The sequence below is a fragment of the Nycticebus coucang genome, chromosome 19, assembly GCF_027406575.1.
Source record: "Nycticebus coucang isolate mNycCou1 chromosome 19, mNycCou1.pri, whole genome shotgun sequence".
Lineage (NCBI taxonomy): Eukaryota > Metazoa > Chordata > Mammalia > Primates > Lorisidae > Nycticebus > Nycticebus coucang.
In genome coordinates, this window is record NC_069798.1 from 52620665 (window position 1) to 52692137 (window position 71473).

General features: G+C 40.2%; 1 protein-coding gene and 1 pseudogene across 6 annotated transcripts; one reads left to right on the top strand and one right to left on the bottom strand.

Moving 5' to 3' along the window:
- Nucleotides 1–7601: 7601 nt before the first annotated feature.
- On the bottom strand, nt 7602–50677 carry TXNL1 (thioredoxin like 1). 5 transcript variants are annotated; one of them, XM_053571245.1, is made up of 10 exons: nt 50340–50677; nt 36903–36999; nt 34308–34481; nt 29914–30036; nt 27911–27980; nt 24811–24983; nt 16198–16302; nt 10211–10397; nt 9562–9604; nt 7602–7835 (listed from the first exon to the last, which is right to left on the bottom strand). In XM_053571245.1, the coding sequence occupies exons 1-10, from the start codon at nt 50435–50437 to the stop codon at nt 7832–7834; spliced, it is 1074 nt and encodes a 357-aa protein (XP_053427220.1). In that variant the 5' UTR covers nt 50438–50677; the 3' UTR covers nt 7602–7831. The 5 variants fall into 5 exon arrangements, with proteins under 5 accessions (XP_053427220.1, XP_053427221.1, XP_053427223.1 ...); XM_053571246.1 differs by lacking the exon at nt 10211–10397; XM_053571248.1 differs by lacking the exons at nt 9562–9604; nt 10211–10397.
- On the top strand, nt 44777–46276 carry LOC128571648 (hsc70-interacting protein-like; annotated as a pseudogene). Its single transcript, XR_008375945.1, has one exon. The product of XR_008375945.1 is annotated as a hsc70-interacting protein-like (transcript).
- Nucleotides 50678–71473: the final 20796 nt, after the last annotated feature.

The following is a 71473-nucleotide window of genomic DNA, read 5'->3' on the forward strand; positions in this document are numbered from 1 at the left end:
CCGTATGTCTCAGTACTTCACTCCTTTTTACGGCTGAATGATATTTCATTATATGTATATGCCACGTTTTGTTTATTCATTTCTTCTTTTTTTTCAATTTCTGGCCGGGGCTGGGCTTGAACCTGACACCTCCAGCATATGGGGCCGGCGCTCTACCCCTTTGAGCCACAGGCGCCGCCCTGTTTATTCATTTCTTGATAAACATTTGGGTTGTTTCCACCTTTTGGCTATTATGAATAATGCTGCCATAAACATTCAGGTGTAGGTTTTTGTGTGGACACATTTTTTTTTTTTCTCTTGAGCATATAACTGTTTAGAAATGAAATTGCCGAGCCATAGTATAACTCCAAGTTTCACCATTTAAGGAACCGTCACACTGTTTTCCAAAGTGGTGCACTGTTGTACATCCCCACCCGCAGTGTAGGAACCTTCCCACTTCTCCACATACTTGCCAACACTTGTAGTTACGTCACCTTTTGATTCCAGTTATTTTGTGTTATTAAGCACATCTCACTGTGGCTTTGATTTGCATTTTTCTGATGACTAATGCTGCACAGCATCTTTTAAATTCAGACCCTTTGCCCATCTTAAAAACTGGGTTGTGTTTGAGTTGTAAGAGTTCTTCAAACTATATTCTAGATACCAGTCCTTAACAGAAATATGATTTGCAAACATTTTCTCACATTCTGTGACTTGTCTTTTCACTTTCTTGATGGCGCCACTTGAAACACAAAAAATTTCAATTTTTATGAAATTTCAATTTGTATCCTCACGCTTTTGGTCATAGCTAAGATTCCTTTGCCGAATCCAAGGCCATGAAGCTTTACCTCTATGATTTCTTATAACAGTCTTATAGTTCATAACACTGTCATGACTGGTGTTACTTTGTAGTGAGTTTTGAGATCAGGAACTGTGGGTCTTCCTCCTTTCTTATTTTTCAGGATTGTTTTGGATATTCTGCATTCTTTGAAATCTTACAAGAGGTTTAGAATTGGCTTGTCAATTTCTACAATGAAACCAGCTGAAATTTGATTGCAATGCATCTGTATTATGAGTTTGGGAAAGACTGCTGTGTTAACAATGTTAAGTCTCCTGATTCATGAACATAAGATGTTTTTCATTTATTTACATTTTCTCCATTTCAACAATGTTTTATAATTATCAGAATATAAGTTTTACACTTCTTTCATCAACTTTATTCCTAAATTATTTTTTGGATGCTATGGTGAATTAAATTTTCCTTAATTTCATTTTCTCATTGTTCATTCTGAGTATAGAAATACAATCAGCTTTCTGTATATTGACTATTTATCCTGCCACCGTGCTGAACTCTTTTATTAGATCTAGCTGTTTTCAGCAGATTCCTTTAGGATTTTCTACATACAAGATCATGTCTTCGGCAAATAGTTTTACTCCTTTCTTCCAACCTGGATGCCTTTTCTTTCTTTTTCTTAACTTACTGACCTGACCAGAACCTCCAATACAATGTTAAATAGAAGTGGTTGAGAGCAGACACCCTTGTCTTGATCCTATCTTAGTGGAAGTACCCAGTCTGTCACAGTTAGGTAGATTAGCTGTCAATTTTTGAGAAAGTTCTTTTCATCAATTGCTGGGTGTCTTATAAAATGGGTTTGGAGTTCTACTCGTTTGTGAGTGTATGCAGTTTAACTAACTTTGGACTTATACCATACTAAGATAATCAGTTATCTAGTTATAGCTGAGATACTGTTCAGGATGAGAACCACTACAGAGAAAGAGAAGTAAATCATTCAAAGGAGCCTATCCCGTTCCATCAGAGGTCGCCGTTTTCTGTTCTGAGTTAGAGCCTCATTTTTAATGTCCAAGATAAACACATGCAGCAGCATCCCTAATGCTACCGATGTGTCAATTGCTCTGAGAGAATTATGTAGCCGAGGAAATGAAACTGTGCCACTATTTCTACTATCCTTGGTCACAGGAAGAATACAGAGATCTAACGGAGTGCCTCATTACTGCAAAATGCAAAAGAGCAAGTATTAACAACTTACGCATCTGATACTGCCCAGTAAAACTGCAATCCTTATTACCAGGGAACCTAAACGGGCCATTCAGGTCTCGGGACAGAAAAATCATCTTCGTGAAATTAGCAGTCATGAAAAAATATGCTACAATGACAGATAGGGCAAAATTTATAACTGCAAACCAAATACAGAATAAAAAGCACCTGATTCGAAGACTAAAGTCTTTAATGGCAGCTTCGAGGCCGGGCTTTATAGTCTCCTGTATGTTGTCATCAAACTCATGCCTTGCTAATTGTCATGTAAAACTGTGTTCAAAGATAGACTCTACAAGGTTCTACATTTCTTTGCCTGAAGGATTTCAGAATTACTGTCTGCTGATGCTTCCTTCTATCAAAAGATTAATATAAGCAATGATTCTTATCATCAAGCACTAGACTGAAACCACAAGGGACTGACAACTGGATATGGCAGCTGATTTCAGTATTCCCATCACATTTCATGATGGCTACTCCCTCTTGAATTAAAACTATTTGATCACTACTTCCTGGTTTCTCCTCTGCTTTCCAAAGTCCACTTCTAATTTCCTAGTGTTTCTTAGTATCCCCTAGCATTTGCTCCTTAGTTTCATTCTTCCCACTCATATTCTAAGTTCCCATCCATACACCGATTTCAGCTTTCATCATCTAAATAACTCCTAGTTCCGGTTCTAACCCTAAGCTCTAAAATTATGCACCTGCCTATGTACCGACTAGACAGGGCCACCTGAACGCTTAAACCAAGTTTTAATTACATTGCTCATCTTTCCCTCTGAGCTTGCCACTTCTAAGAAGCTTCCTCCATCCAACTGTAGAACTGACAAATTCAGGAGTCATTATTGACTCCCCTACCTCCTCCCATACATTAAAGTCTGATTGCTTTCACATGGCAGGGGGAGCTTCCTTTACAGTTTCTTTTGCTCTTCCAGCTTCATCTCCTCCCTAAGAAATCTCTGACACTTACTCGGGTCATGCTATGAACACACTAGGCACCTTTCCACCGTGTCAGCTAAATCCTTCCTTACCTTGCTGGACTGTGAATTCTTAATCTCTCAGACTCACCTCAAACATCTCCTCTTGGAAATGGAGAATTTGTTCACTGTTACATTTAATGATAATAGAAATTAAAGAAACTGATTTGGTATTAGACACAAAATCCTTGCGTTCGAGCTCACAATACAGTTGAGCAAATAAGACTACAAATAATTGCAAGCAGTTCTGATAATGAGCATGAAATAAGCACAGGGTGTTACTGCAGCCGAGGGACACACACAATTATTGTAAGCATTCCCTGTAACAGTTTTGCTTGGACTGAGCCTTGTAGGTAAGTAGGAATTTGACAGATGGACAAGTTAGTTCAGAGAAAGGCATAAGATATAAGGGTACATTCTGGTCACTGCTCATAGTGTAGCATGTAGGAGAAATAAGTGGGGTGAAGCTGGAAAGGGAGGGATTCTGAAGATCTCATAGAAGAAAGATAAGCAGCAGCCATTGGAGGCCACCCGAGGCCGGATCAGAGGCTGGGAGACGGTCAGGCTATGATGGGCAACGGGGCCAGAGTGGCAGTCTAAAAAGCAGTGGCAGTGAGATGAGAAAACAGCGCACAGAAGATAAGTACAAAATAGGGCACACTAAATCTTCAGAGAAAATCTGAGATAGGCGTTCCTATTTTTACACAAGAGGAAATTCAAGCTCCAAAGGATGTTACTTGTTCAAGATGAGACAGTTAGGAGGATTCACACTTCAGAGATCTTGCTCCAGGGCAGCCTAATGAGTCTGTTATCTCCAAAACATGTCCAAGTATAAATCGACAAATTATGTTTTCGCAACTAATTTCAGCCTGTTCAACTTATCAGAATAACTCCTACATAAAATTCCTCTTCCTAAAAGAAGCATAGCAAGCATAAAGAAGAAATACTCCAGCAGTTTTAAGATTACATATCATCCCTCAACAATAAAAAAAAAAATCCCCAACAATAAAAAAAAAAAGATTACATATCGTAAGATTCTAATGCCATTCCAAGTCATGCACAACTATGGTATTCTTTTTTTTTTTTTGGCCGGGGCTGGGTTTGAACCCGCCACCTCCTGCATGTGGGACCAGCGCCCTACTCCTTGAGCCACAGGCACCACCCCAACTATGGTATTCTAACCATATTCAAAGTTAATCGAATTCACATTCTCCAATTAATAATTTTGCATCGGCAAAGTATAAAGGTGAACTTATTAGCCTATAAAATATCCACTGTCCACTTATTTCAACAGAGCTAAGCATATTAAAGAAAACTTACTGACTTAAAAATAAAACAATTTTTTTTTTTTTTTTGTAGAGACAGAGTTTCACTTTATGGCCCTTGGTAGAGTGCCATGGCATCAGACAGCTCACAGCAACCTCCAACTCCTGGGCTTAAGCGATTCTCTTGCCTCAGCCTCCCGAGTAGCTGGGACTACAGGCGCCCGCCACAACGCCCAGCTATTTTTTGGTTGCAGTTTAGCCGGGGCGGGGTTTGAACCCGCCACCCTTGGTATATGGGGCCGGCGCCCTATGCTTAAAGTGCCATCCAGTCTTCCTTAGGCAATATGGACTTAATTGGAGAAAACAGTATTTTCAAATGCATTCACCTATTATTAAACTTGCTATACGTGTATTATATTGTACTATTTATGTTTGGAAGACTATAAAATGCACAACACCTCTAATAATGAAATGTTGAAGCTAAAGGAACACAATTTCTAAGTTATTCTCCTTAAAAAAAAAAAAGTATGTAAGACCAGAAATTATCAATTCCAGGAGATATACCTACCCAAAAACTAACTTGCCCAATTAACTACTAACACAAGCAAGCCCTAAAATTTCTTTCCTTTTTTAAAGCTTACAAAAAAGGTATAACTACTCAATTCCATTGCTTTATTCTTATTACAGTCTTAAAGATTTTAGTCAGGCACAGTGGCCTTCGCCTATAATCCTAGCACTCTGGGAGGCCAATGTGGGTAGACTGCTTGAGCTCAGGAGTTTGAAACCAGCCTGAACAAGAGCAAGACCCTGTCTCTGTTAAATACAAAAAAAAATTAATAGTGTTATGGTGGGCAACTATAGTCCCAGCTACTCAGGAGGCTGAGGCAAGAGAATCACTTGAGCCCTGGAGTTTGAGGATGCTGTTAGCTATGATTCCATGGCACTCTACCCAGGGTTAACAAGTGAGACTCTGTCTCAAAAATAAAAAAAAATAAAAATAAATAAAGATTTTAGGCCAGGTGCAGTGGCTCACGCTTGTAATCCCAGCACTCTGGGAGGCTGAAGTGGGTGGACTACCTGAGCTCACAGGTTTGAGACCAGCCTAAGCAAGAGTGAGACCCCGCCTCTAAAAATAGCCAGGCACTGGGGCGGGTGCCTATAGTCCCAGCTACTTGGGAGGCTAAGGCAAGAGAATCACTTGAGCACAAGAGTTTGAGGTTGCTGTGAGCTGTGACACCATAGCACTCTACTGAGGGCAACAAAGTGAAACTCTGTTGCAAAAAAAAAAAAAAAAAAATTTTTTTTTTTTTTTAGACATTAAGGAGGACAAGGATAGATCTGAACTATTTGAGGTAAAAAGGCCTCCCATATCAGATATATTAATGGCAGCCATAAATAACATGCAGAGGCCAAGCACACATTAAAGCGTACCTGTGAACACTGCAAAGCACATTATACACATCCTCACACACGGAGACAGGGCGGCAGACACAATCGAACACTAACAGATCAAGGGGCTGCCTCAAACACAATATTCACATCAGGGACAATCAATTTGAGGCCTGTTGGCAAAAGGGCTGAAAAAGGCCTACCTTGGGCATAAAAGCACAGGATCCTGTGCTATACTTGCCTTCAGCCTTAAGCTGACAGACTTTGTACTAGGATGCTGTTTCTGTACGAATAGGTATTAACTGCTGTTTCTCATCAGATATGCAAATCACAGGAAAGACTGTTTTTTGCCCCATATGACAGAATAAACAATGAGCATAATAGTTTTCTAAAAAGCACTAGCTAACTGATGGCTTCAGTTAAAATAACTACGTTTACATTTTTTCAAATGCTCTTATTCATCTGGAAAATTCGGTGTTATATATACATACTGTTTTAGGAGAAAACATCAGCATTTCAGCTTGATATTTTAAATAATGTCAATTATGCATATTTATTTATAATAGTAAAACTTCCCATAAGTGAAACATGTTACAGTTACCTATAAACATTCATTTTTTACTATTTACAAATTGAATAATTATGGAATGTTTGTATATTGCAACCAAGTGAGTTATAGAAAAGTCACATAAACAATATAAATCTGATGCCCAATCCTTTACAAACATGAAATTACTTTCATTGGGTTTTCAAACTGTCAAGTATAAATAGGATGAGGTCAGTTATACTTAAGATGAGGCACTTTAACAATTACTCAAAAAGGTTAACTGTACAAAAGTGTAAAACAAGACCCTTAATCTTATCCTTAATTTCAGACATAATTAATCTGAGATGGTCTATATACGGAGCATTATAAACTTTTATTTTTTTGCCCTTCTCCCTCCACTTGACCCAAGGCAGCACAACTGTGAAATACATAACATACAGACATCACCACAGACCAGTTAATGTGCTCACATACAAATGAACTAAACATTATCTATTGACAGTTGGATTTCAGAAAGTGACTACTGCAACACTAAAACTTCTCCATAATTTTTTCATAAACATGTATAGATACATTGATCTCCCAAAGGCAAATGGCATCTCTACTGTGTTCCTAGACAAGAATGCCCTCGGGTATATTAACCGAATCACAATGTTATAGCATTAGGTACTCTTTTAAAATACTGAATTTTAAAAATACTCAGAACTTTTTAAAAATCTACCCCCAATACTTTCTAGATTATAATTTTAAGTTCAAAAAAGTAACAAAGAACAGATGTTTTCTTTTACCAAACCTTTTGTGAAAGACCTTTTAAACATATAAATTTGGCCAACTCATTTTCAACCTTAAATCACATTCTCCATATATTTACACATATTTTGGTAATTCAGATTAATAAATACTTGATTAAGGACAGTAATTCCTATTATTTTGTGAATTTATTGTGCTGTATTCTTCCCAACTATCTGATTTCCACATTCCTCTATTCATAAAAATGTCTGACTCAAATTTTAAAGTTCATCTGAGAGATTAAAATCTTGAGAAAGAATCTATAAATCTATTATCTAAGTTTTAAGTAGTAGTAGTTAAATCTCATTCTATAGTTTAGAATCTGAGTAATTTCTATAGCTCAGATATCTAAATGTCCTTTGATAAAAATGTGAGTTAGTACTCATTTAAACATGGTTAGCTGTTCCAAGTCCATTCATCAAAATCACTTGTTCTGTGTATATGTACGCACGCATTCCTTAACTCCCTAAAATAGGTTGCTCTTCAAAACAGAGAAACTGGCTTTCAATCACTATGCTACCAGACACTTCAATCTCTTCTAAAATCAGTAGCTGACCAATTTTCAAATAAATGTTATAAAAAAATCTTACTTAGAATGACAAAGATTAAGCTTGGCAAAAGTAGTGACTTTTATTTACAACTGCATGTCTCAAGATTACAATAGAAACACTAGAGATACCATCTGAACAAAAGCAATGATTTATTGGTAATGGCCATGAACGAAACACTGACAGTCTCTGGCGAGAATCGAGCAACTATCCAGGAGCTGTAGGCGTGACTGCAACATGGTCGTCCAGTGTCTTTGTGCCTTAGTGGCTTTCTCCTTTTTTGCCAACTACCTAGAAAAACAAAAATAACTTTATATATACATCTTATTGATTTAAAAACATGGGTCATTTGTAAAACTTCTAATATGGTCATCAGTTTAAAAACCTGGCACTAATTTTCATACTTGAAACTTTTCTGGCATGCAGTGTTTTTTCACTGGTGAAGCAAACTGTGACCCCCACTTCCCATCCCCTCCCAGAGGCAAGAAATTAAAAATAAAACACATGCAGGCTATTTTTGGGTTCCCATACTATTTAAAGAAAATGTAATGCAATTTTTCAAAACCAGGTTGACAGTTTAGAGAAGTTAATAAGAAAGATGATGCTATATGAGTAAAACATATTTGGCATACTGTTTTTAGACAATTAGAAATCAAACATCGATCACAAAATGATCTGGAATTAGAAGGTATGCTAAACTCATGTTTCATGCCCAAAATAAGGATTCCAGACTTTTCCCTCAAAATGAAGACATGCGATGAAAACATTAAAAATGACTACATTTTTCTGGTTTCTTTAAAAAAAAAAAAAAAAAAAAAAACCTCTGGTTGCTATAAATGTACTACAGAGTAAAAAGAGCAAAGAGTACATCTTATTTCTGTAAATAATTAGAAAAATCTGGCTCGGCACCTGTGGCTCAAGCAGCTAAGATGCCAGCCACATATACCTGAGCTGGCAGGTTTGAATCCAGCCCAGGCCAGCCAAACAACAATGATGGCTGCAAGCAAAAAACAGCCAGGCATTGTGGTGGGTGCCTGTAGTCCCAGCTACTTGGGAGACGGAGGCAGGAAAATCGCTTGAGCCCAGGAGTTGGAGGTTGCTGTGAGCTGTGATGCCATGGCACTCTACCCAAGGCGACAGCTTGAGGCTCTGTCTCAAAAAAAAAAAAAGAAAAATCCTCTATTAGAGGTTTTTTTTTTAATTTTCTGTAAAAAGAGTAAAGAGTACATCTTATTTCTGTAAATAATTAGAAAAAATCGTCCATTAGAGGTTTTTTTTTAATTTCCTGGTTGCTATATATGAGATAGCATAAAAAATGTAAAGAATAAACTTTTCCAAACGTAAAGAATAAACTTTTCCACCAACAATTCTAGAAAATAAATTCTCTATGGGAGGGTTTTAAAACTATGTTCTAATTGAGTAATTTACTTCATACTTAAAGTTCATCATTAAATAATTTATTCTCATAGCAGAAATTCTCTAAAGAAAGCTACTTGCAAGATACTGAATGTCTGTTTTTATAGAAAAATATTTCTATGTAAATTTATAAATACAATTTTCTTTGCCTATTTTAAATTGATTCTTTCTTAAAAGTACCAAGCAAAAGTCATAAAGATCATCATACACAGCTGGGTCAGTGTCTTTCGTGAGATGTTTTAAAAACTCCTCACACTGAATCCCCAATCACACAATGCGAGAAATGCTTTTTTCCCCAGCCTAAGAAAAACCACTTTCATTACTTTAAAGTGGTCCCTCTGGTCCACAGATACCGTGTGAGAATCCCAACAAACCAGAAAGATTAAGAGTAGGAAAATCCAGGTTTAGGAACCACTAGAAGGAAGCAGAGGTGGCACTATTTTGTATCACGAATGGATTTAAGCTGATGAACACCGAAAGCATTAATTGATCACTGTGTTACTTGGTAAACACAAAACACAAAGTTATTAGATTACACAAAAGGAAACAAAAACTATTAAAATTTAAGCAGATGTGATACAGAAGACACAAATCTGCATACTGTTTCACAGGTTGATAACTCTCAACTTGCCAATATGTATTTTCTGTAAAAAAGAAGAAATTCAGCATTCCGATATGGATTCTCACCCCAACATAAGTCTTTTATTCATTGTTAAGTCTTTATATTACACCTCAGACAAATAAAAATCTAGGTACATCAAAATTAGGTGTCCAAGATATTCAGTAGAGTCCATCGATGTTCTATTTTAATATTTTAACCAAGCCTTGCGTTCAGTCCATAAGTCCTTCAACTGGCCTTGAGCTCACTTGGGTAGGCAAAAGCTGAGGACACGCCCACAATCAATCTTCAAAAAGAATTTGGAGCTAATGCTCCAATGAAAAAAGAAAACCCACACCCCTCAACTAAAACAAACCAATATATTAACACTAATATAAAAGAACTTGATGAAACTTTGTATTTACTCTCCAAAATGATTCTATAGTTCCTAAAAAATTAAATTTTAACTTTAGAATGGATTAAAATATTATCCAACAACTGGTTAGATCTGAAAGCATTTATAACAATTTAAGTTTTACTGCAATATTACTTCTCAAAATGTAGTGCAAAATTAAATATGAAACCTTAGAAAGTAAAAAAAAAATAACAGAAGGTCTGGTGAGCAACATGGTATGGTAATGAATTAAAGTACCTAGCTGCAAGCCCAAAACAAAAACCAAAACAAAACCAAAGGCCAATGGAGAAACATGACTAGGATGAGATCTGAAGAGGTGGTTGAGGAAATCTAGGTAACAGGAAGGCTGATCCAGATGACAGAAGCTGGAGAAATCTTGCCCCCACAATGGCGAGAACATGGGAAGGGTGAGAGCAGCCAGGTGCTAGATGAGCAGAGAAGCAAGGAGGGGGTAGAGTGAGACAATGTCAACCTTTACATTACTTCATTTTAAAATATCTTCTGTTTTTAGCTCATTTGAGTTGGATTAAAAAAGCTGAAAAATAAACAGACAGAAATGTTACAAACATAGCTGATATGGTGAATGGCCAGTTTAGAAAAGTCTATTTTTAATACAGTGAAAAAAATCCGTTCTGTTTTCACATGCGCCTCATTCCCTAAGAAGCAGAAGCCCCTACAATTCTCATTTTTATACACTTACATTTTAATACTTTGGTATTAAAATTAAGTGATCCATCTAAAGAGCGTTTAGCAAAAAAATCTACTTCCAATTAAGACAGCAAGCTTTTCATGCTGCAACATAAAGAAATCTCTTTACAACAAATAGCCAAAATCTGTGCATGATTCTGTAAGAGCCAAAAACAGACAAGTGGAGGGCATGTTCCAGTCTATCAAATCTTAAAAGTATAACCTTATAAAGTTGTAATAGCATGCAAGGTGGTTCTAAGATTTCTATTCACATTCGAGATTCAACAGCATTACCTTAACTTCTGTCATCTTAGTGACATAAGGTCAGTAACAGTCTGAAAACTAAAATTATCTAGAAACAACTCACAGAACATAAAATTATAAACTGAAAATCCTAAACATTTAATCTACCTTATCACTCATTAAAACATTTCATAGTAGCCGGGCGTTGTGGCGGGCGCCTGTAGTCCCAGCTACTCAGGAGGCTGAGGCAAGAGAATCGCTTAAGCCCAGGAGCTGGAGGTTGCTGTGAACTGTGTGATGCCATGGCACTCTACTGAGGGTAATAAAGTGAGACTCTGTCTCAAAAAAAAAAAAAAACATTTCACAGAGCTCTCTTCACTATACAAAAGTCATCAAAATGTTCTTCCTTGTGCCTATAAAATTATACACCAAATCTACTTTAAATCAATTTTAAATTCTAATTACTATATATAATCACTTTTTTTTAATTTGGGGGGGGGGGGCAGAATCCATTCTGCTACCCTGGTAGAGTGCCCTGGTGTCACAGCTCACAGCAACCTCAAATCACTTGGGCTCCAGAGCTCCTCCTGCCTCAGCCTCCGAGTAGATGGAACTATAGGCACCTGCCATAATGCTCAGCTAATTTTTTCTAATTTTAGTAGAGACAGTTTTGTTATTGCTCAGGCTAGTCTCAAACTCCTAAGCTCAAGCAATCCACCCACCTTGGCCTCCTCAAGTGCCAGGATTACAGGCGATGGCCACAACTTCCAGCTATTTTTACAGATGGGGGTCTCGACCTTTGCTCAGGCTGGTCTTGAACTCCTGAGTTCAGGCAATCACCCACCTTGGCCTCCCAGAGTGCTAGGATTACAGGCATGAGCCAACATGCCTGGCCTGTATAACCACTTTTAAACGCAGACTGCTCAAACAAGTAAAGGGAAAGAAGCACCACATGTAACTTGTCTTTGAATGAATCCTGCACCTTCCCACTTTCCTGGCAAAGTCCCTACTTTTCCTTTCTTCCTAGAATACCCATCGCTGTCTTTTCCTTTGTCTAAATTCTACTCTCAAAACTTAGCCCAAGGCCCTCTTTCTCCATAAAATATTCTCACTTTCCCAGTCATTATTGGGCAGAAGAAAGTATCACTGGGCTAGGAAAGTATGAGAATATTTTATGGAGGAAAAGACCCTTGAACTAAGCTTTAATTTTGATTAACTTTCCAGATGTCTGTCCATTATCCTAGAACAATGATTTTCAACTGGTGTGCCTTGAGAGGATCTTAGGTGTATCGTGAAAATTTTTAAAGATCATTAATTAAACTGTTTTCAAAAGAAGTTCAAAGCACAGTAAGTATATTCTTTTCTTTTACTTTTTTTTTGATCAGCATAATTTAAGTGTGGCACAGAAGTTTAATTAAGGTTCAAGTGTGTCGTGAGATAAAAAAAAAAAATAAGGTTGAGGGTGGCGCCTATGGCTCAAAGGAGTAGGGCGCAGGCCCATATGCCTGAGGTGCTGGGTTCAAATCCAGCCCTGGCCAAAAACTGCAAAAAAAAAAAAAAAAAGGAATTCTGGGGGGTGCCTGTGGCTCAGTGAGTAAGGCACCAGCCCCATATACCAAGGGTGGTGGGTTCAAACCTGGAACTGCAACAACAACAAAAAAATAGCCGGGCAATGTGGTGGGCACCTGTAGACCCAGCTATTCGGGTGGCTGAGGCAAAAGAATCGCCTAAGCCCAGGAACTGGAGGTTGCTGTGAGCGTGACGCCATGGCACTCTACAGAGGGCAATAAAGTGAGACTCTGTCTCTACCAAATAAATAAATAAATAAATAAAAGATTAAAAAACACTGCCCTGGAATATAAGCTTGCTATCAGCAGAAACTCGGTGCTACTCAGTCCTCCCTTATCTACAGTGTCAGAAGCAGTACAGCACTGTAAGATATTCTGAGAGCAAGGGGAAGAGAGTAGGGGAAAGAGACACCATATTCACATAACTTTTATTACAGTATACTGTCGTCATTGTTTTTGTTACTGGTTTTTATTGTTGCGAATCTCTTACTGTGACTAATTTATAAATTAAGCTTTGTCAGGGGCGAGTATGGACAGATGATCCTGAACTTACAATGGGGCTACATCATGATAAACCCTGTAAACTGAAGGTAACGTAAGAGAGAACAACACTTAATTAATTACAGTGAATACACAGCAATTATGCACCCAGTACAGCTGAACTAACCCCAACCTGGGGACTCTCTGCCCAGGAAAAAAAAACAGTACATATAGGGTTTGGTACTATATACCATTTCAGGCATCCACTGGGAATTTAGGAATATAGTCCCTGAAGATAAGGAGGAATTACCACACCAGCATAGGTACTATAGGGGAAAGCATACCATCCCACACATCTTTTATTCCCTTCAATCAAAAACTCATTTGTAAGTTTGTTTCTTTTCTTTTCTTTCTTTTTTTTTGGAGATAGAGTGTCACTATGTTGCCCTCCGTAGACTGCCTTGGCATCACAGCTCACAGCAACCTCAAACTCTTGAGCTTAAGCCATTCTCTTGCCTCAGCCTCCCAAGTAGCTGGGACTACAGGCGCCTGCCACAACACCTAGCTATTTTTTTGTTGCAGTTATCACTGTTGTTTAGCTGGGCCGGGCTCGAAGCTGCCTTGGCGCCGTAACCACTGTGCAACAGGCACAGAGCCAAAAACTCATTTGTAAGTTTTAATAAACTCTATCTACACAGGACTAAACTGGCCACTTTCAGTTAAATGTGTATTCTAATTGTTTTTACTATGTTGAAATGATGCTTTGCATCATATAAAAATAATGAAATACTAGCTCACTTTTGAAAAAAAAACCTACAAAACAATAATTACGTAACAAATCTCATTCAGAAATATTCCAAGGTAACGTAATGTAATATTAATACACCTAAGAAAGTCACTCATCCAATTAAAATTTATCGAACATTAAAACCAAAGTGCAAAGTAGCCCAGAACACCAATAAGGGAGTCTATTATAGTATTCAAATTATTCTCTCAGGGAGTCTGGGAAGTCAAAGCTATTTTCCTAACAATGATAAACTGTTAGGTGCCTTTTTAACTTGTGTGAGAGCACGAGTGTACGGGCGCGTTTTCCAGAGGTCTATCATAGCTGATTAAATGCAGGTAAGGAGAATAAGGACTGTCAGGTTAACAGTAAGTAAATTCATAGAATTGTAAAACAGTACTCCTCAATAATTTGGGGTTTTTCTTTTGGAAAAATGCTTATTTTCAATTCTAAAATATTATTTGTATTAACATGTGCATTCATTATTTATAAATAAGTATTTTATATTCCCCAGTTTTAATATAATAAGTATTAGATAAAACACAACCCATAAATAAAAGTTCTTTTTGGTCCTCAAATTTTGTAGTATGAACAGGTTCTGCAAAAAAAAATTTGAGAAATACTGCTCTCCAGTCATACATCTAAATAAGGCAAAAAGCAGTGAACACACAGTTTTACAAAACAAACACAAATACTCTCAAGCAAGAAAAATCTAACACCTTTGCTATCCTGAAGACAGCTTTTTTTTTTTTTTTTTGGCTGGGCCTGGGTTTGAACCCATCACCTCCAGCATATGGGGCCAGTGCCCTACTCCTTGAGCCACAAAGGGTAATTTAACAGTCAATAAAGAGAAATGACTAGGGAGGCTAAGAGGGGTGTGAAGAGATGTTAAAGACAAGGAGAAGGAGACAGACACTTAGAGGCACAAATAATACTGCAAATTAGAAAATCTATAACAAAATGGCAGGCCGGTAAGAAAATATACAAACTAGAATGGTAGTTACATACAGAAAAGAAAAAAATAATCAAATAGCATAAGCTTAGGTGAGAAAAAGGAAAACTAAAGCCAAATTAGTGGTACGAGGGAATAATAGATTTTATGAAAGAACATAAAGAACAGTTCAAGCCAAGTCCAATGACATTTAATACAAATGGGCAAAGCAGGCAGCCAAAATGTCTGTTGCTCACACATTTTTGCAGTAAACATATTTTGCATCATAAAAATGTAGATGTTTAATCTCTGCTTCTTCTGACCTGTCATTATACATAAGTGAAACATCAAGACATGACAGGTGTTGAGTACATAATTATTCCTTGAGCTCTCAAAACTATGCTATGTAGAAAATAGTATTTTCTACATAGAAAATAGTATTTTCTACATAGCATCTACTGCTACATCGCTACATCTACTGTTAGGTACTCAACTTTGTAAAGACATACAATTTTATAAGATCATTCATTATTACACAATTTAATACATTTTTCTGTAATTGAATTCAAATTAGACCTGTAGATACCACCAGAAAGAACAGCCTTCTCAAATTTTTCCACATCTCCAACTCCCCAAACATGGGTCTGCTGGGCGCCTCTCCCTGGAGTAATTGGTTACCCCAGGGAAATTCTCTCTCAACAATTCTCTCAAGTCCTAGACTGCCTGCCAGATGCAACCACTGGGAACACTGCGATACATATATCTTCTGTGCTGCCACACATTTAAACCGTGTATACCCAACAGAGGCTCAGTGCTGATGCCGCCAGTTGACACATCTATGATCTGTAGTTGTATAGTGAGTAGTCATCCTAGGGAACTTTTCCCAATTAGAAGTTGTTCCAGTGATGTATGAAAGGGATTAGTCCTCATTCCTAAAGGTCTCATGTATCCTACAAACTCTTTACAAACCTTAGGATAGTGGCCTTTAAAAAAAAAATTATACACCCTCCCCAACACACGGATACACAATGTATAAAAGTATAAGGCAACTCTCCTGGTCACTATAAAATTACTTGCTGAGGAAATACATTCTTTCAGCGTACAAAATGAATCCATTCTTTTTTAATAAAATTGTTCGAGTCTTTTTAAATGTTTTAACCAGAAACAATGATAAAATCTTAGCATTGTCAAAGTTCTTAAAACTTCACTACTCTTTGCAAAAAATGATGTAACCTATTCCTGCTTTTCCATCATTCCTAACAACTTTCCATAATCAAATTGATATTTTTATTCTCTTATCATTCATTAAACGTTATCAGTTAAGACTTAGCATTTTGTATTAGACTGCTTTTATAGCTGGGTGTCTTAAAATGTGATTAGAACTTACTGTTCTAGTTTAACCTTATAAAATTCCACACCATGATAGGATTTTTGATCTTTATGGTTAAAAAGTGTGACTAATTAAAGTATGTATAATTATTCCCTCAAAATTTTATTTTTACGTTCCCTAATATCATTTAAACAAACTTACTCGTTTGAAGTCATTCATATTTGTTGCCTGGACTGGAGTCCCAATAAAAGTAAAATACGAAATTCTTGTTGTTTCTTCTTCACCTTGATTGGACTGAACAAATACCTACCAAAAAACAAAATTGCATGTAAATAATTACAATCCTTTTTTCAAGAATGCTTTAAATTTAATCAATTTCATTAGATTATTGATAATAATACTCTACACTATAAGGATTAATCTAAATTCTATAACATTTAAATTGGTACTCCTATTGAACTTAATTCTATTTGCTCTAAAGTTCTCACCTTCTCCAGTGATGTCATGGCAAGACAGCCATATATACAAATTCATGATAACTTAGTTTGGTATGGAGGAGTCATAATTAAATTATTTACAAAGAATGCCAAAAGTGTAGGACATTCAATATTACAATGAATCTGTCTAGATTGCTCTTGGAAATTTTACTAAAATTTGTTCATCAAGGTAAATCTCTGCAGTTGTATTATTTCTTTTCTTTTCTTTTTTTGAGACAGAGTCTCACTTTGTTACCCTCAGTAGAGTGCTGTAGCGTCACAGCTCACAGCAACCCCAAACTCTTGGGCTTAAGAGATTCTCTTGCCTCAGCTTCCCAAGTAGCTGGGACTATAGGCGCCCACTACGACACCCGGCTATTTTTTTGTTGCAGTTGTCATTGTTGTTTAGCTGGCCCAGGCGGGTTAGAAACCAACAGCTTCGGTGCATGTAACCAGACCGTAGCCAAGGCTGTGCTACGGGCACTGAGCCTGCAGTTATATTATTTCTCATATACATGCAGCATTCATTCTATTTCCTAGAATATTAAAAGAAAAAACAGTACTGGAAATCAGCTCTTAAAATATACTATGTCCTCCATATTATTTTAAGCTTGACACTATACTGTCTATTTAGAAATTCCTCTCAGCATGTTAAAAGATAGATAGAAGCTTTTATTCATAGATCCTTTTTCAATAAAGTAGACTTTTAAAATTTGTTGCATTTCTTTCCTTTTTTTTTTTCTTTTTTTTTTATTGTTAAATCATAGCTGTGTACATTAGTGCAATCAAGGGGTACAATGTGCTGGTTTCATATACAATCTGAAATATTCTCATCAAACTGTTCAACATAGCCTTCATGGCATTTTGTTAGTTATTGTATGTAGACATTTGCATTCTGCATTTAGTAAGTTTCACCTGTACCCATTCTAAGATGCAGGGTAGGTGTGGCCCCACCTCTATCCTCCCTCCACCTTCCCTTGGCCCTTTCCCCATATTCTTGTGCTATAGTTGGGTTATAGCCTTCATGCGTAAGCTATAAATTAGCTTCATAGTAGGGCTGAGTACATTGGATACTTTTTCTTCCATTCCTGAGATACTTTGCTAAGAATATGTTCCAGCTCCATCCATGTAAACATGAAAGAGGTAAAGTCTCCATCTTTCTTTAAGGCTACATAATATTCCATGGTATACATGTACCACAATTTGCTAGTCCATTCGTGGGTCGATGGGCACTTGGGCTTCTTCCATGACTTAGCAATTATGAATTGGGCTGCAATAAACATTCTGCTACAGATGTCTTTGTTATATTGTGATTTTTGGTCTTCTGGGTATATACCTAGTAAAGGAATTATAGGATCGGATGGCAGGTCTATTTTTAGATCTCTAAGCGTTCTCCAAATATCCTTCCAGAAGGAACGTATTAGTGTACATTCCCAACAGCAGTGTAGAAGTGTGCCCTTTCCTCTACATCCATGCAAATATCTCTAGTTTTGGGATTTTGTTATGTGGGCTACTCTTACTGGGGTTAGGTGATATCTCAAAGTCGTTTTGATTTGTATTTCTCTGATGATTAAGGATGATGAGCTTTTTTTCATGTGCTTGTAGATCGTGGGTCTGTCTTCTTTAGAGAAGTTTCTCTTCAAGTCCCTTGCCCAGCCTGAGATGGGATCACGTGTTCTTTTCTTGCTAATACGTTTGAGTTCTCTGTGGATTCTGGTTATTAGACCTTTATCGGAGGTATAACCCGCAAATATTTTCTCCCATTCTGAGGGCTGTCTGCTTGCTTTACTATATTCTTGGCTGTGCAGAAGCTTTTAGTTTGATCAGGTCCAAGTAATGTATTTTTGATACTGCTTCAATTGCCTAGGGAGTCCTCCTCATAAAATATTTACCCAGGCTGATTCCTTCAAGAGTTTTCCCTGCACTTTCTTCAAGTATTTTATAGTTTCATGTCCTAAGTTTAAATCTTTTATCCAGGGAGAATCTATCTTAGTTAATGGTGAAAGGTGTGGGTCCAGTTTCAGTCTTCTACAGGTTGCCAGCTAGTTCACCCAGCACCATTTGTTAAATAAGGAATCTTTTCCCCACTGAATGTTTTTAATTGGCTTGTCAAAGACCAAATAACGGTAAGTAGCTGGGTTCATCTCTTGGCTCTCTATTCTGTTCCAGACATTTACTTCTCTGTTTTTGTGCCAGTACCATGCTGTTTTGATCACTATCGATTTATAGTACAGTCTCAGGTCTGGTAGCGTGATTCCTCCTGCTGTGTTTTTATTGCTGAGTAATGTTTTGACTATTCCAGGTTTTTTCTGATTCCATATAAAACAAAGCATTATTTTTTTCAAGATCTTTAAAATATGACAATGGAGCTTTAATAGGAATTGCATTAAAATTATATATTGCTTTGTGTAGTATAGACATTTTAACAATGTTGATTCTTCCCAGCCATGAGCATGGTATGTTTTTCCATCTGTTAACATCTTCAGCTATTTCTTTTCTTAAAGTTTCATACTTCTCTTTATAGAGATCTTTCACATCCTTTGCTAGGTATACTCCCAAATATTTCATCTTCTTTGGTGCTACTATGAAAGGAATAGAGTCCTTGACTGTTTTTTCGGCTTGGTTATTGTTGGTATATATAAAGGCTGCAGATTTATGGGTGTTGTATTTTGTAGCCTGAGACATTGCTATATTCCTTCATCACTTATAAAAGTTTTGCAGTAGAATCCCTAGTGTTTTCCAGGTATACAACATATCATCTGTGAAGAGTGAAAGTTTGATCTCCTCTGACCCTTTGTGAATACCCTTGATCGCCTTTTCTTCCCTAATTGCAATGGCTAAAACTTCCATTACAATGTTAAAGAGCAATGGGGACAATGGGCAACCTTGCCTGGTTCCTGATCTAAGTGGAAATGATTTCAATTTAACTCCATTCAATACGATATTGGCTGTGGGTTTGCTGTACATGGCCTCTATTAGTTTGAGAAATGTCCCTTCTATACCAATTTTCTTAAGTGTTCTGATCATGAAGGGATGCTGGATATTATCAAAAGCTTGTTCTGCATAAATTGAGAGAATCATATGGTCTTTATTTTTTAGTTTATGTGCTAAATTACATTTATAGATTTACGTACATTGAACCAGCCTTGAGACCCAGGGATAAATCCCACTTGGTCGTGGTGTATAATTTTTTTGATGTGTTTTTGGATTCTGTTTGTTAGGATCTTATTGAGTATTTTTGCATCAATATTCATTAGTGATATTGGTCTATAATTTTCTTTTCTTGTTGGGTCTTTCCCTGGTTTGGGGATCAAGGTGATGTTTGCTTCATAGAATGTGTTGGATAGTATTCCTTCTTTGTCTATATTTTGGAAGAGGTTTAGTAGTATAGGTACTAGTTCTTCTTTAAAGGTTTGGCAGAATTTTGCCGTAAAGCCAGGTGGTCCTGGGCTTTTCTTTTTAGGAAGATTTTATATAGTTGATGCTATTTCAGAACTTGATATAGGCCTGTTCAACATTTCCACTTTGTTCTGGCTAAGTTTTGGTAGGTGGCATACTTCCAAGTATTAATCGATTTCTTTCACATTTTCATATTTTTGAGAGTAAAGTTTCTTGTAATATTAGTTAAGGATTTTTTGAATTTCTGAGGGGTCTGTTGTTATTTCATCTTTACCATTTCTGATTGATGAAATTAGAGATTTTACTGTTTTTTTTCCTGGTTAGGTTGGCCAACTGTTTATCTATTTTATTCATCTTTTCAAAAAACCAACTTTTGGATTTATTGATCTGTTGTATAATTCTTTTGCTTTTAATTTCATTTAATTCTGCTCTGATTTTGGTTATTTCTTTTCTTCTGCTGGGTTTGGGGTTGGAATGTTCTTCCTTGTCCAGGTGCTTGAGATGTCCCATTAAGTTATTAACTTCGTCTCTTTCCATTTTCTTGAGGAAGGCTTGCAGTGCTATCAATTTCCCTCTTAAGACTGTCTTTGCAATATCCCAGAGGTTGTGATAATTCGTGTCTTGATTGTTGTTTTGTTCCAAAAATTTGGTGATTTCCTCCTTAATCTCGTCTATAACCCACCTATCCTTCAGCATAAAGTTATTTAGCTTCCATGTTTTTGTGTGGGTATGCAGATTCCTGTTGTTATTGAGTTCAACTATTATTCCATGATGGTCTGAGAAGATGTAAGCAATAATTCCTATTTTTTTAAATTTGCTGAGGTTAGATTTGTGGCCTAGGATGTGGTCGATTGAGGTTACTGTCAGCTGTGATGCCTCAGCACTCTACTGAGGGTGATATAGTGAGACTCTATGTCTCAAAAAAAATAAAAATTCATCTGCTTGCTTGGATCAGACTCTTACACACACAAAAAAGTAGAAGGTATACCCTGTGTGTCAATGATTAAATTTTTTTGTTTTTTATTGTTTTTTTTTTTTTTTTTTTGAGACAGAATCTCAAGCTGCCACCCTGGATAGAGTGCTGTGGCGTCATAGCTCACAGAAACCTCAAACTCTTGCCTCAGTTTTTCTATTTTTAGTAGAAAGGGGGTCTTGCTTTTGCTCAGACTGGTCTGGAAGTCCTGAGCTCAGGCAATCCACCCATCTCATCCTCCCAGAGTGCTAGGATTACAGGCGTGAGCCATCATGCCAGCGTCAACTTTTCATTAATAAAGGACATGGTAGATAACGGCTTGAGGCTATCACAAGATAAAGTATCTTTGGTAATTCCTAAGGACAGAAATTACAATTAGGATCTCTGAGTTAAAAGGATTTTTTCCAATAAGCAAAAACCTTCCTTCCCATCACTAAATAAGGAGTTGTTAATTGAACAGAATACATTACAAACATGAGAAAGAGCAGAAAAATATTTGACAACCAGTGTCTAAGTTTAATATAACCATTTCCTTTAATTTTGTTTGGGTAGGATACATCAAATACTTAAAACTCAACTTGATTATAATTCTTTACATTACTGTAAAGTATATTCTGTAAACTCCATTAAAAACAACCTAAAATGAACACATACTACAGTATTCTTCTAATTTACAAAAACAGAATCATTCCATTAAACAAAGAATGAGCTTGGCATGACTTCTTCACAGTGATTGTGTACTGGTTCCTACTTCCTTGCTCTAGGGATTCTGCTATTCTTTTCCAACATTCCAACTCCCTCCTCTGAAGCAATGGGGACAACTGGGAAGAAGTAAATGCTGAATTTCAATATTAAAATTCCCGGGCGGCGCCTGTGGCTCAAAGGAGTAGGACGCCGGCCCCATATGGTGGAGGTGGCGGGTTCAAACCCAGCCCGGACAAAAACCGGAAAAAAAAAAAAAATTTCTGAAAGCAATTAGCAACTGCTAAAAAAAATCACCAGACTTTTATGAGTGACACTTTAAAGTTAACATTTATCACTTAAAATTACCTCAGGTATATTTAATATTCAGATATATCTTAGGTCATTTTATAAAATACGAAACTATCTATTTAAAAAGCCATTTTTAAGCTGAGCATGGCAGTGCATGCCTGTAGTCCTAGCTACTCAAGGGCTGTAATGCTAGCACTCTGGGAGGCCAAGGGGGTGGACTGCTTGAGCTCAGGAGTTTGAGACCGGCCTGAGCAATAGTGAAACCCCAGCCTCTAAAAATACAAAAAAATGAAGCAAGACGATCAATTGAGCTTAAGAGCTTGAGGTTGCTGTGAGCTATGATGCCACAGCACTCTATTCAGGGTGCCAGACTCTTGGAAGTCATCAAAAAATACAGTAATGTCTCAGGATATAAAATCAACGTCCACAAGTCAGTAGCTTTTGTATACGCCAATAATAGTCAAGAAGAGAGGCTAAGGACACAACTCCTTTCACCATACTTTCAAAGAAAATGAAATACCTAGGAATATACCTAACAAAGGAGATGAAGGACCTCTATAAAGAAAATTATGAAGTCCTCAGAAAGGAAATAGGAGAGGATATTAACAAATGGAAGAATGTACCATGCTCATGGCTGGGAACAATCAATATGGTTAAAATGTCTATACTTCCCAAAGCAATCTACCTATTCAATGCCATTCCTATTAAAATACCAACACTGTACTTTCAAGATTTGAAAAAAATGATTCTGTATTTTGTATGGAACCAGAAACAACCTCAAATAGCTAAGGCAGTTCTTACTAATAAAAATAAAGCTGGGGGCATCACCATAACAGATTTTAGGCTGTACTACAAAGCCAGAATGGTCAAGACAGCCTGATACTGGCACTAAAATAGAGACATGGACATTTGAAATCGAATAGAAAACCAGGAAATGAAACTAACATCTTACAACCACCTCATCTTTGATAAATCAAACAAGAACATACCTTGGGGTAAAGACTCCTTATTCAATAAATGGTGCTGGGAGAACTGGATATTCACATGTAAAAAACTGAAACTGGACCCACGCCTTTCTCCACTCACAAAAATTGATTCAAGATAGCTAAAGGACTTAAATTTAAGGCATGAAACAATAAAAAACCTCAAAGAAAGCATAGGAAAAACACTGGAAGATATCAGCCTAGGGAAAGACTTCATGAACAACACTGCTGTGGCAAATGCAACAACAAAAATAAACAAATGGGACTTAATTAAACTGAAAAGCTTCTGTACAGCTAAGGAGACAACAACCAAAGCAAAGACACAACCTATACAATGGGGAAGCATATTTGCATATTTTGAATCAGACAAAAGCTTGATAACTAGGATCTATAGAGAACTCAAATTAATCCACATGAAAAAAGCCAACAATCCCATATATAAATGGGCAAGAGACACCAATAGAACCTGCTCTAAAGACAGATGAATGGCTAACAAACATGAAAAAAAGCGCATCATCCCTGTTTATTAGAGAAACGCAAATCAAAACCAGCCTGAGATATCATCTAACCCCAGCGAGAATGGCCCACATCACAAAATCTCAAAACTGCAGATGCTGGCGTGGATGTGGAGAGAAGGGAACACTTTTACACTGCTGGTGGGACTACAAGCTAATATAATCTTTTTGGAAGGACATATGGAGAAACCTCAAAGAACTCAAGCTAGACCTCCCATTTGATCCTGCAATCCCATTACTGGGCATCTACCCAGAAGGGAAAAAATCCTTTTATCATAAGGACACTTGTACTAGACTGTGTAAATTGCAGCTCAATTTACAATCGCCAAAATGTGGAAAACAGCCTAAATGCCCACCAACCCAGGAATGGATTAACAAGCTGTGGTACATGTACACCATGGAATACTAGTCAGCCATTAAAAAAAAAAAAAAGGAGACTTTACAGCCTTTGTATTAAACTGGATGGAAGTGGAACACATTATTCTTAGTAAAGCATCACAAGAATGGAGAAGCATGAATCCTATGTACTCAATTCTGATATGAGGACAATTAATGACAATTAAGGACACGGTGGGGGTGGGGGAAGGGGAGAGCAGAGAGAGAAAGGAGGAGAGAGGATTGGGGAAAGGACGAGCGAGAGAGGGAAGGAGGGAGGGTGGTGGGGCCTTGGTGTGTGCCACACCTTTTGGGAGAAAGACAGACATGATTGTAAGAGGGACTTTACCTAACAAATGCAATCAGTGTAACCTGGTTTCGTGTACCCTCAATGAATCCCCAAGAATTAAAAAAAAAAAAAAAAAGTCATTTTTACCAAGATCATGACCACAACACTATTAAAAACTCTATAGTCTGGAAAAGCAAACTGGATTTTACTTTTGTATCACCACTCATCATCGCCTGATGAAGGATACAGTATAAATATCTTGTTTAAGTATAAACATTCTAGAATGAACTTTTTTTTTTTTTTTGAGACAGACTCTTACTCTGTCATCCTTGGTAAAATGCCTTGGCATCATAGCTCACAGCAATCTCAAACTCTTGGGCTCAAGTGATTCTCTTGCTTCAGCCTCCCGAATAGCTAGGACTACAGGTGCCCGCCACAAAGCCCAGCTATTTTTAGAAATGGGGTCTCCGATCTTGCTCAGACTGGTCTTGAACTTGTGAGCGCAGGCAATCCACTGACCTCAGCCTCCCTGAGTGCAGAATAAACTTTTAACAAAAGCTATGACATATGTAAACAAAATCAATTGAAGAAACCGACAAATATTTAAGAATCAACCTGTCCTTCCTCTGCAGTACACAGATAAATCAAAAAGAAGAAAATTTAATTAGCCCATCAAACATTTTTACTAATATCAAATTGAGTGAATAAATGCCACTTTAAAGAAACATTTAGAATCACCTAAGGATACTGAAAATAACATTGTTTGTTACCCACAAGGCTGTTGAACAGATTTGAACGAAATACTACTTACAGTCACACTGTTAACATTCTGAAACTTAACGTAACGAAGTGGGACAATGCCATCTTCTTTAATATCATCCTCTGTCAGTTCCAGAGCTTGAGTTGGTTCACTTCTTTCTGCCTCTTCAAAATCCATAGATCGAGGCAGGTTGATAAAGATTTTTACATATTTAGGACCCTGACCTATAAAATGGTAGAATAAATGAAATTCTTTAAAATTTCAAATATACTATACTTTCTTCCCCTTTTCATTGCATTCACACAATACACACAAACACATATGTATGCACACACCTACACCTCAAAAACCTCCACCATTAGAACTTGGAAGAAAGTCTGAGAATTTTAGCAATCTTTCCCCCCAATACACAGGTACTCTCTTGGCCCTGCTTGCACTATACTCAATATTGTGACTATGAGATTAAAACACACACACACACACACACACACACACACACACACGTCCCTGCCCTCAACTACAGAAGACATCCTATGATAAACACTATACCACTGGTGAAGAGGTATAGAGAAAGCGAGAACAGGGCGGCACCTGTGGCTCAGTGAGTAGGGCGCCAGCCCCATATACCAAGGGTGGCGGGTTCGAACCCGACCCCAGCCAAACTGCAACAAAAAATATCCAGGCTATAGTCCCAGCTACTTGGGGCTACTGAGGCTGAGGCAAGAGAATCGCCTAAGCCCAGGAGTTGGAGGTTGCTGTGAGCTTTGTGACGCCATGGCACTCTACCAAGGGCAATAAAGTGAGACACTGTCTCTTTAAAAAAAAAGAAAGAAAGAAAGGGAGAATGGAGTCTGTTAGTACAGAACAGGTAACAAAAAGTTTCATATAAGAAATAGCATTAGAACTAGGTTTTACAGTTTCCAGTAATTGGTACGTTTTGTTATTTAGGAAGAAAGCATTATCAGTGACACACAGCAAAATGGAATAATAAAACTTGCCAAATTTTACCTCTGGGATTAGATGAGGATCCACTCAGTGCTAAGACCACACACATAAAATGTCTTTAACTTTAGGGCACAATTTAAAACCCATATTTTGTGATTGATTAAAGAATATTAGACTCATTTCTACAGCATTTGTTTATATATTTCCTATTTTCAGATAAAAGCACAATTTTATTAATAAAAGTTATTAACATGAAAATTTAGAGTAGCAAATGATAAGAAAATGCTACCGGACAAATAAGGCCTCAGCTATGTCTCCCAATCACTTTTAAAAAACCAAAACTCTGGGCGGCGCCTGTGGTTCAGTGAGCAGGGCGCCAGCCCCATATACCGAGGGTGGCGGGTTCAAACCCAGCCCTGGCCAAACTGCAACAAAAAACTGGCCGGGCGTTGTGGCAGGCGCCTGTAGTCCCAGCTGCTCGGGAGGCTGAGGCAGAATAGCCTAGGCCCAGGAGTTGGAGTGAGCTGTGAGCTGTTTGACGCCACAGCACTCTGCCAAGGGCAATAAAGTGAAACTCTGTCTCTACAACAACAACAACAAAAAAAAAAAACCAAAACTCTAGTCCCCATTTCCATACTTCTCCCCCCGCCAAAAAAAAAGTATAAAAGAAACACACACGAAAAGGGAGAGCATGGATAAGAAAAGTTCTTTATTTCACAGAAACATAAATTCTAAGTCTGTACAGTTATATGTATATACAGAGATATAAAGAAGAGAATATTCCATTTCTATAGTTTCATAAAACAGCGTGTAGGTGAGATATCTAAAATGTTTTATTTTTAAAATAAGAATATATAATCCTTTGCTAGTATAAATAATGCTACAGAGAACATTCCTCCTTTGGGATTATTTACATAGAATAATATATCGAAGAAATATGCCCAGTAGCTCAAAGGATATAAACACATTTTGAATTTTAGAGAAAATATACCTCTTCTGCTATCATACTTAATGCAAAAGTAGTGTTACTTCATCTATATAGCTAATTTAACTTCTAAATCTTTAACCATTTTTGGAGTTTCACTGAATTTACAAGTTTTTTTCTATTAACAACCTTTGAGATGCTGCCTAACTGCTCAGTGGAAGAAAATACAATAAACAACAGTAGGGCCTCTGTAAGCTGACCACCCAAGGAACTGTAACCGACTGATCAACGTGTAGTTACATAAGGAAATAGGCCTTTGCACATGCGGTGCATGTCCAGTCTCTGAAAATTAGGTCAAGTTAAGGAGGCGGCCAATATAGGAAGGCGGCCAACCATGGAAATTCTACTATACTTCATGGGACACAGACAACACAGGTATACCCAAAGCTATGTTTAAAGAGAAAAAGTTTCAATAAGGTAAACATGCTTTACTCTCACCACATGATATTGCCGTCCAGGTGACATTTTATCAATTTCTGACCGTTTGCAAATATTTTATTTTTACTGCTAAACCCCTCTGGTCTTTTATTTTGATATCACCAAGAAGCCAGACTGTTTGTGTTATCAATTTACATTTCATGGGTAAGAGGAAGGTGGTTCAAACCAGGCCCAAACAAGAAAACCATTCCACATTAAAGAGTTTAAAAAGTATCATCTATGGGTAGTGCCTGTGGCTCAAAGAGTAGGGCGCCAGCCCCATATACTGGAGGGTGGCAAGTTCAAGCCCGGCCCCGGCCAAAACTGCAAAAAATAAAAAATAAAAAAGTATCATCTATTCAAAGTCAAAAAAAAAAGAAAAGGATATTATTAATAGACAGTAAGCAAGATCTAGAGCTTCAGTTTTATCATTTATAAATAGAAGGGGTTTAATATAAATCTCTCAGTTTTGATTCTAAAAATGGCTGTTTAGAACCTAAAGTTTTAGAATAGTTGGAAAAAAGGATTTAGCAGTTTTCAAATTAAGAAGAATCAAATTTTAAAATAAAGTTTAGAATCAAAATAAAAGTTTCCTCTTTCTTGCTATACATATTTTTTGGGGGGGGTCCCCTTTCTTGCATTCAGTATCTAATAAACTCATATTATTTATCCATTTAATTGTATCACTGCTTTGTTCCAACAATTTCACTCTTTCCTAAAACAAGAAAAAGTTTTAAATATACACTAACAGTTCTACAAAACAGGAAGTTAGTTAAAAAGAAAAAAAAGGTATCCTTTACTCACCATTATCTGGCCCTTGAAATTTCATGGAATAAAGCTTAACAGGTTGGTTGAATGCCACAGTAATAAGCAGCTGTGGAGAAAATAGTTTCATTTTAAAATGGCTCTTGAACACCTCAATACACAAACCATCAAAGTAGAATTAAAATAACACAGGCAAAAAAAAAAAAAAAAAAATCTAATCCATGCAACAAAATCAATGTGATATGGAAAATAAGTCAGTTCAAAGTACTTGTTAGATTGACATTTGAGAAATCCCACCATCAATTATTTATATATGGGGGATGGCAAAAAAAAAATCCTTTAATGGACTAAATACTAAAACTATACATAAGAACCTATGGTATTTTAACCTATAAAATGGCAAGCAATATGCTTTCCAACAAATCCAACAAAATTCCCAAATTAAAATTTAAACCACCTTCTTATAGCCAGCTTAACATATTCTAGGATGGTCTGTCAAGCATCTAGCTAACCATGTCATTCGACAAATTTGGAATCAATGCAGACGTTATGCAGAGAGCTTAGCCCTCAAATGAACTCTGATCCAAACTCAAAAAAACTGGAAGACTCTTAACCTCCAAAACTCCATCCCACACTTATTTGACTAATTAAATCTGGAAGGCCACGAAAGACAACTGGGATATAAAACTGTAAGAATGCCTGTCTTTCAGAAATTGAGTTCTTCGTTCAATCATCTTTCCAGTCAAAACCGAATTTGTGGTAAGTCCCTACGCATCTACCCTAAGAAGATTCCCTGACAGGAAAATGTTGGGAAGGCTGCAGCCAGTCCTGCTGACATACATCTAAAATTATTTTAAGCCCCATTTATAAGAAACACGATGTGAATGATACTTTCAAAGCTGTACAATAAGTTGGCTCTGGTTAAAGCAAAGAAAGGGTTTGGATTTAGGATTTCAGAATAATAGTGTGGTCTATCTGCCTAAGAAAATTACGCTATTTTCTTTGGTTATACCAATGCTCATTATATTTAATCCATAATAGTGTGTGAAAAATAGCAAGCATGATGTGTGGGAACTGAACCACAAGCAAAGGGCAGGAGATGAGACTTGAAAGCTGGAAACAGATCAAGTCAGTCGTCTTCCTGAAGCCCATGAAGAATCATTTCACTCTTTTAAGAAAAGAAACATTCAGGGCGGCGCCTGTGGCTCAGTGAGTAGGGCGCCGGCCCCATATGCCGAGGGTGGCGGGTTCAAACCCAGCCCCGGCCAAACTGCAACAAAAAAATAGCCGGGCGTTGTGGCGGGTGCCTGTAGTCCCAGCTACTCGGGAGACTGAGGCAAGAGAATCGCTTAAGCCCAGGAGTTGGAGGTTGCTGTGAGCTGTGTGAGGCCACGGCACTCTACCAAGGGCCATAAAGTGAGACTCTGTCTCTACAAAAAAAAAAAAAAAAGAAAAGAAACATTCAAATTTATGTTAGAAAAATTACTTTCGTGACCATGTAGAAGATGAACCAAAACAGGGGCAAACTAGAGACAATGAAATAGAAAGTAAATTAAGGATAATTATAGCCAAGATTGAAGATAAAGATGGCTTAAATAAGGAGATAAGACCCTACTTCCTCTGTGACACTGGCAGTGCAGGGAAACATCAGGAATACAATACTGTACAAGGTTTATATCTGGCAGCAAGGAGTCAGCCACACAGGGAGTGCTCACCTAATTAATCTCTATTTTTCAGAAACAAACTTATTTTGGGAAAAAAGTATGGAAGACACCAAGGGTAAACAAAAGGATCAAACAGTAGTAAGAGCTCAACTCAGCAGTGGGCCCAATCTAAGAGTTCTGCTATTTTCCTTAGTGCACTTGGCAGCCCAAACAGAAGAAAAAGAAAAGAGGAGTCAAACTGAAGGCTACGAAAGGGAAAGGAAGAAGTGATCGTCTGGGAAGGAGAGAGATAAACCATGAGATGGAACAAGAAGAAGAAACAAGAGCAGGCATCAACAGTGATAATCCCTACATGCTTCAGCTTAAGTATTCAATTACCTGTTCATCACAGTCAGATTCCAAGAAGGTCATGTCTTTTCGTAAACAGTTGTCAAATCCATGCTCATCACTTTCATTAAGACATTCACAACCAGCTTTGTTAATAAAAGGCATTAAATCCATCTAAAGAAAATTAAATCAAGATTTTTAGACAGAGCACTTGAAATTAGTATAAAAATGTTAATAAAAATTTAATTCTGTAATCCTCTCTAAATTAAGCAACTTTAAAGAAAACTTCTCTTTTAAAATAATTCCTAGGGTGGCGCCTGTGGCTCAGTGGGTAGGGCACTGACCCCATATTCTGAGGATGGCAGGTTCGAACCCAGCCCGGGCCAAACTGCAACAAAAAAATAGCCGGGCATTGTGGCGGGCACCTGTGGTCCCAGCTACTCGGGAGGCTGAGGCAAAAGAATTGCCTAAGCCCAAGAGCTAGAGGTTGCTGTGAGCTGTGACGCCACAGCACTCTACTGAGGGCAACAAAGTAAGACTATATCTAAAAAATATAAATAAAAATAAAATAATTCCTATTTATTATAGTCCTTTATCTGATTTTCTGACTTAGATCTACTACTATTTATTAAAGCCAAATCTAATCTTGGACTACTTGATGAAATTATAAAATGTGGACATATATATTTTTATAGCAGTGTTTTACAATAGGAAATATGCAAATTAAAATAACCTTTAATCATGAAGAAGTTAAAGGTGAGTAGCAAACAAGGACTTAAAATGTTTCATTATGAGAGCTCAAACATATACAAATAGAATAATCTAGTGAAAGCCATGTGCCCGCCACTCCCTCACAGTCAATTCACAGTCACTCTTTTTTTTTTTTTTTTTTTTGGCTGGGGCTAGGTTTGAACCCGCCACCTCCGGCATATGGGACCGGCGCCCTACTCCTTGAGCCACAGGCGCCGCCCTCACAGTCACTCTTGTTTCACTTATCCCCCTACACTATATCCTAACCCTCCTCCTGATTACTTTGAAGTAAATCTTAGACATCTTTTATTTTATTCACAAATATATCAGTGTGAGTTTCTAAGATTTAAGAACATTCTTTTAAAAATATTCTCAGTATTATCAAAATTAAAACAATAACACCTGAATACCATTAAATATCATCAGCATCCAAATTTCCTCAACTGCCTCGTAAATGTTTTAGTGTTAAATTATTAGACTCGGAATAAAGATCCCAAAAGCATAAAGGTATATATAGAAGTAATACATCTCTTAAATCTCTTTTAATCTACAGTCATTCAGCTTATGGATTTCTTAATACTCTGATATTTCCATATGTCCCACACGATGTCGGAGAGTTGTGGTGCTAGTGGTCATGCTCTTGACTTGTTTCTAACTTTAGTGGGAATGCCTGTAGTGTTCCCTATTAAGATTTAACTGAGGGCAGCACTCATAGCTCAGTGAGTAGGGCACCAGCAACATACACTAAGGCTGGCGGTTCGAACCCAGCCTGGGCCTGCTAAACGACGACAACTGTAACAAAAAAAGTTAAAGAAAGTAGCAGGGCATTTGTGTCGTGTACCTGTAGTCCCAACTACTTGGGAGCCTGAGGCAAGAGAATCACTTAAGCCCAAGAGTTAGAGGTTGCTGTGCACTGTGATGCCACAGCACTCTACCGAGGGCAACACAGACACAGTGATACTGTGTCTCAAAAAAAAAAAGAAAGAAAAGAAAAAGAAAAAAAGATTCAATTGAATGCTTTATGAATAAATGGGTGTGAAATTTTGTCTAATGACATTTCTGCATATTTGGAGATCATGAAGAGCTTTTGGGTGTTAAAAAATAATGACTCAAACTCTTCTAAGAAATCCACAGTTTTATAAAAAATTGTCAATATATTTCTGCAATGCTTTTATGTAACTTACTTAAGATAAAGGTTTTCATCAACTCTTACTCCCATCAGGCTTCTATTTTATATTCTAAGAATGATGATTTGGGGGGAAAGACATTACCAGTTTTAAATATTTCATAATGCTACAAGATGTAAATAGTTCAAAACTTCAATGTCTGGATGAATACCACATGAAAAAAAAAATTTTTTTTTCTTTGAGACAAGAGTCTTAAGCTCTCACCCTGGGTAGAGTGCCGTGGCATCACAGCTCACAGCAACCTCCAGCTCTTGGGCTCAAGCGATCCTCTTGCCTCAGTTTTTGTATTTTTTAGCAGAGATGAGGGTCTTACTTTTTTTTTTGCAGTTTTTGGCCAGGGCCGGGTTTGAACCCGCCACCTCTGCTATATGAGGCTGGCACCCTACTCACTGAGCCACAAAGCGCCATCCCAGGGTCTCACTTTTTGCTCAGGCTGGCCTCAAGCTCATAAGCTCAAACAATCCACCAGCCTCCGCCACCCAGAGTGCTAGGATTCAAGCGTAAGGCACAGCACATGGCAGTGAAAATGTTTTTGTAATAGCTTTTCACATTTTATCCATAACATTTGTATGGATGCCTCATTTTTATTTCCTAAAACCTGACATTGTCCTGCTTGATTCCTACCTAAGGCCAAAACATTGATATCACACTTAGATGATATACAAAGACCCTATAGCTAAGCAGTCAGTAGGCTGCTGTGCTCATAACACAATTTCGTGCAAATGCCCTTAGTAATAAAGGAAAAACATACAAAAACGTAAACACACAGTTTACATGTTAAATGACTGCCACAATTTTCCAAAAGGGGGGGAATCACACCCCTGAGTTAAACGACATGTTCATTCTTTCTAATTACATATTACAACTTCTATTTACAGGTCTATTTTAAACAAACACCAGTTACACTTCCCTAACTTTAAGTAAGTACTGCCAGTATCACATTATAACACTTTTTGACACCCCACCTCCTATACACAAGAGGAACGTCTTATACTAACTGCACTATAGTTTCTCTTTACTCAGCATGAATTTGAAAGGCTTGCAGAAAGGATTGGTAGTCTCAGGACACAGATCTGCTTTTAAATACTTGATACCGTTGTTTAATGTATTAGCTTTAATGTGACGTAGTATGTTTAAAAAATTTATTCTTTGATCCACCAGTGCAATAACATCATAACCAGAAACATTAAGAAATATTAATATGTATATTTTAGTATGCAGGGTAAACAAATCTGCTACTATGAAATACCACTTCTGAATTTTGCTTCCTTCCAGAATAGCTCTCAGATGGTAAAGAAGCTGCATTATAACAAACTGAACTATGTTGTTTTCAAATCCTTTAAGTTTCTAAACCTTCAGGTTAGTATTTAAAATGATAATTTACTCTTAATTAACTTAGGTTTAGAATGATAACTTATTCTTGTAACTTAGGTTAACACACATCACACTAAATCACATTTAATTCTAAAACAAAATCAATAATTAGACTTTTTCTTAATAGAGGACCATGAAAGAGGGGATACATTTAAAAGGTAGGTCAGTATGTAAAGGTCATTAACTACAATTTACAAGTCAAACTGGGCACAGTGGCTCATGCCTGTAATCCCAGCACTTTGTGAGGCTGAGGTGGAAGATCTCTTGAGGCCAGGAGTTTGAGATCAACCTAGCCAGAAACATAGCAAGACCCCATCTCTACAAAAATTAAAAAAAAAACAAACAAACAAAAAAAACAGCCGGCATAGTACACAAGCCAATGGGGACAAGATCTCTTAAGCCTGTCCAAGGCTGCAGTGAGCTATGATTTTGCCACTGCATTCCAGCCTGGGCAAACAGAGCAAGACTCAAAAATAAATACATAAATTTTTAAAAATTAAATAAAATATGCAAGTCATTTACAAAACTATCAAAAAGTGGAAAATTTTTTGGGCAGCGCCTGTGGCTCAGTGAGTAGGGCGCCGGGCCCCATATGCCGAGGGTGGCGGGTTCAAACCCAGCCCCGGCCAAACTGCAACAAAAAAATAGCCGGGCGTTGTGGCAGGCGCCTGTAGTCCCAGCTGCTCGGGGAGACTGAGGCAAGAGAATCGTGTAAGCCCTAGAGTTAGAGGTTGCTGTGAGCCGTGTGATGCCACGGCACTCTACCCGAGGGCAGTACAGTGAGACTCTCTCTACAATAAAAAAAAAAAAAAAAAGTGGAAAATTTTTCTAATGCACATAGTTTTTATGAAAAAATATAAAACAAGAATTTAAAGATGGCTATTAAAATAGTTCAGAAAACAGATAAAAAGCAATGGTTAAGAAAATTAGGAAAAACTGAGAAAAAACAGTTTATGATGTTATGATTAACAGACACATAGACAAGACTCAATAATCAGCTAATAAATTTAGATTGAAAGTTCTTATATGAATTATGAATAAGAGATAAAACATGAAACACAGTCAATCTCATTTTAACCAAATAATGACCAATGCAAGATACTCTATCGTGAGGCCACTTTTCAGTTCACGTACATAGCCTTTTGGAATATCTGTGTCCTCATTGCTTCCAGGGTCGTTTTCTAAGTGCTGCTTGATTTTTTCTTCTAATCCCACAGCATCTGCTCCTTGATACTGATCAATTCTTACTTTGTTTCGGAAAAACAAAAATGTAGGTGTTGCTGATATATTATTGGTGGCAGCTGTTCCCTAGAATTGGCAAGTTAGACAGTATTATGAATTAAATCTTAAACCACTCTGAACATTCATTCTACATCTTTATATCATAAGTGTGAACTAAAAACATGTAAAATATTATATTCTGAATTATTTAAGAGAAAGCAGTCCTATTCCTAATTGAGCATAGACATATTAGCCTTATATCCACAATGAAGAATAGCCCCTACATTTTTATCAGTTTTACTGGTATATACTTCATCCAGTGTAACAATTAGCTTCCAATACAGAAAATGTACTTTATACCATACAGCTCTCTCACACTTAGAGAGCATTTCTCAGGGCTAACCAAGAAAGATACTGATCAGTCAACACCAACCACTGCAGTGAGGATAAAGAATACACCTAAAAAACACTAGTGGCAGCACCTGTGGCTCAGTGAGTAGGGCACCAGCCCCATATACCAAGGGTGGCGGGTTCGAACCCGGCCCTGGCCAAACTGCAACAAAAAAATAGCCGGGCGTTGTGGCGGGCGCCTATAGTCCCAGCTACTTGGGGTGTTGTGGCGGGCGCCTGTAGTCCCAGCTACTTGGGAGGCTGAGGCAAGAGAATCACCTAAGCCCAAGAGCTGGAGGTTGCTGTGAGCTGTAATGCCACAGCACTCTACCGAGGGTGACAAAGTGAGACTGTCTCTTAAAAAAAAAAAAAAAAAGCAGTAGCTAGTCTGCCTATGAAAAGGAGGAAATGTCTTCTGTACTGCAAACATCACCCCATTTTTACTCTTACAGAAGTAACATCTGGTCACCTATCAAACACACTGTAAGAGCTATCTTTTTAAATTCTGCCCTATCTCCAGAATTTTATAAGACTAACTAATGAATGGAAGTTACCTAATAACCTAATAATTGAGTATTCTGGTTTAAACTTTTTCATAACAAGTATAAGGGAAACAGTAAAGTAAAAGTGTTGCCTTACATATTCAAATACTATGAAAAGGCACTGTTATCTTATTTAAAGAAAAAGAACATAAAGATAACATAGGAATGTCTTCCCTAAGCCTAAGTGAAAAAACTATGACTGATCTTTCAGAAAACTGCTGTCCACAAGAAAGATAACGTAAGACACATGTGAGCTACATATGCATATGGTGGCTCACCCCCATCAACCCAGCACGTTGGGAGGTTAAGGCAAGAGGATTACTTTAGCTTAGGAGATTGAGACCTGCCTGGACAACATAGCAAGATCCCATCTCTACAAAATACAAAAAAAATTAGTCGGTGTGGTGCTACATCCCTGCTAGTCCCAGCTACTTAGGAAGCTGAGGCAGAAGGACTGCTTGAGCCCAGGAGTTTGAGGGACCAGCGAGCTATGATAATGCTACTGCATTTTAACTCAGACAACAAAGCAAGACACTGTTTCAGCAAAAAACAAAAAAACAACCATAAAAAAAAAAAAACTTTTCTGGTATTCATAATAAAAAAGTAGAAAGAAACAAGTAAAATCAATTTTAGTAGTACTAGTAAACCTAATAAATGCATTTTCAACATAATGTACATAAAAAGATAATCTAATACTGTACATTCTTTTATCCTTAATATCTGATGTGCATTTTATACTTTGAGCACATCTCAATTTCGATTTGCCACCTTTACAGTGTACCAGACGGCAAGGCTCCGGAAAAAAGCATTTTCAGATTAGAGATAGTGAATATTTAAAATACAGACTGTGTGATGCAGTCCAATAACGTGACATAAGTACTGAAATTTACGCCAAATTCTCAAACTACTAACAAACTACATAATTATTTTAAAATATTTTCTACATTCAGAAATGTAACAAAGATCACATTTCTAGATATGCAAATACTAAACTGTCACTCGTATACCATTCCAACTGATCAGGGCTATTTATTGTACTTTATACCATACAGCTCTCTCACACTTAGAGAGCATTTCTCAGGGCTAACCAAGAAAGATACTGATACTCAACAGTATGGCTAATCAACATTTTAAATTTTCAGATGAGTATGAGGCTTTGGAGGTAAGATTACAAACTGATCAATTCAAAACACCCTATCCCCAAGAATTCCTTCCCATGGCTTTATCATCAGCCTATGCCACGGTAACAGAAGATACAATTCTAGATTTGCAAAGACAAAGAAAGTAAAATACAGAACTACTAGGTGACCCATTAGTTTAATGACATATTAGTTTTATTTCAGAAGGGTACTAGATAATACAAACCTGAAGCAATTAATAATGTGCTACCCTTCTTAACTAATGCAGCCATAATGACATCTGTAAAATCATGTCAACATAACATCTTCCTATCTTCAAAGGAATAAGTACTATGTGCATAAAGAGATAAATGAAGGGCATTAATGTTGGATTTCAAATTGATTTGGAAGTAAATTAAAAAGAAAAAAAAAAAAAAAAAAAGACTTTTCTCCCTTACCTGACACTGATGTACATCTACTTCCAAGAAAACAGCCTGTGGATATTTATTACTCATAGAACTGAAAGCTGGGGCAATCCTCAAACATGGTCCACACCTGTGAGAAAGAGAGACGAGACATTAAGGTAACACCAAAGATTGTGCTAATTTATACTCAAAACACTTTTTCAATTAAAACATAAATTAAACACTGATATTTCTGGCTTTCAATTGTCCAATCTTTTATACTGGGTTATTTAAATCCACTTGTACCAATACCATATTGCCTTAATAAGAAAAGATACATTAACTATTCATGTCTAATAGTATTAAGTCTTCCAACCTTGTTCTCAGTGAGAGAAATTAAAGAAAACCTAAACAAATGGTAGGAATATACTATGCTTATGAATTGGAAAACTCAAGTGTTGCCAAGATATCAATTCTCCTTAATTTGATCTTTAGAGTACATATAAAATCTAGGGCAGCACCTGTAGCTCAAGGAGTAGGGCGCCGGTCCCATATGCCGGAGGTGGCGGGTTCAAACCCAGCCCCGGCCAAAAACCAAAAAAAAAAAAAAAAAAAAAAAAAAAATCCCAGCAGGTTTTCTTAGAGAAAGTAACAAATTTAAACACCTGTAATCCCAGCACTCTGGGAGGCCAAGGTGGGTGATTACCTGAACTCATGAGTTTGAGACCAGCCTAAGGAAGAGCAAGCCCCCCATCTCGTAAAAAAAAAAAAAAAAATAGCCAGGTGTGGTGGTGGGTGCCTGTAGTCCCAGCTACTCAGGAGGCTGAGGCAAGAGGATCACTTGAGCCCAAGAGTTTGAGTTTGCTGTGAGCTGTAAAGACACACAGCACTCTATAGGTGGCAAGAAAGTAAGACTCTGTCTCCAGAAAAAAAAGTAACAAATTTAAATTTATAAGCAAATACCAAGGAGAGCTCCAGCCACTTTAAGGATCAAAGCTACAGAAAATACATTATCAGATATTAAGAGCTATAACAAATCTTTATTAATTAGGAGTACACAGTACTGGTACAAAGATAAACAAACTGACTAATATAAAAAGAACAGCCCAGAAACAGATTCATCCCACATATAGCACCCTGATTTACGAAAATCTTGACACAGCAGTGCAATGAGGAAAGGACAGTCATTTCAATAACTAGTGTTGGATCAAATGGATGGTCATATATGAAAAAGAATGAATCTTGACCTCTACTTCACACTATCCAAAAAAACAAAACCAATTCCAGGTGGACTGCAGAGCTAATGTAAGAGTTGAAATAATAAGCGTTTTAGGAAAAGATACAAAAGACACTTTCAAAACCCTAAGCTAAGCAAAGATTTATTAAACAGAATACAAAAAGCATTAAACTAAATGAATAAATTAGCATACTGGAATATATTTTATGACCTAGAATAAGTTAAGACCTTTTATTTATTAAATGATGCCTCTAAGAGAGTGGGAAAAATATTTACAAAAATTATCAAAGAATGGGTACTTTTAATATGTAAACAATTCCTAGAAACTAATAACAAGACTGAGACCCAAAAGAAAAATGGATAAACTCTTGAATTGGTACTTGACAAATAACCCTATTCAGTCGGTAAATAAAGACTTTCTACAAAGTAGAAAAGGCATTCTACTACATTAGTCAGTAAGGAAACCATGGAAATGCAAATTAAAACAAACTTCACCAAAATAGCTAAAACAGGAATGGAGTATTGTTCAGAAGGTGGAGCAATGAAATTTAATATACTGTTAGGCACAGTGCACACTGGTGCAACCATTTTTTTTTCTGAGGGGGGGAAGAAACTGTGCTAAAGCCAGACCTATGACAATTCCTAGGAAATACAATCAACAGAAATGATCAATTTAGAGCATTTGAAAAAAATATTATTTGCAGTAATATTTCTAGTAGTCAAAAAGAAGAAACTAACCAAGGCTCAGTGCCTGAAGCTCAAGGGGCTAAGGGCCAGGCACATACACCAGAGCTGGCAGGTCCGGGCCTGCCAAACAACAATGACAACTACAACCAAAAAATAGCCAGGCGTTGCAGTGGGTGCCTGTAGTCTCAGTACTTAGGAGGCTGAGGCAAGAGAATCGCTTGAGCCCAGGAGTTGGAGGTTGCTGTGAGCTGTGATGCCACAGCACTCTACCCAGAGCAACAGCTTGAGGCTCTGTCTCAAAAAAAAAAAAAAAAGAAAAAGAAAGAAATTAACCAAATTCTTAACAATAGAATGGGTAAATTAATTATGGTCATTCACACAATAATATGTAGACAAGGAAGTTCTGGCCAGGCACAGTGGCTCACATCTGTAATCCTAGTACTCTGGGAGGCTGAGGTGGGTGGATGGCTTGAGCTCACGAGTTTGAGACCAACCTGAGCCAGAGCCAAACCTCATTTCTAAAAATAGCCAGTCATTGTGGTGGGCGCCTATAGTCCCAGCTACTTGGAGGCAGAGGCAAGAGAATCTCTTGAGCCCAAGAGTTTGAGGTTGCAGTGAGCTGTGATGCTGCAGCACCCTATGAAGGGTGACAAAGTGAGACTGTCTCAAAAAAAAAGGACAAGGAAGTTCAATGTAACATGTTTGTAATAGTAAAAAGGGAGATAACCTATGTGGCAATCAATGTAAAAATACCATAGGACTTTCATAGGTGACCACCTCCCTACACTGACCGCCTCAAGTTGACCTAATTTTCATAGACTGGATGGGCACATGTACGTTATCAATATAGAAGGCCTAGTTCCCTAAGTTGACCACCCCTGTTATGTGTCAACCAGTTATTACAGTCTGTTGGGTGGTCAATTTACAGAGGTTCTATTACAACCTGAAAAGTTACAACACATCCATCCACACCAGGGGATCATCTGTAGTGTTTGGAGGGGAAGTCTCCAGATAAAATGTTCTCCATGATCACAATTATGTATGTGTATATACAGTAGAACCATCTTGGAGCTAAACAGACCAAAACAACAATTAATTTGCAAATAACTGTTTCCTTTCAAGACATAACCTTATCTAGGTCCTTTGTTTAATTCTAGTTAGCCATTGTAATTTGGAACTTTAGTCCAAAGTCAAAATAAGTCACTAAGCAAAGAAGCACAAATATATAGAGCAGCATACTTTCACAACATGATCATTTCAATGAATGGATACATTTTAAATAAGATTAACATTCACGGGTAAACAAATTTCCAACAGCTGAGATAAACAAGGCACCTGATTTCTCTGTATAAAATGAGGACTAGATTCTCCGAGGACCTTTCCCAGCTCAAAATATTATGCACCTAATATGCCTGAATTTTAGAATTGAACTTTGTTCATTAGCAGCCCTTAGCACAATACAGGATTTTTGATCTTGTAAAACAATCCAAGATCATCTAGTTCAGAAGTTTAGAAATGAAGAAAAATCTGTTCCAAATCTTTTCTTTGGCTAAAAGTTTATCTTTTCAGATAAAATACAAAACAGATAAATAAGAGAAATTTTGAGTTATGCTTTTTGAGAGAAAGAAAACACAGCAGGACAACCCCAAGCTTTCTACAATGCACATAAAGAACCAAACCAACAGAACTAAAACTTTGAAAATGATGTAACCTAACACAATTACCTGATAAGAAAGAATAGGGAAGTTTAAATAACATGCCCAAGATCAAAAACCCTATTAGTTGTTGAACTAGAACAGCCGATCCTAAATCCAACTTAAGCTTTCGTTGAGAGCACATTAGGTCCTTATTAACAAGAATTTCCTTTATAGTCATAATATAAATTCTATTTCATTAACTTACTAACTGTTCTTACCTATTTGCCACAGTAGCCAGTGTTCTACCTCAAGCAGTGACTTGTATAAATGCATACAGCTGGTAAATGGATAAAGAAAATGTGTTTTCTAAAGCCATAGTTAAAAGCTCTCCTACACACACCCCTTCTCCCCCCACCCCACCCCCTGCCCACCAAAGGCCACAAATTTTTTTTTTTTTTTTGAGACAGAGTCTCACTTTGTTGCCAGGGGTAGAGTGTTATGGTGGCATAGCTCCCAGCAACCTCCAACTCTGGGGCTCAAGTGATCCTCCTGCCTGTTTTCATTTTAAGTAGAGACAGGGTCTCGCTCTTCCTCAGGCTGGTCTTGAACTCCTGAGCTCAAGCAATCCACCCGCCTCAGCCTCCCAGAGTGCTAGGATTACAGGCGTGAGCCACCCCGCCCAGCAGGATATGACTTTAATTTTTTTTTTTTTTATTTTGCAGTTTTTGGCCGAGGCCAGGTTTCAACCCTGCCACCTCCAGTATATGGGGCTCATGCCCCACTCCTTGAGCCACATGCACTGCCCCCACGGTATGACTTCAAAATAAGCAACTTCAGCAGTTCATTTCTCCAGCAGCCAGGAAAACATTCCTACCAAGTGCAATACCAGAGTTTCCAATGCTTTAATAAAACTTCAAATGTATGGTCTTCTGGAGTATTATTTGCATCCCTGGGGGCTGCAGCTCTGTATAAGTCTACAGTGGCTGAACCAAAAAATTTCTGCAGATTTCTATAGAAATTATGATTTCATGAAAGATTTTGAGGAGATAAGGAAGACTAGTATCTTTCAGAGTGCAAAGTGATTTTGAAATACAAATTTCTTTGGGCTAAGTTACATAAAGTTTGTTACTGATCCGTGTTCCTGACCTATGAAACACGAGTATGTAGGTTAAGGAAGTTTCTCTTGATAATAAACCATTAACCAATACTGTGGGGGGGGGGGGGAAGCAATTTCTAAATGTATTGTATTTACTAATGGGCAGACATATTTATAAACTGGTCCTATTAAATTACATAAAATGACTAGCATTCACTGGACACTCGCCACTTGTTACACATTCACAAAACCCTTAAACCCATGTCACCATATTTAAATTTATAACTCTCAAAAACAACCAAATACTGAGCTAGAATTTGATCAACGAGTGACCTACACAGTGCCTTTCATTGTTATTTCTAAATTAACTACCAAGATTAAACTATTTGTAGGCTTTTGAAAGGCAGCCAGACTATACTACTATATAATTCTATTTGTATAAAGTACAAGTATAGGCAAAACTAATCTGTAGTGTTCAAACTCAATAGTGAGAAGAAGCCCGAAGATGGGAAGAGACTGGTAATGATTTTTTTCTTGCACTTTTTCGTGTAGATGTTATACTTCAATGAAAAGTTCACTTAAAAAAACAAAACAATACTATGTGTTCTGCAGGGCTTTAATATGTTTCTCTCTTACAGTTATCTCCTTTACTCACTAATATTATCTTCCTGGTTCCTACAACGCACTGGGCCTGTTAACTCTATAATTCCATAAATTACCTTCAGTCCTAGATAATTTTGCAAGATGTAATTAATACCTTATATAATTAACGTACTATTTGGGCATGCTCTCATAACTATCAGAATTCAATATCGTAATATGCACTGGCACCCTTCTTGGATGGTAGCAATAACACATAACCAACTACAAATACCTGTTTTAAGAAAACTGAATACATGGTAGCCATTATCTACAAAAATAATACATTTATCAATTCAAGATAAAAATTACACTGTTTAATGGGGGAGAAAAATGTATATTCTTAACAGTTTACCCACAAATCTTAACTATACTGGCACTCCTTATAATCACTAAGACGTATCTGGGCATATTTAAGAAGTAACAATTTGGAAACTTTTGTTTTTAAAATGTTACCAGAATATGGGGCGGCGCCCGTGGCTCAGTGAGCAGGGCGCGAGCCCCATATGCCGAGGGTGGCAGGTTCAAACCCAGCCCCAGCCAAACTGCAACAAAAAAATAGCCGGGCATTGTGGTGGGCGCCTATAGTCCCAGCTACTTGGAAGGCTGAGGCAAGAGAATCACCTAAGCCCAGGAGTTGGAGGTTGCTGTGAGCTGTGTGACGCCACGGCATTCTACCAAGGGCAATAAAGTGAAACTCTGTCTCTACAAAAAAAAAAAAAAAAAAAAAAAAAAAAAAAATGTTACCAGAATATGCAATTCACATATGTATCTACTTTCATGCCCTAAACAATATGGATACACTACCTGTTATTATTCCCATTTTACAGGTAGGGAAAATAATATCAAAGTGACAAGAATTGTAAGCAACATGTATCAACAATTGTCAGGTTCTATGCAGATAAAGACAGATGAACCTGCATCTCCTTTCTCCTTAGGATGGGGAAGAGCAAGAATAGCACTTTACAACTCAAATAGTACATTCACCAATGGGAGCTTAAACAAGTTACGGTAGCACTTCCATACTTGACCACCTCCTACACCGACCCCCTCCTTAAGTTGACCTAATTTTCAAAGACTAGACATGCACCACATGTGCATATCAGTATATGCTTGGTTCCTTATGTTGACCATCTCTGTATGTTGACCAGTTTGTTAGTCTGTTGGGTGGTCAATTAACAGAGGTTCTACTGCATCTAATGTCTCTTGTGACTCAATCCCCTCAACTGTAAAATAGGGGTAATTTTTAGAGTTATTCTAAGGATTGAATAAATCAATGTAAGTGCTTAAACAAGTCCCTCAGACAGACTAAGCTATATGTAAGTGATGACTGTTTCAACTACTAAAAAATACTCTGAACAGGGTAGAGTGGCTCATGCTTATAATCCCAGGTGCTCAGAAGGCTGAGGTGGAAGGACTGCTTGAGTTCACCCTCGGTAGAGTGCCCTGGCATCATTAGCTCACAGCAACTTCAAACTCTTGGGCTCAATCTATTCTCTTGCCTCAGCCTCCGGAGTAACCGGGACTACAGGCGCCCACCATAACGACTGCCTATTTTTAGAGATGGAGTCTTGCTCTTACTCAGGCTGGTCTCGAACCCATGAGCTCCAGCCATCCACCCACCCTGGCCTCCCAGAGTGCTAGGATTACAGTGTGAGCCACCGCGCAGGGCCGCAAACATCTAAACTTAACAGCTAAAATTATAAAACTGTTTTAGATGAAGACATAGATCTTCATTTCATCTCTCAATTTCTTGAATCTGACACCAAAAACACAGGCAACAAGAGTACATAAATTGGACTTCATCAAATTAAAAACTAGTGCATCAAAGAACACTATAAAGTAAAAACACAGTTCATATAATGGAAAAAATATTTACAAATTATGTATCTGTTAATGAATTAATATCCAGAATATATAAAGAACTCCAACCAATCAGCAACACAGAAACCAACCACCTAATTAAAAAATGAGAAAAGGGGGTTGCGCCTGTGGCTTAGGGAGTAGGGTGCCGGCCCCATATACCGAGGGTGGTGGGTTCAAGCCCAGCCCTGGCCAAACTGCAACAAAAAGAATAGCCAGGCGTTGTGGCAGGCGCCTGTAATCCCAACAACTCAGAGGCTGAAGCAAGAGAATCGCATAAGGCCAAGGATTTGGAGGTTGCTGTGAGCTGTGGTAACACTAACACTCTACAGAGGGTTAGTAAGTGAGCCTCTGCCTCAAAAATAAATAAATAAATAATGGGAAAAGGGCTTGACCTGACTTTCTCCAAAGATAATGTACAAATAACCAGTAAATACATGAAAAGATGTTCAGTAACTTCAGTCATTAGAGAAATGCAAATCAAAAACACAATGATACTTGATTCTTATTCAGGTAGTTATGATCCCCCAAATGGAAGCTAAGTGTTGGTTAGGATATGGAGAAAGTGGAAGCCTCATACATTGCTGGTGGGAATGTAAAATGATGTAGCCACTGTGAAAAACATGATCCAGCAATTTCATTTTCAGGTATACATCCCAAAGAATTAAAAGCAGAAACTCACAGATAAATGTCTGTAAAGCAACGTCCATAGCAACATTTTTCACAATAGCCAAGAATGGACAAATCTAAGCGCCCATCACACATGAATAAACAAAATGTGGTGTAGCCCCTTCTACGCGATCGCGCTGAGCTACTAGTGTCCGGGCCTGGAATCGGACCGCAGCATCCTCAGCCACGTCGTCTGCCTCCTGACTATGGACCCCCGCAAAGTGAACGAGCTTCGGGCCTTCGTGAAATTGTGTAAGCAGGATCCGAGCATTCTGCACACCGAGGACATGCGCTTCTTAAGGGAATGGGTGGAGAGCATGGGGGGTAAAGTACCACCTGCTGCTCAGAAAACTAAAGACGAAAACATCAAGGAAGAAAAAACAGATAGTAAGAAGGCAGAAGAAAACATAAAGACAGAGGAACCATCAAGTGAGTAGAGTGATCTAGAAATTGATAGTGAAGGTGTGACTGAACCAGACACTGATGCCCCTCAAGAAATGGGAGATGAAAATGCAGAGATAACTGAGGAGATGATGGATCAGGCAAATGAGAAGAAAGTGGCTGTCACTGATGCCCTAAATGATGGTTAGCTACAGAAAGCCATCAACGTGTTCACAGATGCCATCAAGCTGAATCCTCGGTTGGCCATTTCGTATGCCAAGAGAGCCAGTGTCTTCATTAAATTACAGAAGCCAAATGCTGCCATCCGAGACTGTGAGAGAGCCATTGAAATAAATCCTGATTCAGCTCAGCCTTACAAGTGGAGAGGGAAAAGCACACAGACTTCTGGGCCATCGGGAAGAAGCAGCCCATGATCTTGCCCTTGCCTGTAAACTGGATTATGACGATGATGTTTGTGCTATGCTGAAGGAAGTTCAACCTAGGGCCCAGAAAATTGCAGAACATCGGAGAAAGTATGAGAGAAAACGTGAAGAGCGAGAGATCAAAGAAAGAATAGAAAGGGTTAAGAAGGCTCATGAAGAACATGAGAAAGCCCAGAGGGAGGAAGAAGCCAGACGACAATCAGGAGCTCAGTATGGCTCTTTTCCAGGTGGCTTTCCTGGAGGAATGCCTAGTAATTTTCCTGGAGGAATGCCTGGAATGGCAGGAGGCATGGCAGGGATGCCTGGACTCAATGAAATTCTTAGTGATCCAGAGGTTCTTGCAGCGATGCAGGATCCAGAAGTCATGGTGGCCTTCCAGGATGTGGCTCAGAACCCAGCAAATATGTCAAAATACCAGAGCAACCCAAAAGTTATGAATCTCATCAGTAAATTGTCAGCCAAATTTGGAGGTCAAGCGTGATGCCCTTCTGACAAATAAAGCCCATGCTGAAGGAAAAGCAACCTATATCACCTAATGGATGTTGCAATAATACAAACCAGTGTACCTCTCACCTTCTCATCAAGGGAGCTGGGGTGCTTTAAAGATAATCCCTACCCCTGTCCCCCAAATGCAGCTCAAGCATTTTGCAGTGGTTTGCCATTAGGGTATTCATTCAAATAATGTTTTCCAACTAGAAATTACAATCTTTAAAACACTTTTTAAAACTTAAAAATATTTAAAACTAATTAAAAGGGTGTGGTAATTTCTACATTTTTCTTACAAAAAAAAATGTGGTGTATATAAACAATGAAATTTTTTTTTTTTTTGTAGAGACAGAGTCTCACTGTACCGCCAACAATGAAATATTTTATGCAGCCTTAGAGAGGAACGAATTTTGATACATGCTACAAGGATCAATCTTGAAAACATTATGCTAAGTAAAATAAGTCAAAAACAAAAAGACAAATATTGTTCTTATTTCACTTATATGAAGTGCCTAAAATCAGCAAATTCTTCGAGACAGAAAATAAAGGAGTGGTTACCCAGGAAGTAGGTGGGGAGGGATGAGTTACTTTCTGATGGGTACAGAGTTTTTCTTTTTTCTCTCCGGAGAAGTGGAGATAGAGCAATATTGTTTAATGGATGTAAAGTTTCTGTCTGGGATGATGAAAAAGTTCTCGACCATGGTGGGGATGGTAGCGTAAAAATGTGAATGTACGGTCATTTCTTGGTATCCACGCAGAACTGGTTCCAGGACTTGCAGCACTACCAAACTCCTCAGCTGCCCAAGGTCCTGATATAAAGTGGCATAGTTATTTGTATATAGCCTACTTTTAATCATTTCTAGATTATTTATAATACCTAACACAATGTAAATGATATGTAAATAGTTATTGTATTATTTAGGTAATAACTACAAGATACTATGTAAACAGCTGCTATGTTGTATTGTTTAAGGAAATTAAAAAAAATGAAAAAATTCTGTACATGATCAATACAAATGCAATTTTGTTTTTCCAAGTGTTTTACCCACAGTCAGTCAAGCGAATCCACAGGTGCAGAACTAAGGGATATGGAGAGCTGACTATACTTAAATGGTTAAAATAAGCAGGTGTGGTGGCTCATGAGTATAATTTTAGCACTCTAGAAGGCTGAGGAGGAAGGATCCCTTTAGCTCAGGAATTCAAGCCTGAATGAGACCCCGTCTCTACTAAAACATTAGCCAGGTGTTGTAGCAGGCACCTGTAGTCCCAGCTACTTTGGAGGCTGAGACGGAAGAATCATGTGAACTCAGGACTTTGAGGTTGCTGTAAGCTAGGATGACACCACCATGGTACTCTAGCCTAGGCAACAAAATGAGACTCTGGCTCAGTGCCTGTGGCTCAAGCGGCTAAGGTGCAAGCCACACACACCTGAGCTGGCTGATTCGAATCTAGCCTGGGGCCTGCTAAACATTAAACCAAAAAAATTCTTACAGACAGAAAATAAAGCGGGTGCCTGTAATCCCAGCTACTTGGGAGGCGGAGGCAGGAGAATAGCTTGAGCCCAGGAGTTAGAGGTTGCTGTGAGCTGTAATGCCACTGCACTCTACCCAGGGCGACAGCTTGAGGCTCTGTGCCAAAAAAAAAAGGTGGGTCTTGGTGGCTCACACCTATAATCCTAGCACTCTGGGAGACCATCTAAAAAAAAAAAAAAAAATTGGCCCAGCATTGTAGCAGGCGCTTAATATTCCCAGTACTAGGGAGGCTGAGGCAAGAGGATTGCTTGAGCCAAGGGTGACAAAGTGAAACTCTGTCTCAAAAAAAAAAAAAAAAGGTTAAAATGGTCAATTTTATGTTTTATATATAATAAAAAACCATTAAAAAAGATTAAAGAAAAATACTGGAGAGCCACTGAAGATTCTTAAGCAAGAGAACAATATATGCCGTTTTACTAAAAGTAAATTAGACTAAGCATAAATAAGTCATGGAGACTGAAAATAAGGTTTCAAACAGGGTTGAAAAAGAAATGAAACAAGTGCTGGAGAAAACTATACCCTTAGCCTAAAATGGGACTGCATTAACTCAGATCTAAGGAGTTTCTTGCAGGATTTTAGGGGATATAGTCCTTCCCAGGTCTAATACTGATCCCTACATATGTAAACTGGGGTCCTGTTGACAACGAGTTCAGATGGGAACACATTAATGGCCAACACGTTCAAGAAACTTTATAAGGCAAATACAAGATTTATAAATGTAACCTGTTATTGAATGTAAAAGTTCTCTAAATTCAAACATTAATTTTCCCTCAGTTTTTACAAAAATACAATGTTAATTCCATTATAGTATCTTTTTAAATGTAAATGTAAACAACAGAGTTCTTTACCAATCAACGTCTACAGTTATACTTCAAACACATTACATTGTTTGTTTTTTGAGACAATCTCACTATGTTGCCCTGGGTAAAATGCCATGGCGTCACAACTCACAGCAACCTCAAACTCCTGGGCTTAAGCAATTCTCCTGCCTCAGCCTCCCAAGTAGCTAGGGCTACAGGCGCCCAACAGCGCCCAGCTATTTTTTGGTTGCAGTTGTCATTGTTATTTGGCAGGCCCAGGCCAGGCTTGAACCCGCCAGTCTCCGTTTATGGGGCCGGGGCCCTACCTACTGAGCTACTGGTAATGCCTTGTTTTTTTTTTTGAGACAGAGTCTCAAGCTGTTATCCTGGATAGAGTGCCGTGGAGTCATAGCTCATAACAACCTCCAACTCTTGGGCTCAAGTGACCCTCTTGCCTCAGTTTTCTATTTTTAGTAGAGATGGGGGTCTCACTTTTTGCTCAGGCTGGTCTCAAACTCGTTAGACATTACATTCTTAAGGGAAGTCTCCTCAGTAACACCATTTCCCCACTTGTCTTACTTCAATCGATAAATTATCATCTCTCCCTCTGCTATGGCAAAAGAGAAAATATAACAATAGAATTACTCATCTTCCATTTAATAAGTGTGAAAGTGCACACATCATATGACTACTTTATCCGACCCTATTAAAACCAATATACTGTCCCTTTCCAATTCTGTGTAAAAGAAACTAATCCAAAAATATTAATATAAATCCTATTTGTTTTCACATCTTTTGCACCCAGCCATCCTCTAAAATTATCCAATCCTAATGCCACATTTAAATATTCAAAATCAGGTGGGGCCTGTGGCTCAAAAGAATACAGGGCTGGCCCCATATGCCAGAGGTGGCAGGTTCAAACCCAGCCCCGGCCAAAAACTGCAAAAAAAATCAATCAATCAATCAATCAATCAATAAACAAATAAATATTCAAAATTTACTGAATCATGTGCCAGGAATTACACTTTTTGCTCTGAGATTCAAAATATTGCCTTATGTTTATATAGTGACTAGAACAAAAAAGCATGTTACATAAACAGTGATACAAGCAGTGGACTACAAGTTGGCATATATGTAAATAATGTCAGGGGTCAAGGTACACAAAGTGGAGACCTCTAAACCTTCTATCTAGGTTTCTACACATAAACGAGTGTGTAAAAACACACTCGCTGAAATCTTGGTTCTCAAAGCCGAGTTCCAAGGTGTCACTCCCACAGAGAAACATAACATGCCCACTACAAAGGTCCACCAGCTCTGCGACCTACACATTCTCTTGGTTTATTGTACCACAGACAATGTTAACATCTTTCAAAACCCTGTCATCTTAAATCACCAAATGAAACACGGAGTCTGGTCAAACTCAAGACATCTACCTGTCCACCTGTACCGTATACGTGCATGTATTTGTGTGATCAGATGCAACAGCATTCATAGAGGAGCTTAAGCTACAAAATTACTAACCAAATGAGGAACAGTTTTAGAAAATTAGAAAGCACCCTGACCTGCCTTAATTAAAAATGCATTCACCGAAATTTAGGATTAAGAGTAACCAGCTAAGTTGGAAGCTTTGCACAGATGTAGATGGTGAAAAAAAAAAACTATTCGATTAATTAAGCTTTCAAAGGTCCTAAGATGCAAATGACAACTGGTTCCTCGGAAAAAAGGGTCAGGCGCAAACAGGGAGGCGGCAGGAGATTCCTACAGACTAGAAGAAATAAGGGCACGCCACCCCCAAGAGCAGAGCTCATCCGAGGATTCCAGAAGGGCAGGTAGCGAGCCAGGCCTCCGTGCCCTCCACGGAGCTCCCTGTGATGAGGCCTAATTCTGGCAGCGGCCTGGGGGTGAGGCCAGCACTGGACACTCCGGAGGAGAAAGCAAGGGAACCTGGACCGGGAAAGAGTTAAATTTCAGAAAGCACAGAAAAACAGACTGGGGACCGTGGGGCTCGGGCCTGGCCTCACCCTCTCATGGTGAACTTGACCACCGTAAGTCTAGAGCCCGCGCCGCTCAGCTCCGGCTGGAAATCCGGGTCGCTCCCGACCGGCTTCACTCCCACCATCCTCACAGCCCGGTGGGGCGGCCGCGATGCTTCTGGCTTCGAAATGGAAGGAGAAGAGTTGGGAGAGAAGCTTAGGAAGGCTGAGGCCTGGACAGGAGAGGTGGCGACCGCGGTTCCTCGTGCGGGATTTCTCAATGCCGAGTCACGCCAGGGAGCGGAGCGTCCGAGAAGGCGGGGACGGGAGGGGGCAGGGAGAGGCAAGGGAAAGGAAGGCAAGTAGCACCCAGAAGCCCCCGCGCGGTAGGCCTGACGGCGCTTGCGCGACTTTACGTCATTTCCTCGCCGGCAGTTTGGGGCCCCGTCGCCCAATCTTAAAACGCGAAGCGTAGCCTCCACCCTGGACTGAGTCCCCTCGCACTACCTTCAGCGGGGCAGGCGCAGACTTAGATTTAAAAAGTTCGCGTATTCCTCCGCGTTTCCCGGGCTCCGCTTACGCCCAGGCTTTTCCCGAGTTTTCTGGGAGTGAAAAGAGCGCTCCTTTGCCCGCGGGGTTCTTTTGTTTCTCTGAAGTCAAAAGGCCCCCTCGGTACGTACTTTGAGGATGGTGTTGTCCTGAATTCGGAACTACGCTTTAGGAACGTTGTTTACGCATCTCGTTACGTATGGGAGCTTCTGTGCAGTAGTTCAGAAAGTTATTTTGCAGCTGTCATTAGTTTTTGCCCAAAAAGATAAAGACATCATCCCTAGTTTAGGGAGTTCTATGTAGTGTCAGATGCGAACAATAGCAACAGTAACAACGAAGTTCGACACATGAGATGGGGTGGGTAGAGCAGGGTAATCTTGTTGGGATGTGAGCCCCGAGTTCAGCCTCCAGATGAACAGTTAGGTACATGGTGAGAGATAATAGAGTTATTCCAGGCACAGGGGCCAGCAGGTACAAATGCATGGATTGAGAAGGCAGAGAATAAGAAGTAATATTTAACACATTATGCACCAGACAAGATACAAGTTCTTTTTTTTTTTTTAAAGAGTCTTGCTATGTTGCCCTCGGTAGAGGCTGTGGCGTCACAGCTCACAGCAACTCCAAACTCTTGGGCTTAAGCGATTCTCTTGCTTCAGCCTCCCAAGTAGCTGGGACTACAGGTGCCCGCCACAGCACCCGGCTATTTTTTGTTGCACTTGTTTAGCTAGCCAGGCTGGGTTTGAACCCACCAGTCTCGGCGTATGTGGCTAGCGCCATAACCACTGTGCTATGGGTGCCGAGCCGTACAAGTTCTTTTTATATAAACTAGTGCATTTAGTTCTCACAACAACTCAGTGAAATAGGTTCTGTTATCCAAGTCAAGACAGCCTAACACCAGAATGCTTTTTCAAATATCAGGCTAGTTGACAAAGCATTTGGATTTAGCTGGAGAGACGAAATTTGACTAGCCAAGGAATTTGTATTTTATCATGAAGACAATGGAAAAATCACTATAGGGCAGTTCTCTAGGGTAATTATGAAGTGTCTTTAGCAAAAGCTTTAACATAGGAAGGAGGAGGATGGAAGGCAGTGAGATAGCTAAGGAGGCTACCGTGCTACTCCAGGAACTAAATTAGGAGAGCAGCTACTTGTATCCTAAAATGTCAGGGTTTCAGGAAGTTGTCTGCGTCCTCAGTGGAAGACTGACCGGAACCACAAAAACAAGACAGCATGAAACAAAGTTTATTGAAAAAGAAGGGAAAGATAGGTTTAGGACGTAAGTTTTACAAAGCGAGATAGATTCGCCACATGCAGTGAACGGACCCCGTTGCCAGGGCAAGTAGGCAAAGAGGCATGGGTTATGAGAGAGGGTTCTTTTTTATATGGCCTGAGTTGAGCCTACCTGGTAATTCAGAGATCACCTTAGAACCAGGGTCTTAACTGTGCTTGCAGACCTCCCATGGGCCTCTCTGAAAGCCTGCTGTGGGGGTATGGGCTGCGATGTAGATTTAAGTTAATGGCATAATAACTAGCCTTAAGACTGTTCTACCTCACCTTCATGACTCTATTGTACCTGTGGGCTACAGAGTCTTCTACATCCTTTTGTAGTTGGCATGCTAAATTTTGATTGGTAGATTGGTGGGGTGGTCCCTCCTCCTGAGGTGTAATCACTGCAGGCTGGATTAAGATGAGATGGGGGCCTGGAGACCCTGCCCTTGTCCTTTTTCCCCAGGAGACTGATTTCTAACTAACTACTGAACAAAAACACAGAGTTTAATGACCAAGTGGACCAATTTAGTAAGATGACAAAGGAAAGAGCCTAGGATAACTGAAATTTTGTGATCGCGTAGCTTTTTTAAATGAGTTAAGATACCTGTATGATATCCAGCTGAGGTATAATATAGATAGCAGGCACTGGACCTGAAACTATAGAAAAGGGAGCAGGGTAAAGTTACGGATTTGGGAATCATCAGGTTGGGTGATAGTTGAAGCCCAAGAAGTGTGAAAAGAGGAGGCAAAAGGTGCTGCAGGAACGTAAAATAACTATTCCTAACTGGACACAACGAGATGAAAGGCACAGTAATTATCTTCTTTTTTTCATGTAATATCATAACAGTGCAATAATGGCTTTAATAGACAAATATTCCCATAACAAATATTTTCTACTTAATTTATGGCAGCAATCTCTCCAAACTCCAGCTTTCTTGTCTATGAGAATTGGATTAATAATACCTGCTTTCTAGGATTATGAGGGTTAAAAGTTATACATAAAGATCCAAAATGTAAGGTCATCAATACAAGATGTTTATAAACAATGATGTATTAGTCATCTAGGGCAGCTATAACAAAATACCACACATTGGGTGGCTTGAACAGCAGAGGTTTATTTCTCATTGTCCTGGATACTGGAAGTCCAAAATCAGGGTTCTAGCAGGTTGATTTCTCCTGAGGCCTCTCTCCTTGACTTTTAAATGGATGCTTTCTTACTGTGTCTTCACGTGGTCTTTTCTTGTGCATGCACATTTGTGCACACACACATACACAAGTACTGGTCTCTTCCTCTCCTTATGAGGTTCCCAGTCCTGCTAGATTAAGTCCCCACATTTAGGACCTTTAACCTTAACTACTTCATTAAAGGCCCTGTCCCCTAATATAGTCATTTTGGAAGTTAGATCTTCAATCTGCGAATTTTGAGGTTGCATGGTTCAGTCTACAACAGAGGGATTATTATTCCCAACTTTCCTTCCAGTTTTGCCTAGGAAGCAAGCAGAGAGAGTCTCAACTAAGGCAGCTGTAGCAGATCTGAAGAGAGGAATAGGGCTTATAAAAGCAAGGCTCTAGAAATCTACAGATTCCTGGCTCCATGCCCATAGCTCAGTGAGTAGGGCCCTAGCCACATACACTGGGTTCGAGCCCAGCCTGGGTCTGCTAAACAATGACAACTGCAACCAGGAAATAGCCAGGTGTTGTGGTGGGCACCTGTAGTCCCAGCTACTTGGGCGGCTGAGGCAAACGAATCCCTTAAGCCCAGGAGTTGGAGATTGCTGTGAGCTGTGATGCCACAGCACTCTACCAAGGGCAAAATAGTGAGACTGTCTCAAAAAAAAAAAAAAAGGCAGAGCCTGTGGCTGAGTGAGTAGAGTGCCAGCCTGAGAGTAGAAATCACTCCTGGCTGTTGGCATCACCGAGGTGCTAACTGAGAAACAGCCCTGGCCTTGCCACCCAGTCTACTGATCTACTGATGCTGCTAATGCAGCTGACCACACGAGAAAATTCGGAATTAGGACTTCTCATTTATGGCAAAGACATGAGACACAATAATCCCAAAGCTGGTGCCTGTAGTCCCAACTACTTGGAAGGCTGCGGCAAGGAGATGAAACATATCTGCCATTCCCATGCTTTTCTATGAAATTCAAGGTCTCATACTGTAGTAAGTTCATTAAAATGTAGGTTTTTTGGCTGGGCGCGTTGGCTCTTGCCTGTAATCCTAGCACTGTGAGAGAGGGGCTGAGGCAGGTGGATTGCATGAGCTGAGGAATTCAAGACCATCCTGAGCAAGAGTGAGACCCCTGTATCTACTAAAAATAGAAAAACTATCGGAGCCTTGTGGTGGCCCAGCTACCTGGGAAGTGGAGGCAGGAGGATTGCTTGAGCCCAAGAATTTGAGGTTGCTGTGAGCTCTGATGATACCACAGCACTCAGTCTCCGGCAACAGAGTGAGACTCTTGTCTCAGAAAAGAAAAAAAAAGTAAGTTCCTGTTTCATACCTAGAGATTCTGAGTTAGGAGACCAGGAGCATGACCCAGGAATCTGAATTTTAACAAGCACCCAGGACAGCTCACGCAAAGGACCCAGATTTTGAGGAACACTATTTAATGATAAGTAGTCTACTACATACGTACTATTTAAAGTACATTTAATATAGAGAAGGTACTGTGATCATGCTTTGAACTGCCTCTCCTCGGGACATATGAAGGGAGATGAGACACTTCTAGGAATAAGTACCGTAACAAAAGTTGTGGTTCAGAAAAAGCAGAGAAAATTTCCAGCTAGAAAGAATAGAGAGTGTTTTAGGAAGGAGCATGGACTAATATCTCGGTCTGCATAAACATAGGGAGGGAAACGCATCAGCTCACAGAAATGACTCTTGACTTCTTCCTCAAACTCCTGACCTCAAGAGGTCCTCCTGCCATGGCCTCCTGAAGTGCTAGATTACATACATAAGCCACGTGCCTGACCCCAGCCTGACTTCTCTTTCAACTCACCAAAAATATAATTTACTTCAAATTCACTAGTTCTTATCAACTCCAGCTGGTCCCTAGAGGAAGACCTTCTATCATGTACCATAGCTATCAAGGGTTCACTTTGCTCATTTAACAAAAAGCATACTGGAGACACATCAGTCTCTCCCATAGTTTTTGCACAAAATAAATATTGGTTGAATAGATGGCTAGTACGAATAGTAAGAATCTCTGTCCTCAAAATGAGATGAATAGGAAATATTACTTTGTTTTCTATAACTCAGACTCTTCATTTTACTCTGAATCTCCCTTCTCCTGCTACGTCTAACTAGAACGAAAATTTAACTTTATCTCCTCCTCTGGATGTTTCAGAAAATATGCCAAATTTCTGCGGTTTGGGATAGGAATGGGGCATTGGAATGGGTGGGTCTCCATCATCCTGGCTCCGCCTACATGTCCTCTTCAGCAGCCCTTTCTGCTCTGTGTGACTATGTGAGGGAGTGGGACCCTATGTTCGAAGCTACCCCTGGTCCCCATCTGCATGGATGCACCCACTTGCCGTTTCTCTCTGAATTTTTACTTCTTTCTTGCAGTTCAAGGAACCAAGACTTGACCTTTTTCTATTTCTTTCACTTCTCTATAGGGGAATCTATTTTTAGTGTGAGGGAAACCCATTTGACGTTTGTTAATTTTTTATATTTATTTAAGACACTGTGTCTGTACATGTAAATCCTCTTTCTTCAAAAAACACTAGAAATTCTGTAGCCAGAAAGTGAGCCAGCCCACAAGTATGTTTTGTTTGGCCACACCAATATGTGTGTGTGTGTGTGTGTGTGTGTGTGTGTATGTCACATGTCTGGACCATCCCTAACTCACAACTTGCAAAAGGTATATGTATTCCATAGAAACCATTTCAAGTACTAATATAACCATTCTGTTTTTTCACTTTCAGTAGTTAATAAATTACAAGATACTCAATACTTTATTATGATACATGATTTGTATTAGATGATTTCACCCAACTGTAGGCTAAAGAAAGTGTTGAGCACATTTAAGGTAGGCTAGGCTAATCCATGATGTTTGGTAGGTTAGGTGTATTAAAGGCAGTTTTGACTTCCAATATTTTCAACTTATGGTTTACTGGGTGTAACCATCATACATTGAGGAACTTTTCTGTGTGTGTGTGTGTGTTTGGTATATTTTTGGTGATATTTGGAACATTGTATTACACCCTTTTGTTTTCCCTGGAGTTTCTAGTTGTCTGTTTTCTTTTACTATTTACCCTTTATAATAACATTGTTTTCTTTTTCTCCATTGCATTATCTATTTTGTCTCATTTTTAATTGGATATCTTCCTTTTGAGGCCCTACAGCTTCTAGTTGCGTCTAGATCGATAGCTCTATACATTTGTTACTCAGCTGTCATCCTGGGATTTCCCTTCTCTCATCACATGGGTAAGTACTAGTATTCCCTGAATCCAGTGTTTTCCTCTTCCCATGTTTTTGGAACAGATCCTCAAATAACATCCTATGAAAAAGTAGATGGGAAGTAAATTTTCTGGGTCTTTGTATTCTAAAATCGTTTTATTCATACTCTGGTTTCTCTTCAGATTGTATAAATCTTTCGCCTTTTACTAAAATTGTTTTATTCTCCCATTTGACAATTTGAATAGGTGTATACCTCTGTATGGAAAGCCACATAGATATTCTCAGATCCTTAAAGACACTGCTTTATTTTTCTCATTCTGAAATTTTACACTGCCATGTCTTAGGTATAGCTCTCTTGTGATCCATACTGCTGGGGGTTCAGTGGACAGTTCTTATGTAGTGACTTTTAATTTGAGCTTTGGAGCATTTCCTAGTTTTGTTTCTTTAATGATTTTCTTCCCTAACCTGGGATCTCCCGGGTTTATTGGGCTTCAGTGTCTCAGACTATCACTCATAGTTTCCGTCTTTTTCTTCTTCTATCTCTCTCATTTTTTCCTGTTATCTGGTAGACATTTTCAACTTTGTTTTATAATCTTATTTTTAATTTCAAAGAGCCATCTTTTTTCTGACTATTCATAGTACCTCATTATTGTTTTATGTATACAGTGACTTCTCAAACTGCTAGTATTAAGTACGGGTTTGTGTTTTCCATTTTTTTGTTTTTTAGTTTTGTGCCCAGAATTACCCCTATCTTAGCTAAGGTTATTCCTCTTGTCTGCATTGCAGGTTTTCTTTAAATGTCTGCTGGTACTTGTGAAAGAAAATATTACCATGAGAATGTGACCACTTCTCGCTCCCTACCATAGGAATGTGACCTTTTGTAACTGTTCCAGAAGATAGCCCCAGGAGCTTCAGCAAATGTTTACTATTAAGTAAATATTTGACTATTAGTCTTGTCTTAAGACAGTTGAATAGTGAACTAGAGTTCTCCTTATCTAATTAGAATCCCAGGTGTGTTTATTCTCTCTTACTTTGTTAGAGTCCCTGGCATGTCTGCTATTCCTGCCTACTTTGTAGTTTTTGCCTTTATAAGCTTGTAAAAAACTGCTGTGGGGGACTTGATTTCTCGGCTCCTAAAAGAGTTGTGAATCAAGTCCCCGTATACAGGAATAAAAATCCTCTTGCGTTTTTGCATCAAGAGACGACTCTTGCGGTTGATTGGGGTGGTCAGAGCTCCGGGCTGAGTGGGGGGTTCTGCCCCCAAGTCTTTCATTTGGGGGCTCGTCCGGGATATAACGACCACCCCTCACCTGCAGAGTCGACCTTGGAGGTAAGAAAGGGGTACCCCGAAAACTGTCTAGTCTGTGTCTTCAGTCCTTTTGTTTGACTTTGTGTGCGCGCTTTCGATTTCGCAGCCGTTCGGCACCTCGTGAGAGTGGCCGGACAGTGGTCGGTAGACGTGCCCGGAGGACCACAGGCTGAAACCCTGGGGGACGCCCCAGGAACTGAGGAGAACCAGGGACGCCTGGTTGTCTCCTGCTGTAAGGGCGCTGGTCGAGTCTGGTTGTTCGATCAAAAATTACGGGAAACGCGCCCGTCTGATTCTGTTATAGGCTTGTGAAGGACCAAGTGTAGTAGGTGGGTCCTTGTACCTGTAATATTTCTGTTATTTCTGTTATTTGTGTTTCTGACATATCCACTGACGATGGGACAGACTGTGACAACCCCTCTGAGTTTAACTCTAGATCATTGGACTGAAGTGAAGAGAAGAGGTCGTGATCTGTCAGTAGAGGTTAAAAAAGGCCCATGGCAGACTTTCTGCTCCTCGGAGTGGCCTACTTTTAACGTCGGCTGGCCCTCAGGAGGAACCTTTGACTTATCTCTTATTTTTGCTATTAAAGAGATTGTTTTTCAGAGAGGACCGGGAGCCCATCCGGATCAACAACCTTACATCATAGTCTGGCAGGACCTGGTGCAGAATCCGCCCCTCTGGGTTCGGCCGTGGACTGCCACATCCAGGCCCCCGTCTAATCCTCAGGTGCTCGCTGTCCAATCTTCCAGTCCCAGAAAAGGGGGCGACAGTTCGGACCCCCCTAAGAAGATCTACCCAGAAATCCAGACTGATCATCTTCTCCTCGACCCTCCACCCCCTCCTCCCCCATACCCTCCCGCCTTGGCTCCTGTCGGGGGGCAGGGAGGACCAGCATCGCCGGATCCAGCGATTGCCCCCTCTGCACCCCCGGGGGAACCTTCACTGGGGCCCGCACAAGGTACCAGGAGTCACCGCCGGGGAGGAGTGTCTCCCGACACTACTGTTGCCCTACCCCTGAGGGCATACGGCCCCCCGCTGGTGGCAACAGATGAGGGACCACCTCCTCTCCAGCCCCTCCAGTACTGGCCATTTTCTTCCGCAGACCTGTATAACTGGAAAACTAATCACCCCCCTTTTTCAGAAGACCCTCAATGCCTGACTGGGCTGGTAGAGTCCCTGATGTTCTCTCATCAGCCCACATGGGATGACTGCCAGCAGCTCATACAGACTCTCTTCACTACTGAAGAGAGGGAGAGGATTTTATTAGAAGCTAGGAAGAATGTACTCGGGGCGGACGGGCGTCCTACCCAGCTCCCCAACATCATCGAGGCTGCCTTTCCCCTCTCCAGACCAGACTGGGATTTCAACACGGCAGAAGGTAGGGAGCGACTGTCAGTCTATCGCCAGGCTCTAGTGGCTGGCCTCCGTGGGGCGGCAAGACGCCCCACTAATTTGGCTAAGGTAAGAGAAGTAATACAGGGGGCCACGGAACCCCCCTCCGTGTTTCTTGAGCGTCTAATGGAAGCTTTTAGGCGCTACACCCCATTTGACCCTGCCTCTGAAGGACAGAGGGCTTCCGTGGCTATGACTTTCATAGGGCAGTCAGCTGTAGACATTAAAAGAAAGCTGCAGAGGATTGAAGGATTGCAGGACTATACCTTGCAGGATTTAGTTAAGGAAGCTGAGAAAGTATACCATAAAAGAGAAACTGAGGAAGAAAAAGAGCAGAGAAAGGAGAAAGAGAGAGAAGAAAGGGAAAATAAGAGAGACCGAAGACAGGAGAAAAACTTAACACGGATTTTGGCCGCAGTAGTAGGGGAGAAGAGCCAGGAACAGACCCAAGGTAGAACTAAGAAGTCAGGTAGTCCGAATAACCGCATCCCATTAGATAAGGACCAATGTGCCTACTGTAAGGAAAAGGGGCACTGGGCCAGGGAATGTCCTAAAAAAAGGAAGAAAGAACTCTCCAAGAAAGTACTGGCCTTAGAGGAAGAAGAAGATTAGCGGGGACGGGGCTCGGAACCCCTCCCCGAGCCTAGGGTAATACTTAAGGTGGAGGGGAAGCCAGTTGAGTTCCTTGTAGACACCGGAGCTCAACACTCAGTCCTACTTGAACCATCAGGACCCGTCTCCAAGAAAAAATCCTGGGTTGTAGGGGCCACAGGGCATCAGCAGTACTCATGGACTACCCGAAGATCAGTAGATCTGGGAGTGGGACGGGTAACCCACTCATTTTTAATTATCCCTGAGTGCCCTGCGCCCCTCCTCGGGAGAGATTTACTCACCAAAATGGAAGCCCAAATCACTTTTACTCCTGATGGCCCAGAGGTAACCCAAAATAAGAGGGTAACAGCCCTGACCATGCGTTTAGAGGATGAACATAGACTCTTTGAAAAGCAGCGGGAGAAAGGGACTAGTCTCGTAAATGACTGGCTAGAAAAATATCCCGGGGCATGGGCCGAAACTGCTGGAATGGGACTGGCTGCAGAAAGGCCGCCTATAGTCATAGAACTCAAAGCTACTTCCACTCCTGTGGCAGTGCGCCAATATCCTATGACTAAGGAAGCTCGGGAAGGAATTAAGCCTCACATTCAGCGTCTCCTACAGCTGGGCATACTAGTAAAATGCCAGTCACCATGGAACACGCCCTTATTACCCGTCAAGAAACCCGGCACAGGAGACTATCGCCCTGTGCAGGACTTAAGAGAAGTAAACAAGCGGGCGCAAGACATCCACCCCACCGTGCCTAACCCTTATAATCTGTTAAGCTCTCTCCCTCCAGACCATATCTGGTACACTGTCCTGGATTTAAAGGACGCCTTCTTCTGCCTCCGACTACACTCCTCTAGCCAGAACATCTTCGCATTTGAATGGAGAGACCCGGACTCTGGAACAACGGGGCAATTGACATGGACCCGACTTCCACAGGGGTTTAAGAACTCCCCAACTATCTTTGATGAAGCCCTCCACCAAGACCTAGCTCACTTTCGCACCAGCCACCCCCAGGTAACGCTCCTACAATATGTAGATGACTTACTGCTAGCTGGAACGACAAAGGAAGAGTGCTATCGGGGCACAGAACTGTTGCTAGAAGAACTAGCCCGCTAGGGATATCGAGCCTCCGCTAAAAAAGCCCAGATCTGCCAGAAAGAGGTAACGTACCTGGGTTACACCTTAAGAGGAGGGCAGAGATGGTTAACAGAAGCCAGGAAGCATACTGTGACTCAGATTCCAGTTCCCCGCTCGCCCCGCCAGGTGCGAGAATTCTTAGGAACTGCGGGGTTCTGCCGCTTATGGATACCGGGGTTTGCTACTCTGGCAGCTCCCCTCTACCCTTTGACCAAGGAAGGCACTCCCTTCGAGTGGGGTGCCAGCCAACAGCGGGCCTTTGACAACATTAAAAAGGCATTATTATCAGCCCCGGCCCTGGCTCTACCAGATGTAACAAAGCCCTTTGTCCTATACGTAGATGAGAAGAGAGGAGTGGCCCGAGGGGTGCTGACGCAGCCTTTAAGGCCATGGAAAAGACCGGTAGCATACCTCTCCAAGAAATTGGACCCCGTCGCTGGTGGTTGGCCAGCCTGTCTGAGGTCTGTGGCGGCAGTAGCAGTACTGGTAAAAGATGCAGACAAATTGACTATGGGGCAGAAGTTGACAGTCATTGCCCCCCATGCTTTAGAAAGCATCATCAGACAGCCCCCTGACCGGTGGCTGTCTAATGCCCGCATGACACATTACCAGAGTCTCCTATTAAACGGAGACAGAGTCCAGTTTGGCCCGCCTGTCATCCTCAACCCAGCTACCCTATTACCTGATACTTCTGTCCAGAAAGATGTATTACACACATGCCAAGAAGTACTGGCTGAGGAAATTGGAACTCGGAAGGACCTCTGTGATCAGCCCCTGCCGGATGCCCAGCTGACCTGGTTCACTGATGGGAGCAGCTCCATAATAGAAGGTAAAAGGGTGGCCAGGGCGGCGGTAGTGGACGATAAGCAGACCATCTGGGCAAGTAGTCTGCCTGAAGGGACGTCGGCCCAGAAGGCCGAGCTGGTCGCCTTGACCCAGGCCTTACGTTTGGCGGAAGGGAAAAAAGTTAACATATACACCGATAGCAGGTATGCTTTTGCTACGGCCCATGTTCATGGGGCCATTTACAGGCAGCGAGGACTGCTGACTTCAGCAGAAAAAGAAATTAAACACAAGGAAGAAATCCTAAGTCTACTGGAGGCTGTTCACCTCCCTAAGAAAGTGGCCATTATCCACTGCCCTGGGCATCAGAAAGGGGGGTCCAGAGTTGCCGAGGGAAACCAAAGAGCCGACCGAGAAGCTAAGCTAGCAGCTCAAAGGCTCAACATCCTGCCACTATATGAAAACACTTTAAGGCCTAGCCTTAAAGAAATAGCACCCCCCCTTGCCAAACACTTTAAATATTCGGAGCGGGATCTCGAGAGAATGAACAGATTAGGCCTCCACTTAGAATCCCCAGAGGGGATCCGAGAAACTCCGGAAAGAAAAATCATCCTCCCTGAAGAGCAGGCGATCACCTTTCTCAGACAACTTCATAAATTAACTCATTTGGGCCCCAAGCATCTAAGAACTATTGTTCAGTCCTCCCCATACTATATTATGGAATTAAGTAAACTCGTTGACGCAGCTGCAAAAGAGTGCAGACCTTGCCAATTAGTAAACACCCAGCCTAGCACATTACCTCAGGGTAGACGACTCCGAGGAGATCGTCCTGGGAGCTACTGGGAAACAGATTTACAGAAATTAAGCCGGCCAAATACGGATACAAGTACTTGCTGGTGTTCATAGATACTTTCTCAGGATGGGTCGAAGCTTTTCCTACAAAAAGGGAGACTGCTCAAGTCGTAGCCAAAATAATATTAGAAGAAATTTTTCCAAGATTTGGGCTACCCAAGGTAATCGGATCCGACAACGGTCCCGCTTTTGTTGCCCAGGTTAATCAAGGTTTAGCCAAAATCCTGGGGCTTGAGTGGAAATTACATTGTGCTTATCGGCCCCAAAGCTCAGGGCAGGTAGAGAGGATGAATAGAACCCTAAAAGAGGCCATGACTAAATTATCCTTAGAGACTGGCATTACTGACTGGACAGTCCTCCTTCCCTTTGCCCTGTTCCGTGTGCGCAACACCCCTAGCACTCTCAAGCCGACCCCCTTTGAAATCCTATATGGAGCTCACCCCCCGCTTGTTGCCATGCAGCACCTCCCTTCCCCAGAATCTTACTCCTCTCAATCTCTATACACCAGATTAAAAGCCCTTGAAACCGTGCAAAAGGAGGTGTGGAGCCGGCTGATCGAGGCCTACAAGCCCGGGGATCTGCAAATACCTCACCAGTTCCAGGTTGGAGATTCGGTGTACATCCGGCGCCACCGGACAGCCAACCTTGAACCACGATGGAAAGGACCATACCTGGTGCTGCTCACAATCCCTACGGCAATAAAAGTTGATGGCATCGCAGCCTGGATCCACGAATCTCATGTCAAACCAGCATCGCCGCCAGACTCCGGGTGGAAAGTGGAAAAGACAGACAACCCCCTCAAACTCCGCATTCGCCGCAGTAGCCCTGCTCCTGCTGATACAACTCCCGGTGATAAGTAGTTCCGGTCCCAACCCCCATGCCCCCCAGAGGTTAACCTGACAGGTTCTCTCTCAGACTGGTGATGTAGTATGGAGTACTACAAAAGAAGACCCTCCTTGGACCTGGTGGCCGTCCCTCACCCCAGATATTTGCGCCTTAATAGCAGGGCTAGATAATTGGGATATCTCCGATGAGACCTTTAAAGAGGTTCCATCAAGCCTTGATCACCATTTAACAAAGCGCTCACTTACCCAAGGCTCCAAATCCCAAGGCCAGTACATTGCAGACGCCCCTGGCTGTGGCAACTTGCCCGCCCAGCGCCGGATGCGACAAACGGAGTTCTATATCTGTCCCCGGGACGGGAGAACGAGAAGCCAAGCCAACAGATGTGGGGGGGTAGAAAATTTCTATTGTAAACAATGGGGATGTGAGACGACTGGGCAGGCCTTCTGGCACCCCTTCTCCTCTTGGGACTTAATAACCGTAAAGAGGAGCAGTACCGGAGCAGGGTCAAACCCCCTAAATATTTCCTTCACGGAGAGGGGGAAACAAGCCCGAGATTGGATAAAAGGAAGAACATGGGGATTCCGTTTCTACATGTCAGGGTGGGATAAAGGATTTACCTTCTTCATCAAATTAAAAATAGAGACCCCCGTCGCTGTCCAGATAGGACCCAACATCATACTCTCAGGACAGCAGCCGCCAGCTAGGCCGCTTATTTCTCCCCGTATGCCCCAGACTCCGGGGAGCACCCAATTTACTGAGGCCAGCACAGCCCCATCGCCTGCGAAACTGTCTCCCCAGGTAACATCCCCGGAGACTCCAAGCACCGGGCAGAGACTTCTTAACTTAATACAGGGGGCTTTCAATGTCCTCAATACTTCCAACCCTAATCTTACCAAATCTTGCTGGTTGTGTCTAGCCTCAGGCCCGCCCTATTATGAAGGAATCGCCTTCTCAAGTATCTTCCAAAATACCACCTCCCATAATTCCTGTGACTGGGGATCCAAGATCACCCTTACAGCAGTCTCTGGGCGAGGCATTTGCCTAGGCACGATCCCCGAAAATCGCCAGCATCTGTGTAATCAGACCATTAAAAGCCCATCAACCACTATCAATTATTATCTAGTGCCCCCTAAAGGAGGATGGTGGGCTTGCAGCACTGGGCTAACCCCGTGCATTTCCTCATCAGTGTTCAACTCCACTGCAGACTACTGTATCCTCGTACAATTAATACCTAGAGTTATCTATCATGAGGCGAGTTCCTTCGAGGCAGAATTCGATCTCAGACCCCGTAGACAGAAGAGGGAACCAGTCTCTATTACTCTAGCTGTCCTGATGGGTATAGGGGTGGCGGCCGGAGTAGGAACAGGAACGGCTGCGCTTGTCCAGACCCCACAGTATCTCGAAGAACTGAGAGCAGCTGTAGATGAGGACCTAAAAGCCATAGAACAATCGATCACAAAATTAGAAGAGTCACTAACATCCTTATCAGAAGTAGTATTGCAGAATAGACGGGGACTCGATCTCCTGTTCCTAAAAGATGGAGGGTTATGCGCTGCACTAAGAGAAGAATGCTGTTTCTATGTAGATCACTCTGGTATGGTAAAAGACTCCATGTCTAAACTCAGGGAGAGACTAGAAAAAAGACAACGAGATCGGGAGGCCCATCAAGGATGGTTTGAAAGTTGGTACAGCCGATCACCTTGGTTCACCACTCTCGTTTCCAGTTTAATAGGCCCTCTTATTATACTGCTTCTAATTCTTACCTTTGGGCCCTACATTTTCAACCGTATAGTCACCTTCGTCCGGGAGAGAGTAAGTGCTGTACAAGTATTAATGCTCAGACAGCATTACCAGTCTCTCCGCCGAGACGATAGCCATGAGAATGAATACATAGAGCCAGAAGTTCCATGATTAGAACTTCCCAAAAAAAACAAATGGGGGAATGAAAGAAAATATTACCATGAGAATGTGACCACTTCTCGCTCCCTACCATAGGAATGTGACCTTTTGTAACTGTTCCAGAAGATAGCCCCAGGAGCTTCAGCAAATGTTTACTATTAAGTAAATATTTGACTATTAGTCTTGTCTTAAGACAGTTGAATAGTGAACTAGAGTTCTCCTTATCTAATTAGAATCCCAGGTGTGTTTATTCTCTCTTACTTTGTTAGAGTCCCTGGCATGTCTGCTATTCCCGCCTACTTTGTAGTTTTTGCCTTTATAAGCTTGTAAAAAACTGCTGTGGGGGACTTGATTTCTCGGCTCCTAAAAGAGTTGTGAATCAAGTCCCCGTATACAGGAATAAAAATCCTCTTGCGTTTTTGCATCAAGAGACGACTCTTGCGGTTGATTGGGGTGGTCAGAGCTCCGGGCTGAGTGGGGGGTTCTGCCCCCAAGTCTTTCACTTGGTGCTAGTAGCTATACCTATACTTCTTTTTTAACCCTTTTTATTTCAGTGATCATATGTTTGTTAATTTTTTTAATTTATTTTTTTTTGGGGGGACAGAGTCTCACTTTGTTACCTTTGGTAGAATGTCATGGCATCACACCAACCTCAAACTCTTGGGCTCAATTGATCCTCTTGCCTCAGCCTCCCAAGTAACTGGGATTACAGGCGCCTGCGGGAATGCCGGGCTATTTTTATACCAGGGTGTCAGTCTTGCTCAGGCTGGTCTCCTAAGGCAATCCACCCACCTCGGCCTCGCAGAGTGCTAGAATTAGAGGCATGAGCCACTGTGCCTGGCGCACTGATCATATTTTTAATTTTCAGGATACATAAGTACTTCCCTTCTAACCACCTCACTTTCATTTCTAGTGTTGATATTCTTACATGATGGGCGATTATTAGAAGCAGCTTTATCTTTTAAAAGTCCCTTTTGCCATCCCAGTGGTTGTGTTTGTGTTCAGTGAGTTTTGTGCTATGGGATGTGCTGCCAAGTTTCTGGGTAGGAGGACTACAGATTGCTTCTGGGTCTTACCCACCAATGGTACTGTTCTACCTCCCAAGTTCAAAAGCTCACTCTTATTACTCCACCCTGAAGGCAAAAGCCTCAGCTGACTGTTGTTTGCAGATGAGTTACTAAGGGAGTTGGGTGGTGGGTGGGGCGGGGTCAGAATTGCTTATCCACTGGGCATTCCTCAATTGGTGTGCAGAAGAGCCCTCCAGGCCGTCTCCAGATCCCTCCAGGTGAGGGCTTCTTCTGGTTCCTTCTGGGAAAGCAATGTAGTGAGAGTCAGCTGGCCTGGTCTAGTCAATTTGGGTCCTGCCTGACCTTCACTCCCTGTCTCCCATTCTTACAGTTTTGTAAATTTAACTCTCCCTCCATAGATGCCTATCTTGAGTAGTTGAGGGGACTGATTATTTAGAAAATTAACTTTTGAATTGGAATGTTGTAGTAGGTCACTGAGTTATAGTGATTATTATTTAAAATAAGGGTTAATGTGGTCTTTGCTTTGAACTTTTAAGGGTAAAACTGTGATGTTGAAAATGGAAGAAAAGAACAGTGTTGGGAGGCTACTCTCACCGTTCTCCAGAATAGCTGGTCTTCTGACAAATAAAGTCTGATGGACCTATCCCCTCTTCGTCAGGTACATTTTGGCTTTTTTTTTTTTTTTTTTTTGAGACAGGACCTCAAGCTGTTGCCCTGGGTAGAGTGCTGTGGCATCACAGCTCACAGCAACCTCCAACTCCTGGGCTTAAGTGATTCCCCTGTCTCCATCTCCCAAGTAGCTGGGACTACAGGCGCCTGCCACAACACCCGGCTATTTTTTGCTTGCAGCCATCATTGTTGTTTGGCAGGCCTGGGCTGGATTCGAACCTGCCAGCTCAGATGTATGTGGCTGTCGCCTTAGCCTCTTGAGCCACAGGGGCCAAGCCAACAGTTTGGCTTTCTTCAGGTATTTCTACCTTCCTTGCAGCACCTTCTGTAGAAATTGTCATCTTTCATAGCAGCATTTTCTTCTTAAGCTGAGTATATTTCTCACCCTGATGTGAATTGCTTTCTTTTATTCAAAGATGCTTTAGCATTTCTGGCCTGTATATAGTATCCTGTATCTATTAGGGCACTCAATTAGTTGCATTAATTCAATTTATTTAACAAATATCGATTGAATACAAATAACATAACCCATTCTAGCTAATTTAATCAGAAAGGCATTTATTATAGGATAATAGATAGTTTGTAGGAGTTCCAGAAGGGACAGAGAAACAAATTTACTCCACGGCCAGAAAGACAATAGCCTTGGAGAAATGCTCGCAAAACTATTAGAATAGTTTCATACATCTTGGACCTATTCTAATAAAAATGAAAGGTCCACTACTGCCCCCAACCACCCTTAGCCCCTATGACAGGGGTTTGTCATCCTGGATGGCGTGGAAAACTCTGGCTGCAAGGCAGTCTGGGAAATAGTGTTTCAGTGTTCTATCCTCTGCAGTACAAGCAGGCAAGCCAGAAAGGCGTCGGAGCCCGTGTTCAGGGACCTGAACTGCCACACATCCCTTCTCATTGACTTAGTGCTCTCAGGAAAGTGTCATTTTTCTTTAAAATATCATCTCTGAGGCAGCACCTGTGGCTCAGTGAGTAGGGCGGTGGCCCTATATATGAGGGTGGCAGGTTCCAACCCGACCCCCAGCCAAACTGCAACAAAAAAATAGCCAGGTGTTGTAGTGGGTGCCTGTAGTCCCAGCTACTCGGGAGGCTGAGGCAACAGAATTGCCTAAACCCAAGAGCTGGAGGTTGCTGTGAGCTGTGATGCCACAGCACGCTACCAAGGGTGGCAAAGTGAGACTCTGTCTCTAATAAAAAAAAATATATATATCATCTGTCATTTCCAGGGGTGTCAGCTGAAATGAAAAGGCAGAGATGTGTGATCACCTCATGGTTGTTTTTAAATAAACAGAGGGTGCCAAAAAATAGGTACACATTTTAAGAAAGGAAAAACTATATTAAATTTTGTAATACTTAAATCACATTTGACTTCTGCAATTACAAGAGGTGCTCAATGTGACTTGTACTCATCTTTTGTTATGAGTATCTATTGAGTATTACAATTTTTTTTTTTAAGAGACAGAGTCTTACTTTGTCATCCTTCATAGAGTGCTGTGGCGTCACAGCTCACAGCAACCTCCAGCTTTTGGGCTTAGGCGATTCTCTTGCCTCAGCCTCCCAAGTAGCTGGGACTACAGGCACCTGCCATAACACCCGACTATTTTTTTGTTGCAGTTTGGCCGGGGCTGGGTTTGAACCCACCACCCTCAGTTTATGGGGCCAGCACCCTACTCACTGACCCACAGGCACTGCTTGAGTATTACAATTTTAATACAGTTTATTTCCTTTTTAAAAATGTGTATACAGGGCGGCGCCTGTGGCTCAGCGGGTACGGGCGCCGGTCCCATATGCTGGAGGTGGCGGGTTCAAACCCAGCCCTGGCCAAATTAAAAAAAAAAAAAATGTGTATACATTTTTGGCACCCTCTGTGTATAGTAATAAAATATGCATACATAAAATTTACCATTTTAACTATTAAAGTGTACAATTTAGTGGCATTAAGTGTATTCATCACTATCTATTTCCAGAACTTTCTCATCATCCCAAAGAGAAAATCAGCATCCATTAAATAATAACTCCCCATTCTCTCTTTTCCCCATCCCTAGTAACCCTGATTTTATTTCTGTGTCTATGAATTTGCCTATTTTAGGCACTTCATATAAGGGGACATTATACAGCATTTGTCTTTTTGTGGCTGGTTTATTTTGATTATCATAATGTTTTCAAGGTTCATTCATATTACAGCACGTATGGGAATTTCATTTTTTTTTTGTTTTTTTTTGTAGAGACAGAGTCTCACTTTATGGCCCTCAATAGAGTGCCGTGGCCTCACACAGCTCACAGCAACCTCCAACTCCTGGGCTTAAGCGATTCTCTTGCCTCAGCCTCCCGAGTAGCTGGGACTACGGGCGCCCGCCACAACGCCCGGCTATTTTTTTTTTTTGGTTGCAGTTTGGCCAGGGCTGGGTTTGAACCTGCCACTCTTGGTATATGGGGCTGGCGCCTTACTGACTGAGCCACAGGCGCCGCCCGGGAATTTCATTTTTTTTTGAATAATGTTCTGAATAATGTTCCATTGTTTGTATATATCACATTTTGTTTATCTGTTCATTTGTTGATGGACAGTCAGGTTGTTTCCACCCTTTGGTTATAGTGAATATCACTGCTGTGAACTTTGCTGTACAAGGATTTACTTGAGTCCCTGCTTTTTAATTATTTTGGGTGTACACCTAGGGGTAGAATTGCTGGATCATATGTTAATTCTGTGTTTAATTATTTGAGGGAATGTCAAACTATTTTTCTTTTTTTTTTACTTTTATTTATTTATTTTTATTAAATTATAGCTGTGTACATTAATGTGATTATGCGGCACGATACACTGGTTTCATAGACCATTTGACACGTTTTCATCACACTGGTTAACATAGCCTTCCTGGCATTTTCCTAGTTATTGTGCTAAGACATTTACATTCCACATTTACTAAGTTTCACATATACCCTTGTAAGATGTGCCATGGTGGCTACACCATATCACATTCCTACCAGTAATAATGCATGATAGTTCCAATTTCTCCACATCCTAACCAACACCTGATCTTTTTTATTTTTATCATAGTTATCCATATGGGTGTGAAGTGATATCCCCAGTGACCAAAGATGTTGACTATGTTTTCATGTACTTAGTAGTCTTTTTAATATTTTCTTTGGAGAAATATCTATTGAAGTCGTTGGACAATTTTTGAATCAATCAGGTAGTTTGTTTTATGTTGTTGAGTTGTAGGAGTTCTTTATATATTCTGGATATTAATCCCGTATTGGATAAATGATTTGCATATATCTTCTCTTTTTGTGTGGATTGTCTTTTCACTTTCTTGATGGTGTCCTCTGATGCCTAAACAGTTTTATTTTTATTTTATTTATTTTTGAGACAGAGTTTCACTCTGTCACCCTGGGAGGAGTAGGTAGAGTGCCATGGCATCATCATATCTCATAGCAACCTCAAACTCTTGGGCTCAAGAGATCCTCTTGCCTCAGGCTCCTCAGTAGCTGGGACTACAAGTGTATGCCGCCATGCCTGTCTAGCTTTTCTATTTTCAGTAGAGCTGGGGTATTACTCTTGCTCAGACTGGTCTTAAAGTCTTGAGCTCAACCATTCTCCTACTTAGGCCTCCCAGAGTGCTAAGATTATGGGCTTAGGCCATGTACCTGCCCATAAAAGGATTTAATTTTGATGAAATCTTATCTATTTTTTTTTTTTTTTGGTTATCTGTGCTTTTGATGTCATATCCAAGAAATCACTTTCAAAGCCAATATCATAAAGATTTTTCCTTTATGTTCTCATTATGAATTTTATTTATTTATTTATTTTTATTTATTTATTTATTTTGCATTTTTTTGGCTGGGTCTAGGCTTGAACCCACCACCTCCGGCATATGGGGCCAGCACCCTACCCCTTTGAGCCACAGGTGCCACCCATCATTATGAATTTTATATATTTAGCTGTTATGTCTTTGATCTTTCATCAACTGTTTTGAGCCAAACTTCTCAAAAAAGGTTCTAATCATTTTAAAGTATTCCAGTTGATAGCAAAAGTAGGTACTACTTTCCAGTTCCATGTAAATCTGATTGTTGGGGAGGTAGCATGGAATAAACCTAAAACATCTGATGCTAGGTTTTGTTTTGTTTTGTTTTGTTTTTGAGACACAGGCTCAAGCTGTAGCCCTGGGTAGAGTGCTGTGGTGTCTCAGCTCATAGCAACCTCCAACTCTTGGGCTTAAGCGATTCTCTTGCCTCAGCCTCCCAAGTAGCTGGCACTATAGGTGCTCGCCACAATGCCTGGCTATTTTTTGGTTATAGTTATCATTGTTGTTTGATGGGCCCAGGCTGGACTCGAACCCGTCAGCTCCAGTGTATGTGGCTGGCTACCCTAGCTGCTTGAGCTACAGGCGCTGAGCCCTGATGCTAGTTTTTTCTGCGCATTTGTTCCTTTTGAAAAGAA

What these genes read in the sequence shown, in the direction of transcription:
- TXNL1 (XM_053571244.1), bottom strand. Translation starts at nt 50,437, where the DNA reads ATGGTGGGAGTGAAGCCGGTCGGGAGCGACCCGGATTTCCAGCCGGAG. An exon ending in ATTTCAAGGGCCAGATAATG is followed by an intron (nt 24,984 to 27,910) that starts GTGAGTAAAGGA and finishes ACCATTTTATAG; the next exon opens with GTCAGGGTCCTAAATATGTA. An exon ending in ATATGAATGACTTCAAACGA is followed by an intron (nt 10,398 to 16,197) that starts GTAAGTTTGTTT and finishes CTGCTCATCTAG; the next exon opens with CACCTGGCTGCTCTCACCCT.